The sequence below is a fragment of the Pseudonaja textilis genome, chromosome 3 (genome assembly GCF_049901715.1).
Source record: "Pseudonaja textilis isolate UNSWEBS1 chromosome 3, rPseTex1.2, whole genome shotgun sequence".
Classification (NCBI taxonomy): Eukaryota; Metazoa; Chordata; class Lepidosauria; order Squamata; family Elapidae; genus Pseudonaja; species Pseudonaja textilis.
In genome coordinates this window covers 39,330,583-39,402,671 of record NC_141992.1, presented here as the reverse complement: position 1 = coordinate 39,402,671, position 72,089 = coordinate 39,330,583, and the positions used below count along the sequence as shown (strand labels likewise).

The 72,089-nt window shown below is 38.3% G+C and overlaps 1 protein-coding gene across 5 annotated transcripts; it reads left to right on the top strand.

The window, feature by feature from the left end:
- The first annotated feature begins 13,577 nt into the window (after positions 1–13,577).
- Positions 13,578–45,724, top strand: CTTNBP2NL (CTTNBP2 N-terminal like). Of its 5 annotated transcripts, XM_026712978.2 has the most exons (6): positions 13,578–13,725; positions 22,306–22,413; positions 39,502–39,732; positions 41,192–41,299; positions 41,645–42,842; positions 43,233–45,724. In XM_026712978.2, exons 1-6 carry the CDS (start codon positions 13,594–13,596, stop codon positions 43,235–43,237), a joined length of 1,782 nt encoding a protein of 593 aa, XP_026568763.2. In that variant the 5' UTR covers positions 13,578–13,593; the 3' UTR covers positions 43,238–45,724. The 5 variants fall into 5 exon arrangements, with proteins under 5 accessions (XP_026568763.2, XP_026568762.2, XP_087785454.1 ...); XM_026712977.2 differs by having other exon boundaries at positions 41,645–45,724; XM_087929328.1 differs by lacking the exon at positions 13,578–13,725 and adding an exon at positions 13,944–14,129 and having other exon boundaries at positions 41,645–45,724.
- The last annotated feature ends 26,365 nt before the right edge of the window (positions 45,725–72,089 follow it).

Below are 72,089 nucleotides of genomic sequence, written 5' to 3'. Positions count from 1 at the left end.
TCTTTCCATTCACCCGTTTGCTGCTGAAGTAGACATCCAAGCAAGCCATACAATATTTGCAAATAGAATCCATATAGGGTTATTGCTACTGCTATTTAACTTGTATGTAATAACTTGACTGTGCTTGATATACAAAAGAAGGTTATTATTTCCATAGCTACAGATGACATAGCTCTGTGATGTAGTACAAGGTTTTGGACACATGGTGGAGATACATATTCACATAAACAATTCTACAATCTCCTTTTTTTTTTTTAAAGAAGGTCTGTAGCTTGTAACAATCCTAAAACATGATTGGAACAAGCATAACAATCAAATAGTTCACATAAATATTTATATTGACATTTCTTTGGCAGTTACTAATTGTTATGTTTAAACGTGAGGGTACAGGTGGGAAATCTCAACTTATTCTTGTGGCATATCTAATTATTTGTTAGAAAAGCATCAGTACAAAGCTTTGAAACACTCAATATTCATGAGAGTTACTATTTCTTTCATCATTTGGTCCAAGAAATGATGCTTTCTGGGGATAAAGCACATTAAGGAAAGGCGCCATTCATAACCCATCCCATAAAGGCTTGGTTTCATATTCCAGTAAAACTTCCTGGTTAGGATCTTTTCTAGATGTCAAAAAGAATATATATTAAACGCAAGACTATTACTGAATCATAGAAACATTAAATTTCACATTTTTTGTTCTCATGATTGCCAACTAATGCTTCTGAAGGAGGCCCACTAAAATGTTTTCTCTCATTCTTTCTCTCTCATACATGCTCAGACAAATCCCATCATTGGTGTGATAGATTTTAGAATATAGAAGATCTTCAGTATCCAAGCTGAAGCATTAAATTAGCAGTTTAGAGGTACCTGCTTCCACTCCTCAATCAAGTTTAGAATTTATCAGATGAACTTGGATAGGTCAGTACCTCTGTACCCCCCCACATTGTGGTATAGTAAGTGATCCATACATGTTGGCTTGGCATTCATGGAACAAAGGCAAAATTGTAACATTATTCTTTCATGTTTATTAGATATTTTATCAATTATATACAACATCTTAAAAACTAATTCATATCAGCTGGCATTCATTTTTTACAAAATTAGCTGAAGTAGGAACAAGATACCAATGTCTAGAATAAGCCAGTACAGCTAAAAGACTTCGTAATGAAGAAGTAAAAAATCTTAAGTGTAAGTGTTTCTCCTGTGTAATTCTTACTTGACAATGAGGAGGTGTGATCATGGAAACACCCAAAAAATACATGAGTCACAGATTATTATCAATGGTCAGCTTAAGCAACATTAGATAAATGTGTCTAGCAACAGACAAACATTCAATAAATATAGAGTAAAGGAAGTTCAAAAACTTCCCAACGACTCTTCAGTTTTTGTTAGATACTGACAGTCTTTACCTCATGAGCTTCTCTTACTGAAATCCCTTTGGTACAACCAGTGATAGGTTAGATTTTAAACACTAAGCATTGGGATCTATTTTTAGATGGTATATTTCACAGCCTTCCTGCCTACTTTGCTCATTAGTGCCCTAAATTTCTGTTATCTTATCTAGTAACCTTTTTTGGAAGGAGTGGGAAATAACCCTATTTGTAATAAATAGGAAAAACAACTTGTCAGTGAATCAAGGGAGGAAATGGTGATGGGAGTAAAGAATTAAACTCCTCCCTACATGCCTCTACTTCAATTTATGACTTCCTTATTTAAGAAAAAAAGCCTCAACATGTTTAAAATATGCAGTGCTGCCAGAAGAGTTCTCATGGCACAGAGCTTGAATGCTTTACATTGTTGAAGACAGTTGCTGAAAATGTATCAAATCCGTGTCATGCTTTATTTTATTTTTTTATTTAATATTTTTATTGTACTTTTTTTTTACAAATCACATGTCATGTTTTAACTGGCCATGATTATTTAGGAATCCACTTGTACTCAAAACAATGCATCATTTAAAAGAGATGGGTGCAAAAACTTCTTATATTATAAAATTAAAGCATAGAAATCATAAGTTTAATTTAAATAGGAATCCCCATTACTTCTGATGGGAAAGATTTGTTTGTTTGCCTTTTGATCTGTCTATTAACAGGTCCAAAAGTTGATGGGCAGCTTCAAGTCCCCTGTTTTTGTTTATTATATTTATTAAACAATAAATTGGACTTGGTCTGGTCAATCCTTCATACAAAGGACTGTCTTTCATAACAAAAGATCAAAGCCACCTACCTCCTATTTCTTCTTCATTCTTCATTTTTTCATTCACTTCAAAGATTATTGTTCTGTTTTGGGCTAAACGTGCCTGCAGAATTGAGTTACTAGTAGTTTACTTCAAGCTGCAAACAGTTAAGGATAGCCAACCAAATTAGTAACATGTGCAAACACACACACCAGCAATACTTACAACAGGAAAGCAAAGTTTTATCTGAATAATCTTAATCCAAAATCAAATCAGCCAACAAAAAAATTGTCCAGAAACAACCTAAGGCTTATATCAGGAAAGAATAAGCACCAATCATGCCTACCGTCTCTGTCCTATTGTTTCTTTTTATTTTTCGTATAAGTATCTATCTCATGTATTCAAAACTACGTTTATTCTTATACCTGTATCTTGTAAGCGATTGACAAATCAAATAAATACTAAATACTAAATGTGTGATCAAAAAGACCAGGTTCATGAAGGGCACAGGAATAATGTCCCTGAGAATAATGGAGGTGAGATTGGAGTGGTTGAGGAACCAGCCATGGGTAGTTGCTCTCACATAGTCTGGGTATGGCTCTATTAAGGTCATCACCATTTTTGTTTCTCAAAGAGCCTAACAAGTTTTCAATGCAATCTTGGGCTTAGTTATCATCCTATACCTGCTCTGGATTATTGCTAGTGAGGTCAATTTCCGGTTGCTGTTTGCTCCTCAGATCTTGAGGCTGACATTCTGCCAATACAATTTCCTACTCTTCTGAGTGCTCTGATTTAGGGTGGGTAAGTAGGTAGATAGATAGATATCACATACATACACACATACACACTAAGTACATAACTAATTTCAGCTTAAAGTTGGAAAAGCAAGATCAATCAAAAGAAAAAATAAAGTTATTGATTAGCATGACAGGAAGACAACTCAACCCTCTGACACAATTACTTACTTTATGAGATGAAGGAAAAAAGGTATAAAATGTTATATAAGGAATTCCAGATCAATGATTGATAGCTGACTCAAACTAATGTAAAGAGGAAAAGTTGAGAAGCAATCTGGAGGAGGAAGGAGGAAGGGAGAGAGGCAAAATCACTCATACAAGGGAGCATAGAGAAAAGCAGTGAACATTTACCCATGAAAGCAATAATAAACAGCCAGCAACACGAGACATAGACATATCAAATTGAAGCGAGTGCTTTATGGATGGCAAACAAGGGAGAAAGGTTTGGTTCATTCAATAGTGCAATGCTTTTTTAAATTCCTATGATAATAGATTGTACATTGTTTCTAACAATGTAAATACATCTTTGTGTGTATGTGTGTGGCTATTTGAGAACAAATGTTGAAAGTATATAGAAAGTTCATTCTATGTGCAAGCACACAATTAAATTCCAGCTCATGTTTGTAAAAGGTGTGTACGTATATATACATATATACATCCACATGTATTGTTATTGTTCCATATTTTTAAGTGCCAACCAAACTAGGAAGATTTTAATAATAATGGTATATTCTTCTAAAATATCTGCATGATTTTTTTTAAAAAAATCACATTTAAAGCAAATGCTAAATGTTCTGTTTAGGTAAATATGTTGTGTAGCAAATACTTCCTTGAACTGAATGCAATAAAATTTTAGAAAGAGACCCTGTTCAAAGGTAATCTGGTAATCTCCCAACTAAATGAGGCCAGTACCTGCTTAGCTCCAGAAAAAGGTTACCATATTTATCATAACCTTTTGTAATCCAATGTATATGTATCAGTGCTATTGTTCTCTTTATTCTGTCAGCACTTCAACTTTTTTCTAATCCCTCTGGAAAAAACAAAAATTGCTATTTTTCCCTTTCTGCTGCTTGCCTGTTGTTATCTTTTAATTAACTTAGTATATATGAGATAGTGTGCCTTCTGTTAGCCTATTGCAAGTAATAGACTATTTAGATCAGGGTGTCATCATCGTGGCATCACATGACATATTGAAACTTTTCCCCTTCACTAAACCAGGAGTGGGTGTGGCTAGCACGTGACACATCCAGCCCACAGACAGCAAGTTTGACAGCCCTGATTTAGATGGTTGCAATAATAATATCACTCAAAGCACAAATGACCAAGCTCAAATTATCATATTTCAGACATACTATGTAAAGACCAAATTCTCTGGAGAAGGCTCTGATGTTTTGAAAGGTGGAAGAAAAGAGAAGACAACCAGAAGCAATGTGGATTGGCTCAGTTGCAATGGCAATGGATGTACTCTTGGAAGAACTGAGGGTTCAGACTAAGGAGAGGTTATCCATGTGAAAAATCTGTCTATGTAGTTGCTAAGAGTCAGCTTGATGGAACATAATAATACGTTATTCATATTCAGTGGCATCACATTAAAATACAAATACAAGACAAAGCACTACACAGGGCAAAATATAATAAAAGTCAAAGCTAGATGAAAGTACAATTCAGATTGCTGTATCACCCCTACAATTTACCCAACCAGATCCATATATGCAACTTTTACTTATACTTTTTATTCAGATAGAAGGTGATATTGTTTATAATTGGATTCTGACCAACCAACAAATATGCTGTTCTAATTCAGGGATCCCAATAGGCTGTTCATGATCTCCCTTTACTATACAATTGGCTTTCATATAGTGTGTTATGTCCTTAATCTCTGGATTGCCTGAAATACATATACATTAATGATAGGGAACTTGATTAAACTTTCCATATTTAATTGTTATATTTACAACAACTGCTAAAATCTCATTCAGATGACTACCCTCCTAAGATATTTGGACCTTCTTGTATTTTGATGTTTTTCAGTTTGAAAGTGAATTTATAATGGCTCATCCATTTCCACATCTCTGTCTTACTGAGAATAGCTATATTTCTTTGAGCTTCTAAGATTCTTTGTGCAGAAGTCTTTTCACTTGTTGTCCAAAGATAGTTGAGCAAGAGACAAGGAGGCCACAACTCCTAAAAATAATATGTAACGTATACAATCCAAGAGACCTCTAACTGAAATTTAGTCTGTTCTATCAGATACAATTGTGGGTATCTATTATTTTCCATAGAATCAATTGTCCAATAATAATACTATTCCATAATTTGCTAAGTGTATATATATTGCAATGCATGTTGAGTGCCTTAGGCATACTGTATGTATTCAAGATCCTTCATCAGTTCTGGTAGGGCATTGAACTGTAGATGAAATAGCAAAAATGCAAATATGCACCTGTCATAAACATTACTTGTCATGGCTCCGCTGACCCCAGAATGCACTCTGAAGCAGGTATTTGTGTAAAGGGCTTTGATCAGTGCAAGTATTAAGAATACACAAATGAAGGCAAATAGAATTAAACGTACAAATAGTCAATTTCTAACATACTATTCTCTGGTTAACTACTTCAAAATACCGCACTATGATTTATAAAGGCAAAAAACAATTGGTTCCCTTTGCCAACATTTTTAGTAATTAGTTGATTCAAAAGAAAACAATTATCAATAATAGATTATGACTATCTAAATCCAGATTGCTTCTGTTAAATTTCACATTTCACTTGCCCAGATCTCAACTTTGTTGAAGAGAAATTTGACCTGTATTTTAGCCATGATACGTAAAAGGCTAACAAGTCTATAATTATTAGGATTCCTACTTTCCCTTTTTATATACAAGAACTACAGTTGCCATCTTCCCCTTAACTGGGTTATAACAGGGATTGTTTATATGTGTAAATAACGCCACCAAGAGAGGGAGAACATCAGTCAGAGTATCTTTTAAATAGCTTAAACAGTAGAAAATCATCCATCACAAGAGGCTTTATTGTTCTTTGGACTCTTTATAACAAATTAAACCTTACTGTGTTTCTCACAAAATAAGGCTGGGCCTTATTTTTTTTTTGACTCCTGAAAAAATGGCTAGGCCGTCTTTTCCAGGGTGACTTAATTCCCCCCCTTGCATGCTCGGGCGGGTGGGCGGGCGGCAAAGGCTTGGATGTTGACCTTGGCATTGGTGGGGCACTTTGTATCGGGAGATCTTCCACCACTGTTGCTTTCCTTTCTCCCCGTGCCACAGTGGCATTTGGAGCATTGCCGCGGTGTTTGGCGCTGCCACGCGGCATTTGGCACAGCCACGCGGGGCCGGCCAGGGCTCCTCCCTGCAACTGGAGCCCAGTGGAGACACTTGGCTGCGGACAGGGAGGCGAGGCCCAGCACAGCTGACAGGTGGTCCCTCCTGCCTGGCGGCAGAGCTCTGGCCAAGGCAGCGATAGCACCCACCCGTCCGCAGACAGGGAGGTGAGGCAATGGCAGCGCTGCTTCCCTGGCCAGCAGGTCTGGTGGAGAGACCCCGAAGCCGCCCGTTCTTTCCACCCCTCACCCAGCCCCTCCCCATCCCCATGCATCTCCAAACATGCCGGCAGCTCCAAATGCTGCAGTGGCACGGGCATTGGGCAGAGGCGCTCACTCAGTGGGGCTCAGCTCAGAGGAGAATGTGGCATGGGCCGTTGCCTCGCCTCCCTGTCCATGGATGGGTGGGTGCTATCACTGCTTCAGCTGGCCTCTCCCGGTGGCCCCTTCGGGGTCGGCTGGAGCAACTTGGGAAGCCAAGCTCAGCCCAGCTCTTTCGCTTGGCAGGCAGGCGCTCACCCGCGGCTCGCTTTTCCAGCTCTGCCAAGCCTGCCCGGCTTCAGAGTGGCCCTAGTGGGATGAGCGGAGGGCCCTCCGGGGAGGCACTCGCTGCCCTGGCCAGCCCCGCTTGACTGCACCAAATGCCACAGCATTGCTCCAAATGCCGCGGCAGCATGGGGAGAAGGGAAAGCAACGGTGGCAGGTCTCCTGATATGAAGTGCCCCAACAACACCGAAGTCAACGCAGGCAGCACCATATCTGGGTGTGCAGCAAAGTACTTGGTGACAGTAGGGAGGTTGGTGGTGAGGCGTGGCACTCCTAACAGCAAGCCCCCCGCCATTCCCCCCATTTTGCATGTTGAATATAGGCCTTAATTTGGGGGAGGGGCTTAAATTTCATTTTATGCCTATAAAACATGCTGGGACTTCCTATTGGGGGAAGCCGTATTGTTGGAGAAACACAGTAGTTTCTAAAATGTGTTGCTGGTGATATATACTTCCTAATGAATCACTATTTAGTAACTGTTCCTCAACAGATTTGGAGTAAACAAATTGTGATAATAATTTTCCCAATCCAAAGGTGATCTTCCAAATAGTTATGTGAGAATTGTTACATTGCCCAACTGAATGTGTTTATTTATTGGGGATTGTATCATTGGATATTCTCTATGTAATAATACACACCTCTCAGACTATTCTTTTTTCACTGTCAAATAGTACATAATAAATATTTATTCCCAAAATAGGCTAACTGTACCAATAAGATACTTCGTACTTAGTTAGGATGTTTCTTCTCCCTTATGAGATGTGGATGAAGATGCAATAAACAGAGGAATTGCCTGTCATTTAGGAATCATAGTGAGAGGTTGCTGAATTAGAGTATCTCAGGACACACCTTGGAAGATTTCATATGAGTTTAGTTGCCTTCAGAGAATTTGTTGGACTGTTAGAGTGTACTTACACTGTGTACAATTTATGCATCCATGATTGATTGCAAATAAGATTTCATTGAGCTTCTTTCAAATGAAATAAAAACTGGAGTAATTGCAGTGTATGCACTTCTCACTATTTAAGGAACTCTGCTGCTTTAACAATTACTATTATGCATCCCTTTTAATTGCATTGAAAAACCAATTTTTGGTAGAGATGCTACATTTTCTATCACAGAGCAGAAATTATTAATACACTGTCCTGTTTTGCCCCCTTGCTAGATTATTACAAGAATATACATTAACATCCTCCTAACCATACAAACTGAATCTGCTGAGAATTCTGGCTAATTTTTCTTTCTTTCCTTTGTTCTTTACATGAGCACTATATAGATTGGTGACCTTGTCAGATTCTTTTTATTTTTACTATTATTAATGTTCTGGGGTCATAATTTAAAAGCTGTCTGCTTGGCAAATAACTACAAGATTGTATTTTTCTGTCATTTGAGAAGAAAGGTAGATTGTTCAAACCACAATCAGTTTGTCAGCCTGACGGCATTATCATCACAAGTGCTTTTGAAACTGATAGGCTTGAGAATTTCATTTACTAAAAAGAAACAGTGCATGTGTCCCACTTCAGGAAGGAAGGAATCAGCAACAATAATTGCAATGTAATGTACTCCTATACAGATACTTACACCATGAAAGGAGGGCCAATCCAGAAATTAGTTTCTCTCCAGTAAACATACCCAAAATTATGCTACATATATAACCATCTATGATTTAAGTGTTTACTTCAGATTTTCTGGATCTGACGATGAACCCTTCACATTTTAAAACATGCACCTTAAAGTGCATTGTAGCATAATGACAATCATTGTGTTTTTAAATTATAAAACTCATGTCAAATGCAAATGCATGTCTTTTAAAGTATGCTTTCAGGTAAGACAAATTTACTGATTAAATAATTGAACTGAATGATTCCAAGAAATTGAACCCCTACAGGTTTCTAATTTCATCTACACAACCACTTTTCAAGTCTATCATCAAAAGGTGTAATTGCAAAGGATGAAACTTTGAAAAGAGCAAGTTTGAAATATGCCCTATTAAATTATTGGTAAGATCATTTAAATGGTAAATAATATGCTCACTCTGTAGCAAGTTGCACATGTTAATTTAGTGGCTCATCCAATGAGTTAGTCATGTGCTTTGAAAGTGCTATTTATATCGGGTATAAAACTAGTAACACTTTAAACTTGATTTTTATGTTATGTGACTATGTTGAAGCTTTGCGCAGTTTAGTTGTTCATTACAATTCCACTTCAAAAATTAAGAAAAGGTTGAGGGAGAATGGCATAAAATTTGAAGTAGCCCATCAACCATTAGCATGTGGATACCAAACAGAATAGAGAGGTCATCTGCTGACAGTCCTCATGTAGTGAAATTTATTTCAGTATAAATTGCATTAAATATGTATATTTATTCATTTATTCATTCATTCAATTTCTATACCGCCCCATCTCAGTCAACAACTCAGTTAAAAACTACATTATAATCAACAATAGTAAAACCATTTTAAAACAAAAACATCCAAAATAAATATACACAGCAGCCAAGATATTTGCCCATTTAGCAATACAATCAGGAAATGGGACACTTATCATATTCAGCAACCAAGCTCAGGAATATAGCCAGGTTTTTAGATCCTTACAAAAGGTTAATAGAGATGGGACAGTCTAATATCTAAGGGAAGGATAGAGCAGGGGCCACTGAGGAAAAAGCCATGCTTCTGTTTCCTAGCAGCCAGTACTCTTTGGCTGATTTACATAATTCAGAGACTATTTGCACATATTTTAAATATTTATACATATTTACACGAATTGTATGCAAGGCAATGTTAACTTTGTTCCCTTTATGGATATTGTATTTTCTATTTTGTGATGGTATTCTTGTTGTTCTTTGCATTATTTTCCCCATATTGTAGGATCCACGGTTTAGCATCTCATCCGCCACTTTGTCCGGTCTGCAGCATCTCACATGTTTGCATTTCGAGTGTTGTTATGTTTGATGCATAATGATGTGTGAGATTGAAATCTCGGATGACTTGTCACAGAGTCTCATCCAGACTTTAGACTGGCAATAGTGGAATTATTTTGTGATGGTATTAAGAATATTTTATTTCTACATATGTTTATATAGGATTTAAGTTCCTGTTTGGATATAACCCGAATATATAAATACAAAACAAACTTCTTCATTTGGAAAAATGAAAGTTCAGTAGAAATGCACATTTATGCAGACATTGACATTTCCAGGTCAGATTGGGGGGAAAATGATGCTATGAAATTTGAACCATCACTAGCACCCCAAGAACAAAGTGTCCAACACAGAATAAAACAGCTTCTTACACATGATGACTATAAATCTTGGGTATAAAAAATGATGCACTATTCAGAGAATGTTATTTCCTCTAGACACATTTTTAATCCATGATTAAGGTGCCTTCAAATTGTTTTTAGCTTGAATCAAACCACTATCTTTATAGAAATTAAGGATCTCTCAATTTGATTAATAATGTAATTAAAGCTTAAATTCATTGTCATGCCCCCATAGGAGTCTGAATCCGAGGAAGAAGATGAACAGCTGACAGGGAGCAGAAGAAAGGCTCCGTTGGCTGTGGAGGAAACTGGGGAAGGGCAAAGTAAGGCTGGGCAGAGCAGGGACGAGGTAGAACAAGGAAGAGGGGGTTCAGAGAAAGACCAAGGCCCACCCCCTCTTCATCCTAGGGCACACAGGGAAGAAAAGAGAGCAATGTGGATTGTGTGGCTTATGAGGGAGGAAAGGACCCTGATTCCCTTCACAAGGCACATCTCAGAATGAAGTTTAAAGGAAAGGCAGTTTGGGAGGGGCGTTTGTCAGAAACAAGCATGTTGGTTCCTGTTATGGGTTCCTGGCATCCTCCCAACTGGTTTAATTTACTGCCGTGTTACTTCACTTCTGGAATTTCTTATCTTGCCCTGCCAGATTTATTATGTTATCTTATCTTGCTGAATTCATAGTTTAAAGTTTCCTGTTTATAATGTTTTGGACTAGAATATCTGTAGTCAAAGACTGTTGCAGGTTCCTGGGAAAGTTTTTCTCCAGACCAGAAGGTAACCGGAACATTGGGGGCAAAGTTGGAGCTAATAAAGAAACCCCTACTTATTATTCTGGCTATGTTGCCTTTGTGCCATGCCCCGGGTCATCACATTCACTGCAATGACATATTTGCTTCTGAACTTGTTTTCATCGCTTGAAAGAAATTAAGTCAATGGGACATTTAAGGAATACATTGCTAACAATCATGAAATCACATATTCATATGAAACAAGTTTAAGAAAATTATTGTTTTATTTTTATAATTTGGATAACAGCAATGAGCTCAGAATATGAAGTCATGCTTCTATACATTCTAGAAAATTTCTAATTTCAACATTCATTTGCTGTGTGTGGGTGAAGGAGTTTACATGTTATGTAAATCTCCAACCTTTCTATCTAAATCTCCAACCTTTCTATCTCAGCTACAGAAGCAATAATATTCTTAATAGCAGTCTGCAAACATGTTTGTTTTTTCAGAAGCCATATCAAAAATTAAGTCAGGTTGCACACTTTTTCTACAGCCCATAGCCAGACATTAATATTTTGAATATTTCTAGCTAATCAATTAAATGGCAACAACAAACTATTTCTGAAAAACCTTTCCAAGAAAATTGGAGGGACTTCTCCAGGAAGTCTCCAGGAATTGGACAGGGATGAACAGAAGAAAACAAACAAACAAAAACATTGGTCTTGAAGAATTTTATCTCCACCCATAATTCAATATTTCAGAGGGCAGGAGAAAAACATACAAATGTCTGAAATATGAACAATATATGTTGTCTAACAAGATATACCAGTCATAGTGTTATGCAAGGGCTTGAGTATCACAAACTAGAAAGCTCCTGACAGCTACAGGTATGCCTGAAAAAGACCTCACTTCAACTATCCTTCTGTAGTCTTAACAAACCATAATGTTATAGATAAATCAGGGATCACATGGGAGTCAAACTCACGTCTCATTGCCATTACATGACATTTTACGTTTTTCCTTCACGGACCTGGTGAGTATGGCCTGAGCATAACGAATGTGGCCGCGGCCCACCAGTTTGACACCCCTGAGGTATCAGGACACAAATACTTAAGGGTGGAGTTTGTGACATGATATCACTATGACATCACTGGTTTCATTCTGATTTAATTACCAGATCTTTCAACAGGTATGAAACCCTTAAAAAATGATATCGGCTACAATTCCATCTACACAGGATTAAGATGATTTAGCATTCAAGCCAACTTGAAAAGGAATTGCATCTGTGCAACAGAGGGGCATAGATTCTATATAGGTCAAAGGGACGCCCATAGGTGCAGATTCCCGTTTATCATTTTGAATTAACGAGGAATACACTGAAATTGCTGCCCATGCACCATGGATAACTAGTACTTTGGAGGTAACTGGAAAGACACCCGTTTTGGGGGGAGTTTTCATGCTTTATTTATTTATTTTTGTCAAGCAATTATAAGATAACAGGTATAAGTATAAACATAGCTATGAATACATGAGATCGATACATATAAGAAAAATAAAAAAGAAACAATAGGACAGGGACAGTAGGCACGTTGGTGCCCTTATGCACACCCCCTACAGACCTCTTAGGAAAGGGGTGAGGTCAATAGTAGACAGTCTAAGGTTAAAGTTTTTGGGGTTGGGGGAAGAAACCACAGAGTCAGGTAGAGTATTCCAGACATTGACTACTTTGTTGCTGAAGTCGTATTTTCTGCAGTCGAGTTTGGTTAGGTTAACCTTGAGTTTGTATCTATTGTATGCTCTTGTATTGTTATGGTTGAAGCGGAAGTATTCATTTACAGGTAGGATATTGCAATGTATAATTTTATATACTATACTTAGATCGGACCGAAGGCGGCGTAGTTCTAGATTTTCTAGGTCTACAATTTCAAGTCTGGTGGCATAAGGTATTCTGCAGCGAGTAGAGGAGTGGAGAATCTTGTGAAATATTTCTGGACTTTCTCATATCAGATACATAATGCCGGTTCCAGACTGATGAGCTACGTAGGATTAAATTAACAACTTTTAATGCCTTTTTGGCTATGTACTTACAGTGGGCTGTAGTACTTAGATCATTAGAGATGAGTACTCGAAGGTCCTTGGCAGAGGACAGCTTTATGACAACGAACCATCAAAACAAGCGCACTGAAGGGGGGAGTAAGCCCTGCTGTATAGGACATGAACTACATGTACTGATACATACACACATATCCAACATTATATTTTTTAAATCCACGTTTAAAAAACTTGCTCAAAAATAAACCCGAGCTTTTATTAGAAGACCCGGTTTACAAGCAGGCACCCACCAAGAAACCCAGAAGTCTCAACAAAAGGAGTAAAAGGTGCAATAGTCTATAAACAGCGCGATATCATCCCGCTTCACCGGCATACATCTCGACGGCAAAATTTCAAGAAACTAAAGAAAACGTCTGACCGAACGTCTGCAAACAACCTAAAAACGCTGAGCGAAAACCTTTCTCCGGAAGTGACGTCTCAATCAGAACTCCGCTCTATCTACTTCAACCACAGCGAACAAAAGGGGTTTTTTTTCAAGCCCGTTCGGAGACCGACATACACACCCTCCTCAACAAACCACCGGTCTCGGCTTCTGATTGGCTAGAAAAAACGTTGAAGGGACTAACTATTTTATCGTCCCCGCCCCTACATTTGCCGATTGGCCAAGTGCCTGGGCTTCGCTGGACACCGGTTGGTGATGGGAGACGTCAATCTTGGAGCGCTCCAGAAGGCTGGATGGAGAGTGGGGCCGAGTGGGGACGTTGGCTTTGGCTGCGACGAAGGCGGTGGCGGCGAGGACGGCGGCTGCGGGCGTTTGGCCGAGCTCCTGGTAGGTCGGCGCCAGATCGGACTTGCTTCTGGCGGCTTCGGGCCTTTGGCTGGGAAATGGCGCGCCGGAGCATCCCCGCGCGCGCCTGTGCCTTTGGGAACCGGCAAGGGGGAGGGAGGAGAGGCGGGAGCCACCTGGAGGCCCGTTGGCGTGAGGGCCCCTCTGCCCGAGAGAGCCGCGGGATACGAGGGAGGGAAAGCCGACGCGCTTCAGACCCGAGAGGACCGCGGGCTATTGTCGCGGTAGCCACCGTCGCAGCTCTGAGAGCTGGAGTTTTGTCAGGGGGGCTGATGGGGTTAATGGGGTGAAGGCGGTGGGGCTCGAGGCCCTGGGCGGGTAGAGAGAAAGTCAGGGACTTGACTGAGGGGGATTCAAAGGAAGCGTGTTCTGGTTCGCGAACGGCGGTAAGTGAAATCTGTTAGTTGTGTCCCACCCACACACCCAGGAAAAAAGGGGGCTTGCCTGCGTCCCGTTGTTGTTTAGAAACGGGGCTGCGAAATCTGAAGCTTAGAATAAACCAACCACTCGAGCGTTTTAAATAATCGGGCGGCTAGATCGATATCTAGCCGTATAAGATGTGAAGTGGCCGTGAGAATCTAATAGTTGGGAGATAAGGGCGGGGTAGATTAATTTCTTAGGCTTTGGCTTGGCTGCTTTCACAATTCCTTCTGGAAATTAAATTAGGCAAATGCTGCTAAACCTGTTTACTCCCGATACTCGTATTATAAGACCTAGGGATGCTGCCGTGCAAAATACTACTCTCTGGATCAGGAGGCATTGTTGTGGCCAGGCAAGTTTTTAAGATGCCTCCGGAAATGGAGAAGTAAATGTAGTTATTAAGTTGTTAAGGGCAAAAATTAAACAGTGAAGTGTTGATAGATGCAACTGAATAACGTCAGAAGATGGATTGGAGGTACATATTCGTAAGAAGGAGAAAGGTAGTATTTATACAACTATTGGTCAGTCCTGTTTTGGAAAACAACCTGGACCTAGGAAATAATGTTCTTGTATTTATTTCATTTGTAACTAGCTTATGAGATGACTGTTTTGGATTTCTTTTTGATCTGTATGACCAATGTCTGTTCAAGATTGGAAAAATGCCAATGGTTGTTTTTTCATAGGCTCGTCCTGTTAAGCTGTTTTTATAGGCTAATGAAATCACATTTAATCATTTAGTGTGTAGATAGCCTTGTACCATCATAAGGGTATGTAAATAGAAGTATGTGTTTTCTTTAAAAGAAAGGGAAGAATAGTTTGCTTAAAACTCTTATATCAAAGCTGAAAACTACCTTCCTGTGATTACAAAAAAACAAAAAACAAATATTCAGTCTTATTGAAAATAAAATATTTGCACTCATTAAACAATTCTGATTACTTTTGTTAGTTTGTCATCAGGAAGTCCAGTATCTTTGCACATAATGATACATATTATCTTAGTCGTTGTTGGAAGTATGCTGAGTAGCTAGACAAGCACAGAAGATAAAAATTAGAAACTTTTCTGAATGCCTGTAAATCAAGATGCTACTGCAATAAAATATAGTATATCAAAAGTTTTTAATTTGAAATAATAAAATTAACTGCTGGTAGGGAAGTATCTAGCTACGTATTTTAAATATGTATTCCATATTCTGATGAAATGTTTGATACTAATGTTGTTATAGTCTTGTACAGTATGTCTGAAGTCAATTCTCCCCGATACTTTATTTAATCATGCATTTTGTAACTCACAAGAGTGGATGCTCTCTGGTGTCTGATTTTTTAGCACTGGCAAATAATTGCTGAAATGATTATTTGCCTATAACTATGGATGTGTACAGGGACTTCAAACAGACACAGTGGTTTGTTTTAGACATAATCTTTTAAGAATTTATTTACTGATACCTTAATAGAATAGTGTTATTTTTAGTATTAAGATCATCACTAAATAATCCTGAATGTATCATTTCTTCATGTTTCATTCAGCTTTCAGTGTTGTTATTTCCATGTGTCCTGCCTCACACTGGCAGGGGATTTCCAAAAGGAGCAATTTAGTTTATGTCAAATGGAGATTAATTTCAGATTTCACATGTAATGTTAAAGGGTGTATCCATATTAAATAACTGTAAATTCTATTTCTATACGTTTTTCTCAGTCTGTTAGAAATAGATTATATTTCCGTAATAGATAACTTTTTCTATTACCAAAGATGTATTTCTAAGTGGAGAATAAGAATGTTCTTCTGTCAGTATAGACAAAAAAACAGATTGATATACAGTCCTAGAAAATATGGAAAGCTTGATTCTCAAAATGAAAGATTTCAAATCTAAAATCCTTGATATAATGTAAACCTAATGTCATCAAGATTTAATATGATTTGGGGGCATGGCATGCAAGAGGTGAAATTAATGTCTAGATTGAAAGGGATGATTACACTAGCCTTAATTATTATACCAACAATACATTATACAGGTTTATATACAGTTGGTATCCATTCATATTAGGTAATAAATTAGGCTGATAAGATTTTCCATAAAGATACTGTGTTAGCCATCAGATGGGAAGAAACTTAGCAAAGCTTGCTTCTGTTTATTAATGTTTGAAAAAAATGTATCTTGTTGCTGCCATGAAACACATGACATTGTATCTTATTGCTGCCATAAAACACATGGGAGAAAGATAAATCAGCAATAAATAGCACAGATTTATAAGGAATATGAATAACTAGTATTTGGAGAGAATAAAACAGGAGCGCAGTAGGTCATTCTACCAAATCACTGCAGTTTCATTCTCTCAATTTGTGTTACTTTTTTGGCATATAGAAAACACTCAGAATAGAATAATAGAATAACAGATTTGGAAGATACCTTGGAAGTATTCTAGTCCAACCCTCTGCTTAGGCAGGAAAGCCTATACCATTTCAGACAAATGGCTGCCCAATCTCTTCTTAACTTCCAGTGTTGGAGCATTTACAACTTCTGGAGGCAAGTTGTTCCACTGATTAATTGTTCTGTCAGGAAATTTCTTCTTCTTTCTAGGTTGCTTCTCTCCTTGATTAGTTTCTACCCATTGCTTCTTGTCCTGCCCTCAGGTGCTTTGGAGAATAGCTTGACTTCCTCTTCTTTGTGGCACTCCCTGAGATTTTTTTAAATCTCAGACCCGTGTTTAATAATAGGGCCTAACTATACTAACATATTGCTTCATGCTGTGTTATTGTTTAAATCAACAATTTAGAATCCTTAAGTGCTTCAAATTCTTTTCTGTCCAAATCTGATACTATGAACCAGGATGGATATGTCAGAAAATTCAAGCAGTTCTTCATTTCAGCATCAACTTGTTATTTGTGGAAAATTTAGGTATTAGTGTTTGGTTTCTTTGAGAACAGTCACTAATTCAAAGACTGCATAGATCTGCAGCCTCTGTCTCCAGTAGCTTAGATTTATTGTTTGGCATCACTGCTGGCTATTTCCTAAAACAGCTGAAAAATCACAGGGGAAAAAAGGGACAAATGGCAGAGAATGAATGATAGAAAAAAAGAAAAAAGTTTTCCTGTTTGTGACTAGAATGTTTATTAAACATCTAACTACCGTATATACTCGAGTATAAGTCGACCCGAATATAAGCTGAGGCACCTAATTTTGCCACAAAAAACTGGGAAAACTTATTGACTCGAGTATAAGCCGAGTTTTCAGCACATTTTTTGTGCTGAAAAAAAACCCCTCGGCTTATACTCAAGTGAGATTCCCTCTGAAAAAAAAAAAAATGGTGTGAGCTCCAGAGCTGGGCAGCCGCTTCCCTGCTTCCGTGTTTCCTTTGCAACTTGTAAGCATGGGGGTAATCGGAAGCAGAAAAGTTCTTGCATGAGGATATATTGTTTTTTCTTTATTTAACTGTTTTAGGGGGAGGAAAAGACCCACTGTCATGTGAGAATGCTCAGACACGAAATCTGTCTGCCTGAAAATAAGTGTGTGGGGGGGGGATTTTAATAGAGGGAAGACATAGGGAGAAGGCAAAAGCGACGGAAGATCCTTCAGGGGAAACTGAGGGGAGACTCACCCTTGGTCCAGATGAGCCCCCTTCCCCGCCCCTAAGGAAGCAGAGGCAGACAGCAAGGGCAGGCAAGCCCCGCTTTGCGGACTCCGTCCGTCCTCGCTCCCACCCACCCACCCAAAGCCACGAAGTCCCCCAATCGCACAGCCCAGAATCGCCCTCCCCTCAGGGGGCAGCAACGACGACGCCCGGTGTTTCCTGAAACAAGAAGCTCCGACGTGCAATGAAAGCGCCCTCGCTCTAGGCTCAGAAAACAACGCGAGCCGAGGTGACTTTGTTTCCTCAGCCCTAGCTGCTTTCAATCCGCTCGGGAGGAGGAGGAGGAGGAGGTGGTGGCAGCAGCTCGCATTGTTTTCTGGCTCTAGGCTTGCGATCTCAGAAAACAATGCGAGCCGAGATGACTTCGTTTCCTCAGCCCTAGCTGCTTTCAGTCCCCTCGGGAGGAGGAGGGGGAGGAGGAGGGGGCGGCAGTGGCTTGCATTGTTTTCTGAGCCTAGAGCCAGGGCGCTTTCATTGCACGTCGGAGCTTCTTGTTTCAGGAAACACCGGGCGTCATCGTTGCTGCCCCCTGAGGGGAGGGCGATTCTGGGCTGTGCGATTGGGGGACTTCGTGGCTTTGGGTGGGTGGGTGGGAGCGAGGACGGACGGAGTCCGCGAAGCGGGGCTTGCCTGCCCTTGCTGCCTGCCTCTGCTTCCTTAGGGGCGGGGAAGGGGGCTCATCTGGACCAAGGGTGAGTCTCCCCCTCAGTTTCCCCTGAAGGATCTTCCGTCGCTTTTGCCTTCTCCCTATGTCTTCCCTCTATTAAAATCCCCCCCACACACACTTATTTTCAGGTGGACAGATTTCGTGTCTGAGCATTCTCACATGACAGTGGGTCTTTTCCTCCCCCTAAAACAGTTAAATAAAGAAAAAACAATATATCCTCATGCAAGAACTTTTCTGCTTCCGATTACCCCCATGCTTACAAGTTGCAAAGGAAACACGGAAGCAGGGAAGCGGCTGCCCAGCTCCGGAGCTCCACACCATTTTTTTTTTCAGAGGGAATCTCACTTGAGTATAAGCTGAGGGGTTTTTTTTCCGCACAAAAAATGTGCTTAAAAACTCGGCTTATACTCGAGTATATACGGTAATTTTACAGTATGTGTAAAAGAATAAAAAAATGGGTCTATAAAATTATATGTGCACACACACACACACACAAATATGTGTATCTATTGGGGACCCTGGCCTTGGCTGAACTGTTGACAACTTTAGCCCAATTTGATTGTTTTTGAGACCACTAAGAAACCTCAAACTCAATTCCCAGAGGAAAGTAGTATCAACCCACTTCCATAGAGTATCAAAGAAGTCAATATTGCAGGGGTGTCAAACTTGATTTCATTGAGGGCCACATCAGGATTTTGTTTGACCTCTGGAGACCAGAATGGACATGGCTAGCTCGACATCACTCATGTTGGGGGCGCCTATGGTGGTCTGAGCACTCTAACCCGTGAAAACAGGTGCCCGAGCTCCATTTTTGGCTGCAATGGTCTCCTGAAACAGTCTGTCAGTGAAAATGGAGCTCATGAGGGCCGCCTGCAGTTCTTGTGAACTCCGTTTTTGGCTGCGACAACCTCCTGCAACCCTCAGCCAGCTAATACAGAGATTGTGAGGGCTGTCCATGGCTCTCCTAAGCTCCATTTTCATTGGCAGCGGCACCTCAGGCCATATCTAAGCACCAGCAGGTCAGATTTGGCCCCCGGGCCTTGAGTTTGACACCCCTGCAATATCATCATATCCATGAAGCCACCAGAAATTGAGCTCCATTCAATGAAGACTTTATCTGCAGCTTTATATGAACTTCATACTTGTTAAATGCTACTGCTTCCTGTATGTTTAAAAATTATCTACACAAGTCTAGAAAAATATAAATGTCTATGCAAATGTATATTTTTAATTCTTTATGTGAAAAATATGGATTCTGTTGTCAGAGATTTCCAGAAACGTGAAAAAAATTAAGCCACAGAAGAGTTGTAATTTGTTTAGCATAAGAATATTGTATGTGCTTGTGGATAAGCTGAGAATTGTGGCCAAAATACACCTCCAAAATCAGATCATTCATAAATATATATGATAATTCATTTTTAAAATAACCATATTTCCCATATATAATCATTGATAAGCCGACACACTGAATAAGCAGGGTTCTACATTTTTAATCAAAAAAACTATGAAAAATTGCACCTTAATTTATCCACAGATGACACATTTATTTCATGGCATTTTGGTTAAACATTTGAGGGTTGGCTTATCCAAAGATTGATTTATCCACAAGTATATATGGTATATATTTTGGTTTATATTTTTGTACTTTGTGGGATTTATGAGGCAATTATCATATTTCTTATTAAAATAAGAGAAAAAATAAAATTTCAGATGTTGGAAATAAATTGAAATACAAATTTATCAGGAATCTTAGGTAAATTGATATTGGATTGCATCCTAAATTAACAGTTTAAAATGAAGTTTGGTTCCAATAATCCATGTAACTTAATAGGACTGTCTTTGAGATGATTGTGTTAATTACAATGTTACTGCAAATAAACATTAATTCTAAATGAGTAATCTACCGGCATCAACATAAATAAAACTAGTATTTTAAGTCTTCTGATTGCAAAACTTATTTCTAAATATTTCATTAGACTGGGGGATTTTTCATCAGGATGAAGGAAGCTACATTTGTAAACTTACGAAGACGTTATTATGACCTACATATTCCATATCATATGAATGTCATACCACATGAACAAGTTTTATCACATGATACCAAACAGAAAATTTCACTGTTACGGTACTTAGATATAATGAACTTTAATAAAATTAATGTACAGAGCAGCCTTGTTACAATAACAGGACAGATTAAGTTAAATTCCAATTGGATATTTTATTCCTAGAAAAGATATCCAATTGTACATAGAACAGTTGTAGTTACTATATTTTTATATTAGCTATTTGTTATTTCTATGGCTTGCTAACACTTCATCTCCTAGTTTATGAATATTGTAATTTTAAATTTTTGTCCTCTAATGTGTATAATGCTTAATAAACATTAATATTTATATTAATTTTCTGAAGCATCATTTAATCAGGGGTTTTCAAATATGTCCTGGGGTTGGTATTTTCATTTTTCTAATATCAATTAAGAACTGGGAGGGGGTGGGTTCTGCTTTTGTTACACAATTTGTATTTTTGTAATTCTTGTATAGAAAAGATAGTTTGTTTTGCTGTGTGTGTGGAATAAAATGCACAATATTGATAATATCTCTGTATACCACAAGATGCAAATGCTATCATTCTGAAAAGAAATCACCCTGTATTTTGCAATACTTAGATATTTACTGTTTCTAAGAGTGAAACTATCTAAAAATACATTAATTTGTTGATTTAAATTACTTGGCAATTTACTGCTTAGTGAAAAATAAGGTGATTTCTTATTTTTAATTGTCTTCTGTAGTTTCAAAAACTTTCTGTAACAGTACTTTTTTTAAAAAGTTCATATCACTTTTTAACTTTTTTTTTAAATACAGTTTGTATTGTTATTTATTTTATATAGAAATTATTTCATTGTAGAATATGTTTGAACTATTGTAACAACTTTAAAATGTGTGTATAAAAGTGTTTCATAGAAAAGTTGAGTTTTCCAGCTATGACTAGACAATTCGTTTATTAATATTTGGTATGATGACAGTTTAAAATGTACTGTTACAGTGGATTTTACATTGGCACAATAGTAAAAAGATAATAATTGTGCTTCATTTGAAGAAGAATCTCTGCTGAGACCATAAGTAAATATTCTTTTACTCTCCTTGCCTTTCAGAATTTGAAATTTGAGTTAATATTTTACTGTAATGTGTATGGTAATCCATTTAATTCATTGGAAAATCAATAAAATCATATTTTTAATATTCTTATGTACTTAGCGCTTACGTTTAAAAGCATTGCAACTAGAAAAGTATTACACCTCAAGCAAGCACAACTGCACCTTCATTTTTTTCAGAATCTCTGTGGAACAATACAAATATTAGCAAAAAGGTGATGGTGACTGTGGAGCAGTTTGAATGCAATAAACTCTCTCTTGAGATAAAATGTGCCCCAGCAAAGACTGTTTTTCTAAAAACAAAGTAGGTTTTAGAAATCCTGAGGTGGTAAAAGAATCGGTTTGTCTTGTCTACTGATTATTTTATATCCCTTTATTTTAAATATTTTAAATTATTAATGTAAATGTAGATTGAGTCCACTTTGGTAGAGATCTTAAATATTTATCTTGACTTCCGTATGAATGCATGTGTTCTATCCAAACCAAGTAAGATATACATATATCATTTTGTGACCACATGAGAAAAGATGAATAATTAGGGTTTTTTTCCTCAAGTAATTATAGTGATGATGAAAAATTAGAAGTACTTAGAAAACATTAAAATATCATTGTTGCAATTATGGGTATTGTATTGCATTCTTAAAATAGGCTTCACTATACAAACAGTATTTGGCTAAATTTCCAATTTTTTTTCCAGATATTCAAGATGAATCTCGAAAAACTCAACAAAGCTGAATTACTGACACTTTTTAGTATCCTTGAAGGTGAATTAGAAGCCAGAGATCTTGTTATAGAAGCTTTAAAGGTAACCCATATATATTAGGAGAGATGAAATACAGCAGTTCTGATATATAAATATTACATAACAAATCCTGTAATAATAGTCTGTACTTTGGCATTTGATTGACAGCAAAAATGAATGATGTAATGGATGAGCATCTTAATGATTATGAAAAATAAGGATATATTTTAATTAAAGATATTCTCCCTTCGTCATACTAAAAATATTGAGACTTGGAATTTTTGTTCTCAATGCCACCAATGTGTTTCTGTTAAAAAGAAGATTTGGTAAAACAAACTGTTATCTCAACAGGCAGGAATAGTAATATAGATTCATGTTCTACTTCCTTTTAAAAATGCTTTATCTTCTAACAGTGTTTTTGTAATTCAGTTGATGAGTTTAGAGCCAAATATTGAATGTATGGGTAGTCTTTATAATGGTATAGTTTGGCTTTTGCTGGACTCTTGTTGAAATTTTAATTACAATATTAGATTAATATCCAAATTGTATGGATATTCACTAAACGTGGGTATCCATACAATTTGTGTATATCCCCCCCCTCTCTTTTTTTTTCTCTCTCTCTCCCTCCCTCCCTCCTTCCCTCCCTCTCATATGTTACTGTGGTAAAGACTTTACAAATTGCTGGTGACTGCATTTTGTCAGTGCTATCTATTTCAAGATTACTAGATCTGGACTGAGCAAACAACTGTCACTTGGTGGCAACTGAGACATACAAAACATCTACCCCTTAGCTGCCATTTAGTAATCAAAAATGTGGGGGCTCAGATCTGGAGCTCTGTTCTATTACTTCATATCAGTTTCCTCATTTTTTACAAGTTCCTTTTTTACAAAATAGATATCTAGGCACTGAATTTCCTTTGTCTTGGATGATCAGAAAGAATGACAGTGAAATCAGTAAAAGAGCTTTTTTGTTTTTAGTTCTATGATCTTTTTTGTTGGCATAATTGTTCATGGTGTATACTGGCTCCCTTTTTTCACTACTCTTATTTATCCAGTCAAAAATGTTAATTTGAAGTCTTTTATAATTTTTATGCTTCTTTTTTGGATGTTTTCCTAATAATATTTTCATGTTAAGATCAGCTCAGGGTTTTATGGTTTTTAACACACTTCTTCTAGTACTTTTACTGTGTTTGAGGACTGGCATGTCTGTCAAAAACTGCTTCTTTTTAAGATTTCAATTTGGATCTTTTTTAAAAAAAAATCTGTGCACATTTTGACTTACAGAGGAACAACATCATAGCCATTTCCTCCTAAAGTTTCTATCATAGGTGTTGAGATTATATGTTGTCACTTCTAATGCTTCTTGCCTGGCATTTTCAGCTATAATCCTGTCTTTTCAACTGGCTATTTTCCTGGTTGTTGTTTTTTTAATTGTTCCTATCCTGTTCCTTTTTGGGGTGATTAACATTTTCCGTCTCATTCCCTTTGAATGATTCATCCTAAAGTTAATATTCCCCAATGCATGCTGGCTTTTTCCTACGGTCATTTTAACATGAATTGGATGTATTAAGATATGTTATTCCTGGAGCTGGGGATAACCATTAGAAGTCTAAACAAAGCAAGAATTCTGAATCTTGTCTCTAGCTACAGATAACTTTAAACAGCAACTGATGACAGAAGAATATAGCCTTATCCACCAATGTGCTACTTGATTTTAATTTGGTAGTCTTTTAAAGCAACATAAAAATATAGCAAACTAAAATAATGCTAATGCTTTGACTGTGGCACTATAGGTTTGGTCTTATCATATCCAGAAATATTATCTGGTTTACCAGAACTTTCTTTTAATTGTGAATCTTAGTGTATGCATAGACAGAATATGGAAATGTGATCTTCTTAACTTCAAAGAAAAAACAGAGAAAAATTACATACTGCATGAAAAGATACTGGTTTTTTTCTTTCTTTTTTTCTTTCTTTTTTGCTATGCTTCTGTTTAGTACTATGAAGATCAGATAGGTATGAGATTAATTGTTGAAGGCGATTAGTTGCTGTGTTTTTAGTACCATGTTTCTCCAACAATACGGCCTCCACCAATAGGAAGCCCCAGCATGATTTATTGGCATAAAATCAAATTAAGCCCCCCCCCCAATTAAGGCTCATATTAAGCATGCAAAATGGGGGGAAATGGTGGGGGGAGCGCGAAGAGCTCTGCCTGGGACACCCAGCGCTGTTGAAACGTGGGCCCTCCTGCCCGGCGGCAGAGCTCTCACCAAGGCAGCGAGCGCCTCCCCGCCGGGCTCTCTGCTCATCCCGCCAGGGCCGCACCAGAGCCATGCGGGCTGGGCAGAGCCAGGAAACACCCGCGGCTCGCTTTCCCGGCTCTGCCCAGCCCGCACGGCTCTGGCGCGGCCCTGGTGGGATGAACAGAGGGTCCGGCGGGGAGGCGCTCTGCCTTGGTGAGAGCTCTGCCGCCGGGAAGGAGGGCCCGCCTGTCAGTTGCGCTGGGCGCCCCAGGCGAAGCTGACAGGTGGGCCCTCCTGCCCGACGGCAGAGCTCTCACCAAGGCAGCAAGTGCCTCCCCGCCGGACCCTCCACTCATCCCGCTAGGGCCGCACCGGAGCCGTGCGGTCTGGGCAGAGCCAGAAAACACCCGCAGCTCGCTTTCCCAGCTCTGCCCAGCCCGCATGGCTCCGGCGTGGCCCTGGTGAGATGAGCGGAGGTTTTTAAATTAATTTGTTTTACCTTCGAAGGCAAAGGGAAGGTGGCGACAGGAGCGCCTGAAGCCAAGTGTCTCCTCAGGGCTCCGGTTGCAGGGAGGAGCTCTGACTGGCCACACGTGGCTGCGCCAAACGCTGCGGCGTTGCTCTAACGCCGCGGCAGCAAGGGAGAAGGGAAAGCAACGGTGGCGGAAGGTCTCCCGAACATCCAAGCTGTCGCCACGCTCCCACCCGAGGATGCAAGGGGGGCGAATTAAGTCACCCCCGAAAAGATGGCCTAGCTGTTTTTTGGGGGGTCAAAAAAAATAAGGCCCGGCCTTATTATGTGAGAAACACGGTATACAAATACAAAGCAGTCTGGAGACTATTTTTTTCCCTGTATTATCTACTAAATCTCTCTGAAGATTCTGTTTCAAGGGAAAGAAGCTTTTATTGTTAATATTCTATAAAGTAAAATAAAGCTACAGACTAGGTTTAATCATTGCTTTTAATATAAGTTCAGATATTGTTTCAGTTATTAATAAGACTGAACTTCATAAGCAAATTTACTTAAATATCCGGTGCTCTTACATTACAGTCTTCTTCAACTAGGGAAAATTAAAATTAAAATTGAAGTAACCCCCTTTATAAAAACTGCTTCAGTATTTAAGATGTAATAATAAAATAAGTGTAAATAAGTTTATTTTTGTAACCACAGGTCATAAAATAGAACCATAAAGTGCTACAGAAAAGTTTGCGAAAAGGAAGAAAGACTCTCAGGATTTATGTAAAAATAGGTTTCAAATTAATATTTTGAACAATATCAGAAGTAATAACACCTGTAATTATATAGAGTTGCATTTTTATGACAGGACTTCGGAAATGAAGAAATACATTATTACTACTTTAAAGGGCTTCTGATTTTATCTCCAAAAGATGCTTCAGAACCTGAGGAGCACAAATATAATACCTCCAACTTCTCAAAGCAATTTTGTCTTTTTCCTACACTCCCATGAGTGACGGAATTTTTGGAGATCAAATCCAAAGCATTTCATTGTTTTCCTGCTTTTCTAAGAATGTAACTAGATGTTCAGATTCAGCTTTCTTTTTTTTAATAAAACAAGAGAGCATTTCCAGTATTGTATTTGATAAGCTTGACTAGAGTAGGAAAGTAGGCAGTGGTGAAATAGAGTTAAAAATGATGGCATGGAAGGAAGTAGCCAAGATTCTATGGTGTTCAAATATAATGGTGTTCATGGAAGTTTGAAACGATTTCTAACTATTAACATTTCTGTATATTATGAAGTTTTATTATGCTGAGATATAAGATGCTGTGGCAGTTCTCACCTCTAATTTTGCTAGATCGGGTTTTATTCAGTTAAGATTGATACATGGTTGGCCAGATGCATTTTTAGATGTCTTTATTTTCTTTTAAAATATTAGTAATCCCCCCCCTTTACAATAAAGATCATTTCTTTAGATCTGGATTATCTATGGTTCAGTTATAAGTGGTTCAGCCTCTTGTTGTTTTTTTTAATTTAATCTAGCCAGTCAGTAAACAAAATTTTGTTTTCTCACTCCCCTCATGTTCTGACCACAGATTGTATTTATTTTCAAACATCTGTCTCTAGAGAAAACTATGACTGAGGAAATTTGAGATTATACAGCAAGCTATTTAAAGGAGATACTGTTTTAGAAAATGAACTTTTCTATTTGAGGACTGTAGAATATAATACAATTTTAAAGCCCACAGCTTGTTTTATATAAAGTCATGTTGAAAAAATACACATAACAGCTGTAGAATTCTGCTTCATTCTCAAGTTTTTATTTTTCAACTAGTTTAGATGCATTACATACTGAAAACATTCAATAAAGTCTTTTTTTAACCCATGTGGTAGGCAAGGGAAAGGAGAAACTCTGTTGTTTCCTTAAGACGTAGAATAGTTTGTTTCATAAGCTAAATATCTCTTAATTTTGTATTTGTAGTAGCTGCAGTCTTTAGCTTCTATATTCTGTTTTGATGTTGATTATCACTATTCAAGCTAATCACAAGTTTTATCCAACCAATTTGATTAAAGCTATCTAGGAAATCACCTTATGATTCACCTTTAACTCTAGATTTTTTTAAAAAACAAATACAAACGCACAAATCTTTATACAATTTGGAGCCCACTTTGAGCTGTATTGGTCAAAAGATTTCATAGGACACCATATTTACAGACACTTTGTCCTTGAGGATCCAGCAAGGTAGAAATTCTTGCTCATGTCTTCATACAACTTTTTTATGATGCCTCAAATCATGTTCTGATCTCCTCAATCATTTCCAAATACAAGGGACACACTGATAAATTTTATGTTTATTACTTTTTAAGGAATTCTAATCCTACACTCACATATCAGAGGGCCAAATATCTTCACCAAATTATACAACAGCGCAAATTTAATTATATATGTTGTTTTATTATCCTATTGAGTTTTTCTCCCTTTCTCAGTAATGAATTATTGCATTAAACTGTTTCTCTTTTTTATGTAAAGATTGGCCAAAAATTATAATAAAGGTATTGTGATATTAATTGGATTATGGAAACTCTGAGGTTTCTAGTTTCTTTTTCTTGGACCACAAAGGTTCTTTTTACTATTATTTCCCCTTTTTAGAAATTTTGTCTTTCACATTTAAAATAACAACATTGGGGGTTTGGGGAGGGGGCACAATTGTGCAGTTATATATTGAATCTCATCTACAACAACTCTATTCACATAATTGATGTAATGTTAACTGCATTTATTTATTTATTTAAACTTATGTAGCTGCCCATATCACTTTTTGTGGCTCTCAAAACAATAAAAAGAAACTCATAAATAAAATTAAAAACAATTAACCAGTTAAAACAATTATCCAGAAGCATAAAAATCATGGGAGAACACCAACCTATAGTTCTCTAACAGTATGGTCATATTACAATCTTTCCACCTCCAAGGGTTTTCCAGGCCTGGTGACATATTAGAGACTTCCTAAAGACCAGTAAGTTTGGAACCAATGTAACCTCAGGAGGAATGATGTTCCAAAGGTGCCACAGCAGAAAAAGCTAACTTCCTGGGTCCTGACAGATGGAATTGCTTTGTAGATGGGACCCACAATATGTTCCTTTTGCTAGACAAGAGGGTATGATAAAAACAGATCTGCTCCAGAGCTGGTAATAGATTAATTTTGATACACGAAGTGTTAATGGTTTTGACCTAACTTAAACACTGATAATTGATTCATATTACTCCTCTTTTCAGATGAAGACATTAGAAATAAGGAGAAAAGTCATTTTTAGAAAAAGAAAGAAACCAGAATGTTTATAAATTTAAATTTTACTGAGTAGTTATGATAGCATTTTTACTGTTCTGACTCATGAAATGAAACAATTCAAAAATAGAAACAGTAAAGGGAAGTTGCATATCCCTATTAAATAAATAGTAAGAACAGAATTAAATCAATATCTTGGTCAAGGAATGCAATTATAGAAAATAAAAAAAGAAATAGGTGTTCCTTCATATGGATTAAAACCAGGCTCTTAAACAGAATAAAACTAACCTAAAACTCTAGAAATTATCCAAAATATAATTTTACCAGAATTAGTTGCTCTTAGCTTTTGACTTCTACATTTCACTTTCAACTTCTAGTACAATGTGAAATACAGAGAATTTCAGTTCTGTTTTGGATTAATCACAATACCCATTGTCACACTTTAAAAAAAAAGTTGGCTAATTTATCTTTGGGTATTAAAATATATGCTTTATACTATAAAAGTAGATATTTCCTTTTTTTTAAATAAAGTTTTTATCAATTTTCTATTCTGAGTTGAAAATATATCTCACACATTACATGTACTTCTGAACTTGTGAGATACTGGCATGTCAGTGTGCAGGGTTTGCTAGATTAGAGAGCTTACTTAGCACAGAGTAAGATGAGAAAAACCTGGTCTGGGTCATGCTTTCGGCATCTTGATTAGAATATGCCCAAACTTTTCATATGATTTTGGAATTAATTATAAAGAACAGTTTTTGTGGGAAATAGTTCCTTTTACAAGACATAATATAAAGAATTCCATAATTTCAAAAATTGGACACTAGAAGGGACTAAAGATTACAGATAGAAGAAATATATTGTCAGGATTCTGGCAGTAGCCCTAATTAAATCATGAGCTGTGAACCAAGCTTCAAAACTTACAAGATATTTATTAGGAGCTAACATGACGGTATGACCTGTGTGTAGCCGATTCTGAGAAACGTAATTCACTGTCACCCTTGACCCTGTTTTCCCCCACCCCTCTGGGTATATCATAATTCATATTCTCCAATGAAATACATCCATAGCCAAGAGTCATCAATCAAGTTCTCCAATTAGAGATTTTGTGCGGCAGAAACTCCAGTCGGTTAGTATAATCTCTGCAAGGTATGAATGGAATGCACTTTCAATTCCGACCTGCTGCACTGCTCTTTCAAACTCCTTCCCCACCCACCCCTGTCTGTTGGCAACTATAAAACAAGCATAGAAAATGTTTTATAAGTTGACAAGATATACTGTACAGGACAGCAAGAAGGTGCAAAACATTCTAGAAATACACATACTAAAGGATACCTTTGAAGAATGAAATCAGAAAATAGTCATAATATGAACAATGTGACTAATTATGTCTGCTTCTGTGGATAGACTGTCCAAAAGATGCTATTGAAGAAAGGTCAGATGTTGAATAAATTTTATCTAACATGATAGAGATGATATCAGCTATGGATTTAGAACTCATAGGCTATAAAATGATACAGAAAAGAATATTACTGTAAACAAAAGAAATTGGCTGAGCTTTTAAAATTTAAAAGGGAAATACAAATAACAAATGAAAAGAATGACCTGGATAATTTTTTTCCCCGCTGGATTTACAAATGACACTTCTTAAAGGTTTGAAGTAATCTGTGCGATAGAACAAAGAAGAAATTTAAAAAAACAAGTCCTTTGACAATATTTGAATGAACTAAAGGTTAGGAGTATTAGAAATAAAAGAAAGGAATACAAACTTGGTTTATTTGATCAAATTAAGTAAGTCATATTGTTACTTTTAGCTACCTTTTTGGATTTTCTGCTGACATTAGGACTGAAAAGTTTAGCAATCAGCATCTTGAATTTCACCCAGAAGCAAAACAGTGCAGTTTGCAAAAGAGAAGTGTTACACGGGCATATTAAGTCAAACCAGTGGTGGTATACTACCGGTTCAGACCCGAAACAGTAGTAAAAAAGCCTATGATCAGCTGAGAGGAGGGGGGAAATCCTCCAACAATCAGCTGAGAGGAAAAAGAAGAGAAAAGCGCAGCATCGGCCCTGTGCACCGGTGTTAGGCAAAGCACCCCACCAAGCCACGCCCACCGAACCAATGGTAAAACAATTTGAATCCCACCACTAAGTCAAACCTATTGTTGCCTGTGCCATTGCATTCCAGACCTGAACCTTCCAGGGAGTCTTCAACAGCAGCCCCATTGCAGTAGTCAAGCCGGGAGATCACCAGGGCATGAATGGCTGTCTGAAGGATCCCACAATATAGGAAAGGGTTTAACTGGCAAGCCAGATAAAGTTAGGCAAAAGCATTCCTAACCACAGCTGCCACCTACTCATTGATTGTACACATTGATATTGGCTTATGTTGACTGGCAAATTAATGTGTAATGTGAATTGACGTCTACACCATCAGAAAAGTACTAGATTACAAGTGCAGTTATCTATTTTTTGCTTTCTATTCTCATCAGATTTTAAATAATCATAGTAGTAAGTACTAATTCTCTTCCAGATAAATCACTAGTATTATGCACCATTAAATGCATCAAATCTTTATTACTTACTGGTAAGAATTCTATTAGTGTAGAAACAGGATGACTCTTCACAAAATCTAGTTTTGTGGCTAAATCACAAATTGCTTTAAAGACATAAATGAAAGCCTCTACTTTAGAAAAAATATACTCTTTGTTTTATTATGAGAATATTGTTACCTTTGAACCATTTTCACAAACAGTGATTCTGTAGTACCTCCCAACTCCTGCTTTTTTTAGAAAGTGATATAACTCCTAGAACAATGCATTACAGATTGTACCGAGGATGTTATTTCCTTCTATAATACAAATTGTTAGCTTGCTTTTCCTGTAGTTTTGACAGCTGTATTTTGTTTAAAAGGATCAGTCAAACTAATGCTTTATAGAGCCACTGTTTAAAATTAAAGTTTTTATTGATGCTGAAGGGCCTACTGTATTTAATTTAGTATGATTTAAAGTTGTGTTTGTATTCATAAGTCTTCCCAGATGTGAACCACACATGCATGTAGCAAGTAGTTAATACAATTACTAGTCCTTGTAGGAGACACGGTTGCTCTATCAGAAGCACTCATTTTTCCCATTTTACATAGGTTCTCCAACCAATAAACCCCAAACATTGGAATGCATGAATAGGTTTTTGTTGTTTAAAGTAGCCACCCTTGCTATCAAATAGGATGAAAGAACTTATCTTTCGTCTCGTATCTCCTTCTCTAGCAATAATATGACAAAATTACTGTAGAAACTGTTTTGGTTTTTGTAAACATCTGCCTTGAAAAGATAAAAGACAAATATACATTTTTAGGAAAGGCAATTATTACTCATGGAATGCTGATCACATGAGTGTTATAGAAAACCCTACCACCATTGCTTTGTAATGACAGCTTCCCAATATACATATTTGCACAGTGTGAACATGTGCAGGAAAGAAGCTGTAATAATGCAAGCTAATATGCCATGGCTTTCTTCTGGCAGACATTTTGAATATGCAAATGTTGCATGGAAGACAGTATCATTTAAGTAATGTCTATGTATAGAACTAAGTAGAATTTGATAAAGTGTGAATACTTCACTTTAAATAACACTTGAATAATGTTCATAATTATCAGAATTTTAGATATTTTCTCTAAAATGTAGACATCCTTTATAGAAACAAAGTAATGATAAAATCTCTTTATAATCACGGGTGTTAGAATTGGATTTATATTAGCCCTGAATAATTGCTTATTGCAGTATTAAAGCACCTGACCATCCTTTGAGAACCAGTTATGTGTTTTTCTTCCATTTTGAATGGAAAATATACAAAAATGGGCTAAAATAAACAGGCTCAACCCTCCGAATTTCCAAATCCTTCTGTTCAACCTGAGAGGGAGAGAGGAAAGTTCCTCACCTTTATCATGAATGTCAATATTGACAATTCCAATATCTTTCCATCTTCATCTTGTCTAATACAATCCTTGTCCTCTCAGAAAGTATTATTTGGGACTCTAAAGTAAATGAAAAAAATTGCCAGTACTGATGTAAATGAAACTGAAGTAGATGGAGATGCATCACATATGGGCAAAGCGGGATTTCAAGAGAGGGGGTTGTAGTTTCTTGTGTTTTTTCATGTGATTTGTCTGTTTTAAGCCTTATACTGTAGTACATTTTTCATGTGTCGTCCATTTCAGCAGAAAGTAGACTTAGGCTCCACAAAGCATTAGAATGGCAGGTTGCCTTCATCTGACTTAATTGGCAACTTCATTGGGAAATGGGATGGAGACCTCAGTAAGGTATCTATTTCATTTTAAGTATTTCTGTTAAGTGAGGAAGAGAGAATGAGTCGGAATTTTTCTTGATAACATCTTCATATTCATGATTTCAGTGTTATCTCTTTGAAGTTATAGGAGTATAGGCAACACATATTTGGACAGAAACATTAGTATTCCCCCCACTTTTCACAGTAAAAGATCACCACCACCGCCACACAATACTGAAACTCAATTACAATTTATACTTTGAAAGGAGAACTATAATTAAGGATACCCAGTTCAGAGAAGCTTTCATATGTCTAGTTTTATTAAACTCTGGGTGGCCTTAGAAGTTTAAATTATAAACAGAATAATTTAGAACTCTCTAGAATTCTGATTTATCATCTTGAGCATTTGTAGTTTTCTACATTTATGCAGAAATTAAGGGTAGAAATGGGTTTTCTATCAATAGACACATTGTCTAGGTGTTGTTTGGCGGCTAAATTTTCCATCGTTTATGAATTTTGGTCACAATAATATTGATAGAATTGTAGATCATAACTTTCATAATTACATTACATAGATAAGACCCAGTAGGGTTGTCACATATATACCCAGTGGTGGGATTCAAAAAATTTTACTACCAGTTCTGTGGGCATGGCTTATTTTGTGGGCATGCTTGGTGGTCATGTGACTGCGTGGGCATGGCCAACTCAATGTCATGTCAAGGGGTGCCTCGCCTGGCCCCTCCCTTCCCAGCCATTCCTTGTCACACTCAGCGTCAACATATCTATAGTTCTGTAAAAATGTTGTTCACCTTTTTTTGACTTTATTATTGACATACTGTAGATGTACTTTCATGGACCACTGAAAGGAGGAAATGGCTCACATGCTTTGCCCAAGAGTGTGATAGGCAACAGGCTTTTAAGGGGCTGCCAGAAAGAGGTGGGGGCAATGTATTTCCAAAGCACCAGAAGGCAAACAAAAAACAATGGATGAAAACTGAACAAAAGAAACAACCTAAAACTAAGGAGAAACCCCGCCACTCAATATCTGCCTTCTCCCTGGGAACAGCGGAATGAAGAAAGCATGCAGCAGGATTGTGATCACATCGCTTTTTGCAAGCATGAAGAGCCTTCAGCAGCCACTTCTCCCATGAGCTGTTCAGAGCATCCAGTAGTGGGAGGTGCTTCCGTTTCTGCATATCTAGGCTGGGCTTAATTTGTGGAACGCTCCTTCTCCTCCACAGGACTCCTCCCCAGCATTCCCCAGTTTTGGCTCAGCCTCGTGAGGGATAGGCAGTGCTTTTTCATTACTCCTTGGCCAAAACAGGAGAATTTCTCTTTTCAGGTTTGGACACAGTCAATTTGTCTTTCAGGTTCTCTCGACAACTTGCTTAACAATCTACCCACGCTGCCTTTTCCCTCTGGCCATCGGTGATCGCTGTATCGGGAAGCGCTTTTCGCTCCCCAAAGCGGAGGGAGGCTTCGGCTTTGTTCTGCGCCTCCCAACTGCTAGCTCTGCCCTTGCCATTAGCAATAGCCGCACCGTTTAAACAAACGGCGTGGTTTTGTTTCGCTCGCAACCGAGTCATATCGCTGTTTCCCCCCCCCCCCTAGAATGCCACCTTGGGGTGAAGGACTTAAACACCTGGTTATTCTCACCCCTCCCAGCTGTTTAGTACTAAGGGAAGGCTGTCTGGAGCTAATCCCTTCTCACGGCGGGAGATTGCTGCTGGTGCGTGCACCAAAAATAACGGTCGGTCACCATTTTGTTGTAGGTGGACTGCGTGGCCGCGCTGAGTGTGAATCTTCTGTAGACTGTATGAGGTAGTTTCTTATTCCTGATCAGAGGGTCTTTATTCAAACACCCCAAGGAATTATTGCAACCTCATTTTAAACTATATTCAAGGCCATCTGTTATTCTTGTTGTTGGCTTAACCCTCACAGTTCTCCCTAACCAGTGGCACAACAGCGAGCACCTAAGCCAGTGTCCGCCTGTGCAAGGAAGCTGTTGAAGGCCTGTGATTAATACTTTGGCCTCTTGGGCGTTCTCAATTTGGCTGATTGGGGTATCCAATAAATTCGCTGTTATATTGATATATATTTACCTACATATATACAACAACAACAACAACAACAATAACAACAATAATAATAATAATAATAATAATAATAATAATAATAATAATAATAATAATCTAGTAATATAATAATAAATGTGGTCAAGGTGGGCGGAGCCTCCAGAACGTGGGGGAATAGTGCGTCCCTGGGGGCCCGGCCCTTGACCCAAGGCAAAGGTTGAGCGGGCGGCATGCATTGCTTCCCTTTGGTGAGCTGAGGTAACCGGGCAAGGCAATTGGTGAGACAATTAGCTAGGCCACGTGGCGAAGGCAACATATATAGGGCGGGGTGGGGTGGAGCATCGAGCAGCCGGAAAAGGGGAGCGAGCATCGAACAGCCAGAAGGGGCGAGCGAGCCAGGGCTGGGCAACCAGGTGACCAGGTTTGGGGCGTGCCCAGGCCAAATTGTTGCTATAGGTTCTCCCGAGCCAGTGTGAACTGGCTGAATACCACCACTGTGTATATGTCAAAATTATAAATTGCAGTTGTTTTTTTTAATATCTTCTTTGTGACTAGAACTGTGAATTTTTTTAGTTAGCAGTTTCATAAATTCACAATGAGTGTACTTACATGACTGTTCTTTATGAATTTCTTTATGAATTTGTAGCTTTTACTCTATGTCATTTAGAATAAAGAGCATCTCAAATCAAGCTTCATTCCCGATGAGAAAATGGACATGCCTATGTTTTCTTGAAACAACTTGATAGCAGTACCTAAGTGGTACTATTCTTTCTAACTGGATTTTTTTTCAAACTTTCAGTCTAGCTTTCAGCCCTGAAATTTGCCAGTGATCTCCCAGCCAAGTCCTAATCTGCTTTGATTTGATAAAACTTTTGGGATGCTGCCAGATATTGTAACAAAATAATATAGGTAAGCCTGATCAAATCAGGTGCATTGAAACATTATAACCTCAACTGAGTGGAAACTACTACTATTGGATCAACATTGTTCTTCAGCTACTAAGGAACAGGTTTTGACAAAATAAACATTAACATTATTCTGCTTTTATTAAAATAATCAGAGAAATTCTTTGTAGGATTAATATTCCTGCAAGATTCACAAAAATGAAGACATAGTACATCAAGAATATCAGTATCCAGATTGGGATTAAATTACTGAAGTATAATTCATATCTGCTTTTTCATTTTAATATTTGTGTGGATTGAAATCGAACAAGCACATTTCACTTTTTCAATTTCCTGGGGTATTTTTCCTCTACAAATACAGAGAGTTTTTTTTTCAGTAGCCATTCATAAATTGGCTTATTCAGTACTGAGTAATTCTGAATGAGAGTCAGTGTTCTCATCCTAGAATGGGAAAGAGTTGTCTGTAATTCAAAACATGTGATTCCACTGATAAATTGACTCTTGTTTAGCTTATATGTAGAGCCTTTGTAGGACTATGGTGAAAATTTCCAAAATAGATTCACAAAGCAAAAAATGTCTAGGCGCTTGCAGTTTCAGTAGCACTTCACAGTTACTGCTCAGCAAAAACACTGTAGAGTGAATATCATTCTAATGCCAAAAGGAAAACTATTTGAAATGTACTATGTTCAATATACAGTACAATTTTTGAAGAATGCCTGATCTTCGACAATGTCAGTGGCTTAGACAAAAGAAATAAATTAATAATATCTGATACCTATGTTGAATTTGGAATGAAGGGGAAGGAGGGGGATTTTAAGCTGTCAGATATGTCTTGATGTCCTTTGTTTTAAAGGTAATTTCTGTAATTTCACTGAGCTGTTAATGGATATTACTAGCCAGATTGAGTTTATCATACTTTGATATTATTATGTTCTCACCACCATTTAAGGTAGTGTTATTGCATTGTATTAATATGTTGTTGTATTGTATTAAAATGTTACAAAGAGGTGTCAGAGCAATCTTCTCAGCAGTATGGATAACAAATACTCAAGGTACCAAAATCATCACCAATGTTGTAGCATTTCCTGGGCTGGGGTATATTATTTAGTACAGTTTTCTAACCAAATAACCAGAGGGTTTTTTAGTTTTTTTGATACCAATTCTTTGTGGGTTAACACATACATATACATGCACACTTTAAATATCCAAAAGTATTTCATAACTTATGGGAAGGAATTTAATTCACAGTGGTAAATTTTGTAACCGCAGGATTATCTTCTCTAGCAGTCCCTGTATTCCTTTAAAATTTGCTCCAGTTTAGGGAACTGAAAGGATATTACTAAGCTATTGCTATCCTTTTTTTTTTTTAAGAAAAAACAAGGGTTTTTTAAAAAGGTAAAATTCTTTATCTCATTCTTCCAAAGCTCATTCATTTTCATCCTCATATATTGTTCAAGAGTTAGCTAGTTCTGTTGTTCATATGCTATTTCAGTCAACTAGAAATTTATGTCCATTCCTGTACAAAAGTTCTCCCTTCTTCCTGTTTTTCCTTACTTACATTATATCACCTATCCAGGTAACTGCTTCCTGACATTCCTAAGAATGAATAAGCCCCAAGTAATAAGCCATTAATTATTCATGAGTATTTGTAAATAACAGGGTGCAGAAGAGACCCTGCAGAGAAAATTTTGTGACTATTCATCAAATTGTCAGATGCTTTGCTTGTCAGATACATGCAGTTTTTTCCTCTTAAAATTACCATAGAATAGAAGTAACAAACTTAACCCTGTACTTTCAGGTTCAAAAAGCTAGTAAATTACTGTGTTAAAAAATAATTTACTTTAATTTTATATTCAGAATAACTGATCCATTTCCTGAGTGAACTGATTCACTTCCTAGAAGTGTTCTTCAGTATTACAGTCAAGAAAATACTTGTCTAATTTGTATAATCTGTAAACCGCCTTGAGTTGCCATGGGTGAATAGGCAGCAATGTAAATTCAATCAATAAATATTAGATTAAAGCAAATTCTAGGGTTATTTTATGTAATCCATTTGTTTTATTATATTGTATTTTTATTTGGACATGTATGTGTGTGTATATGTTCTCATGATGCACAGGTATGTACCCTTGTATTTGTGTATTAAGTATCTGTAAACCAATCTGGGGGACAATGGAAAATAGAAGCAGATTGAAAGATATATTTTCTAATGATGTATTCCTCAATCCCCATAAATAGGCCTCTGGATTAGGAAGGCTCCATGAGTTTTTCTGTGGAGTTTCTTCTATGTTGATCTTGGAATTGCTTGTTTAATGGCCCTTAAAATATCTCAGAGCTGTGCATTTTGAACTTGAACTTTCCTTTCCTGAATATGGTTTCCTGTTGGGAAAAGTGAGGACACAAAGTGAAAGCTGCAGTGAAGATTCTCGAGATCATAGTGAAAGAAAAATACTTTTCAGACTATGGGTATGCTTTGCAATTGGAAGCAAGATATTAATTCTACCATATACTATTTGTTCAATTGCGATATGTCCCTAAATGTATCATAGTCTACTGGAAATATACCACCAGTCCCAGGAATTTCACTGCAGATGAAATATATTCTGGCTTCAGATCCCTTTCCCTATCTGGTTATATCTGATCGTTCCATTCAGAAAAGTAAAAAAGCATGCTTTATTTTGTATAATTGACAAATAGTGGAAATGCATACAAGTTCATGGTTATATATCTCAGTCAGTGTTGATTGGTGGGGAGAGATGTAGCCTTTGCCCACTGCTTTGTGGGATTCTGCAGAGCTTGGTCACTTCCCATCTTGACTATTGCAATGCGCTGTACATGGGCCTGCCCTTGAAGAGCATCTGGAAGCTCCCGTTGGTGCAAAATGCAGCAGCCTGCAGGATTTTGTGCAGACCCCGGTGAGCATATGTATCACCTCTCCTGCAGGAGCTGCATTGGCTGCCGATTTGCTTCCAGGTGCAATTCAAGGTGCTGGTTGTCCTCTTTAAACCCTTCATGGCTTGGGACCAGATTATCTGGGACCATCTCTTGCCCAGTCCATCAGAGTGGGGAGGCAGGGAATGCTGCATGTCCCATCCCCAAGGGAGATAGATACACCTGGTGGGACCCAGAAGAAGGGCCTTTTCCGTGGTGGCTCTGTCTCTCTGGAACATCATTCCCCCAGAGATTAGAATGTCCCCCACTCTATTACTGTTCCAGAAGGTGCTGAAGACCTGGTTCTGCCAGCAGGCCTGGGGAACCCAGAGCAGGATGGTGCCTATTAAATGGCTCGTGTGATCTGCTGTTGCCAGGGCAGGGGGTGGGAGGTGAGGGAGTGATTTTGTTATATTGTACTATATTAATTTATTTCATTCTTTTTGTTAGTTTTTATTGTTTTAAATGTGGTTTTATATTCTGTAGGCCCCCTTGAGTCGCCATGGGTGAATAGGTGACAATATGAATTCAAGAGAGAGAGAGAGAGAGAGACTGACTGACTGACTGACTGACTGACTAGATTTTGCTTCCTTTCCTATGCCTGCCCATATTCCTATTCTTTCCTTTCTTACTGCACCTTTCCAGTGCCTTCCATTACCATTACATGTTTAGGTTCTGCTTTTTCGTAGTGTTTCTCTGTTTAATGTTTTTTTTTATCTTGACTTTTTCCTTTTCCTCCCTTTTGCACCATTTAATCCCCGTCTACACATACTTTAATGTTTTTAAAGCATTTGTTAAGTTGAGGCTCTTCCCAATTTCTCAAATTAAAAATTAAAAGAATTAACTTTTCTGATACTCGCGGCAGAAGCTGCATTAGTATTTGCTTATCTGTTTAGTCTTTCATATGTTCTATTTCAGTGAAGTGACAAGATTTTAACTTGTCACTTAACTTTTCATAATTTCAGGCCCAACATAGAGATGCTTTTATTGAAGAACGTTATGGAAAATACAACATCAGTGATCCGTTGATGGCTCTTCAGAGAGATTTTGAAGCACTGAAGGATGAAAATTATGGTGAAAAGCAACCTGTTTGTGCCAATCCTTTATCCATCTTGAAGGTAGTAATGAAACATTGCAAGAATATGCAGGAAAAAATGTTGTCTCAACTGGCTGCTGCAGAGAGTAGACACAGAAAGGTGGGTTTCCATCTCCTTGGAAGCTTGATGAAAAGTAACAACTATTCTTATTTAGGAATTCACAGAACACTACAGTATTGTATAGTTACCTACTTTTAATTATTAAATATGCACTATTATATAATGTTATATAAGAATTGCTTTGACTAATTAATGAGTTAGATGGTTAAAAAATTAAATACATACATACATATATACATACATGCATACATACTCTGATCATTTTTGTAAATAACCTCAACACATTTTTAAACACAAAACAAAAATATTAAAATTGAAATGTATCAAACAGTAAATTAAAAATACTGTGATTTTAAATTTGTATAATTACAACTAGCTGTATATTTTGCATCTATTCAGTTGCCTGGTGTTTGAATCTTTGGTATATATTGTTCATAAGTTTATAGTTACTTATAGGTCATAGTGATACCTTTGTTTCACCATTGTTGAAACTTTGTTGTAGAAAAGTTACTTTGGTACAATTTATTGCATTGTATTTATATTTGTATTTTTCTAAAAGTGGTATTTCAGTTTCAATTTTGTTATCCTGTTATGTAAGTTTGAATGTAAGTGTAAAGCTACAAACAGTCCTCTTTATTATAGTCTAATTAAAAGAAATTAAAACTTCAAGAAATAGAATTTTATTTTTCTTTAATATACTATAGAATGTAAAAGCTGTTTAGATGGGTCATCATGCAAATAGCTGTTTAATTGTTCTTTTGCTTTCAAATTACATCCCAGGGCCAGTTTAATGTAGTGGCTAAAGGCATCAGGCTAGAAACTAGGAGACCCGTGAGTTCTATTCTCCCCTTGAGTACAAAGCCGGTTGGGTGACCTTGGAGCAGTCATTTTCTTTCAGCCCTAAGAAGTGCAATGACCAGGGAAACTGCAGGATTTGAAGTTACAACAGCCACATACACCTATACAAACATCACATGGTCACATTATGAGTGTTTGATAACCCTTACAGCCATTTGCAGCATTCTCCAATATTGCATGATTTTCAGTGTTGGTTTTTTTTTTGCCAGTTTCCAGCATTTACTTCTAATTTCCAGCAAAGAATGTCCATTGAGTGAAATGTATTCATTTAATGACTGTGGGGTTGACTAATGCAAACATGTCATAAAAATGAATCTACTCATAATGACCAGAATAGTTTACAAATATAGTTCTGGGTTCAATTACGGTTGCAAGTCAAAGATTATCAGTATAATTAAATAATAAAGATAAGTTTGAAGAATATTAAAAGGTATGCTGGGAGTGGTAGATGTCTGTTTTACCATTGCCCTGGATTCTTTCAAAAAGATCTGTTCATCAGCAAAAGTTAAGGAGTATCTGTACCTGATGAGTTTGCTTTAAATTTTGCTTTGGACGGATAGAAATCTTCTTTCTTTACACTTGGATGCAGTAGTAATTACTTTTCTAAATGGGATTGATAATGTTCATTTTGGTTTGAAAGGTAATTCTGGATCTTGAAGAAGAAAGGCAACGACACGCCCAAGATACTGCTGAAGGCGATGATGTCACTTATATGCTGGAAAAAGAACGAGAACGGCTCACACAACAGGTATGTCTTCTTCCCAAGTAGCAGTCAGAGGGGAATGATTAATTAATGTTTAACACAAGAGAACATGCCTTCTATGGGTGGGGGAACTTATATTGGTCTCTATAGTCTTGGGTTTTTCCTTTCTCCCTCAAGCAGAAAATTAGATACTCCATGTTGTATTTACTTCATAATTTATTATTGTTCTGTTTACTCTATAACTTTTTACTTATTTGAATTCAAATACAAATATTAAAAACTCCATTTTTTTCCTCTGAAAATTGTTTATGTCCATTATTTACTCTTATTTATTTTTCTTAGTTTGGATGTTAAGCTTTTAACATTTTTAAAAATATACTTTTGTTTTAGTTGGAATTTGAAAAATCTCAGGTGAAGAAGTTCGAGAGGGAACAAAAAAAGTTGGCTAGCCAACTGGAGGAGGAGCGTGCACACCACAAGCAACTTTCTTCTATGCTTGTGTTGGAATGTAAGAAGGCCACAACTAAAGCTACAGAAGAAGGGCAAAAGCTTGGAGAGTTAAATATGAAGTTGGAAAAGGAAAGAAGCAAAGTAAACCAGTTAGAGGAGGAGCTAGCAGCCAAGAAGAAAAGAGGCTTGCAAATGGAAGCACAAGTTGAAAAACAGCTATCTGAGTTTGACATTGAACGAGAGCAGTTGAAAGCCAAACTTAACCGGGAAGAAAACCGCACTAAAGTCCTAAAAGAAGAAATAGAGGATCTGAGAAAAACATTACAACAAGTAGAAACTTCTTTGAAAACTGGCAGCAACAAAGTTGAGAGCACTTCCCCATATGTCTCAATGGTGTCCACAGCAACTGTTACAGAAACCTCCTTAGGTAGGTCAGTGGCTTCTCAGACTAGTGATCACTTGACAGAAAACATGAACCAAGAGTCTTCAGTCAAATTGGCACACACGTTACCACTGGCCGCAGCTCTCCATCCCTATGCCAAGGCAAACGGACATTGTGACGCTGATACACTAACAGATGTTGAGGCTTCTCAACCTGCAGTAGAGAATCTACACAAGGGCAAGTCTGTTGGGCCAGCTGCTGAGAATACTGCAGAAAGTAGCATCTCCCCAGTAAGAACAGAGTCTCTTTCTACTTCAGTGCCACCACTCCCTTCCAATGGAATTTCCTTGTCTCCCAGCAATACTGCTGCTTCTTCTCTGACATCTTCACCATGCTCCTCCCCAGTCATGACTAAGCGTCTACTGGGAACATCAACCAGCAACCCAAGCTACCAATCTTCCTACCAAGTGGGAATCAATCAGCGCTTCCATGCTGCTCGTCACAAATTCCAATCTCAGGCAGATCAAGATCATCAATCAAGTGGTCTCCAAAGTCCACCATCCAGAGATTTGTCACCTACTTTTGCTGATAATTCTGCAGCAAAACAGCTTGCCCGCAATACAGTCACTCAGGTTCTCTCCAGATTCACCAATCAACAGGGGCCTATCAAACCAGTCTCCCCTAACAGTTCACCTTTTGGCACAGACTACCGAAATCTCGCCAATGCTATGAGCCCCAAAAGTGAAACTAGCCCAGGTAAGGTCTGTGGTCCTTTAAGTCCCCTTTCACCTGGAATTAAATCACCCACTATACCCAGAGCAGAAAGAGGAAATCCTCCACCAATTCCTCCAAAGAAACCTGGTCTGGCTCCTTCTCCAGTAACGGCCACGCCACCAGTGAAAACTTCAAATCAGGCATCTCTGGGTTCTCCTATGGACATGGCAACTAGTTGTTCAAGCAACGCTGTTGTAGCCAATGGGAAAGATATTGAGATTTTACTGCCAACCAATAGCTAGTCTTAAAAAGAGTAACATTCCAGGTGTTTGCAATTCCTAGAGTTCAAACTCAGTCTTATTCACTCCATGTTATTTATTTATGTACTAACAATCTTCTTGTATTACACATTTGTTTCTTTGTTTTATACAGTGTAGAAAATAATACAACTTGTACAATTTTTTGAACGTTCAGAGCCTCAAGGCATCTCATGGCAGCAGGGAAATCAAACAAAAAGAGAAGCAGTTGTTCTGTTCTGGGAGCTGACCTATGGACTATGACAACAGAATACTCATTTTTAAATTATGCAGAAAAACACTCCATGCAAACTTCTATTCCTTTTCTAAGAAGTGCCTGAGCTAAAGCCTGCAGATATGAATGTGATTCTCTGTGATACCAGTAGGCATTATCCAACTGTGGAAAATAACAATTTCTGAATCATGAATGTTTGAAATCAATATGGTTCTTAACCCTTTCCAATATATTTATTGGTAATGTGTTATGAAATGTCCCAAAGGTGAACATTAAACTGGTTTTCTCTGTTATGAACAAAATAATAATAATGTAGCTGTTGTCAGATGCACTTTGGCCTTGTTGCTAAATTGTATGCAACTCATGTTTTTCCTATGATACAAACTTTGAAAAGAGTTGTTGGCTTTAAGCAACCAAGTTACCAGTCTTTACAAAATATTGTCCATTCCTTACAAGTTTCTCTCCATAGAGCAAAATAAGTAAAACTTTAATAAGCATTCTACTGTTGTGTGTAGAACTTCTGAGAGTAGGGCCTTTGCTGTTCCTTGAGAAAAAAATTAAATACTACTTGAAATCAGAAATGACTAATCAGGATTTTCAGATGTTTATATATAAAAAAGGTGGGATCAGTACTAAAAGATCCAAAGCAATAAGTAAAGAATTGCTTAATATCATTGTAATTCCAGCAGGCATAGGTCTCGCTAGATAAGTTTTATTGTCTTAGAGAATTGCTCATTTCGCAGCAATATGAAAACCAAATTCTTAAGCTTTCAAAGATGCAGTTTGTATAGAGAGCTGTATACATAACTAGACACAACATTTTTAATCTTAACAGTGATCACATTGACATTATTTATACCTCAGATCACTTGTACAATTACTTTTAGGGCTTTATGTATTTGAGAAAACCCATTTTCCTAAGAAAAATAATAAACTGGGACCAATATAAGACTCAACAAGCAGTTTTCTTTGTAATAAATCTTCAGTAATGCAAACTTTAGGGCAAACGTTTATGCCTTGATCATGTCAGTGGGGCCAATATACTTATATAGCTGTTCATGTTTGAAATCGTTTCAGGAGTATTTCATTACTGGGATAATTCAGATCAAGGTTAATGATAAACTAGGTGTCTTTAATTTGACCTTAGGAAAAATATGTGAATGCCTCAACAAACTCAGTGTGCGCTAATAATAAGAATCACAACATAATCTTTTGAAACTATTGCAACTTGCTGCTTTGACATTCAGTGATCTGGTTTGGGAAACTGTTGAGTTGTGGGTGGTATTGTGAAATTTAGGAGCAAATATCTGGGTTTAGATGGTGCTGGTTTTTTCAGTGCTTTTAAAACAAATAAGGGCTGAAATTGGTGCATACTTCTTTTCCAGTCATTGTCTCATATATTTTGCCTTTTAAAAACAAAAATAAGCCAAAAAACTTAGCCTCATTCCATCAATTATAAGTGCCACACATCCATTTGCCACCACAAAATTGCCCATTCCTGCATCAGACCAAAGTTCTTCATTGCAATTTTTTTTTTAAAGCATTACTTCAGGATGCCGCTATATAGGATATAGACATTGTTCCCCCACCACCACCTTTTTTTAAAATGGGATTTCTAGATTATTGTATTTTAACAGTGTCAAATATTTCTGAGGTTGCATTATATTCCACAATATATTGATACAGGAAATCATACAAACCTAATGCTATCCTTCATATATTATGGTCTATATAATTTTTTCTCTACGTGTTTGGATATTGATGCATAGGAAACAACCCTGATAAGCACATAAACAATTCAGTTTTATAATGCAACCATTATGGGGAAGGCTATAAAACTGAACTCAAGTAAGTGTTTTGATGGAATTGTGTCTTACCTTAAAAGAGGTTATTGTAGCAGCTCTTAAAATATTTCTATATGTTTACTAACTTGTATCCTTTCTTTATAACATGACACTATAGAGATTTATACACAGCAATGAATTTCATTAGGAAATGCACTGAGTACTATAGTCCACAGAAATATTGGGGACAGTGTAGAAGGAAATGTATTTTGTTGCTAATAGCTAATATCCTGAGATTAAGCACAACTATGAAAATTATTCCAGCTAATCCTCTAAGATTTTGAGGGTTAATATTTCAGTTTTCTGTATAGTTAAAATATGGAATTGAAATGTTTAATATTCTCTTGATTGTGTATTGAGAAGTGTCATGGACTAATTAGATTTTAATGAAGTTAAAACTGTATAACCTAGTATTAATTGTTCATTAACATCTGTATATTTGTAAAGTCAAATGTATGAAACAGAAGTCTTTTTATCATTTTTATAGATGGCAGCATTAAACATGTTAAATGTTCGTACTATCAATAAAGGGTTTTATTTTTCTGCGGAGTGTTATATGCTATAGTATAGTTTAAAAGTCAAGTGGTTTGTGTTAACTAATAGTATGTAAACATTTCACTGACAGCTGTGCCTAAAATCAGTAATTCAGGAAAATACATAAATACATCCATTAATTGGCATTATAAAGACAATGGTTTTTAAAAGAAATTAGGACTACAGATTTAGTGCTGATGATATTTAATGATACTGAGAAAGGTCACCATTTAAAACATTGTTTTTAAGGGCTTTATCAATGGTCAACTATTCTAGGGCTTATCAGTCTTTATTACAGAACAATATTTTAAATGTTAATATGATACCTATCTTAACACTACTGGGTTAAGATCACAACCATTCATTTTTGCTCCATTTTGTGATTAATCTAAGCTTTCCCCCTACAATATAAATACACTGCTCAAAAATAAAGGGAACACTTAAACAACACAATGTAACTCCAAGTCAGTCACACTTCTGTGAAATCAAACTGTCCACTTAGGTAGAAACACTGATTGACAATCAATTTCACATGCTGTTGTGCAAATGGAATAGACAACAGATGGAAAGCATAGGCAGTTAGCAAGACATCTCCAATAAAGGAGTGGTTCTGCAGGTGGTGACCACAGACCACTTCTCAGTTCCTATGCTTTCTGGCTGATGGTTTGGTCACTTTTGAATGCTGGCAGTGCTTTCACTCTAGTAGTAGCATGAGACGGAGTCTACAACCCACACAAGTGGCTCAGGTAGTGCAGCTCATCCAGGATGGCACATCAATGTGAGCTGTGGCAAGAAGGTTTGCTGTGTCTGTCAGCGTTGTGTCCAGAGCATAGAGGCGCTACCAGGAGACAGGCCAGTACATCAGGAGACGTGGAGGAGGCCGTAGGAGGGCAACAACCCAGCATCAGGACCGCTACCTCCGCCTTTGTGCAAGGAGGGACAGGAGGAGCACTGCCAGAGCCCTGCAAAATGACCTCCAGCAGGCCACAAATGTGCATGAGGCTGCTCAGTCAGAAACAGACTCCATGAGGGTGGTATGAGGGCCCGACGTCCACAGGTGGGGGTTGTGCTTTCAGCCCAACACCGTACAGGACATTTGGCATTTGCCAGAGAACACCAAGATTGGCAAATTCGCCACTGGTGCCCTGTGCTCTTCACAGATGAAAGGTTCACACTGAGCACATGTGACAGATGCGACAGGGTCTGTAGACGCCATGGAGAAAGTTCTGCCTGCAGCATCCTCCAGCATGACCGGTTTTGCAGTGGGACAGTAATGGTGTGGGGTGGAGGCCGCACAGCCTTCCATGTGCTCGCCAGAGGTAGCCTGACTGCCATTAGGTACCAAGATGAGATCCTCAGACCCCTTGTGAGACCATATGCTGGTGCAGTTGCCCCTGGGTTCCTCCTAATGCAAGACAATGCTAGACCTCATGTGGCTGGAGTGTGTCAGCAGTTCCTGCAAGACGAAGACATTGATGCTATGGACTGGCCCGCCCATTCTCCAGACCAGAATCCAATTGAGCACATCTGGGACATCATGTCTCGCTCCATTCACCAATGCCACATTGTACCACAGACTGTCCAGGAGTTGGGGGATGCTTTAGTCCAGGTGTGGGAGGAGATCCCACAGGAGACCCTCTGCCACCTCATCAGGAGCATGCCCAGGCGTTGTAGGGAGGTCATACAGGGACATGGAGGCCACACATTACTGAGCCTCACTTTGACTTGTTTTAAGGACATTACATCAAAGTTGGATCAGCCTCTAGTGTTATTTTCCACTTTAATTTTGAGTGTAACTCCAAATCCAGACCTCCATGGGTTGCTAAATCTGATTTCCACTGATAATTTTTGTGGGATTTTGTTGTCAGCACATTCAACTATGTCATGAACAAAGTTTTTAATAAGAATATTTCATTCATTCAGATCTAGGATGCCTTATTTTTGTGTTCCCTTTTTTTTTGAGCAGTGTAGTTTCCTTCTATGCTGGTTATTTTTCTTGGATAGGAAATACATATTAATTAGTAGGGATGTGTTTCTTAGATATGTCTTTAGTCAGTAGAATTTATTTTCAACATGGATGTATCTAGGAGAGCAACAAATGAAACCAAGGGGGCATAAAATTTCTTTACATATATCAGATAATAGGTATATTAAATACAAATGAGGAACATTTGGCCTTTTTTTTGTTGCATCATGGTTCTGTAATTCACCTAGTTTATTTGTTTTTTCCCCTTTGTTGGCATGGCAATAGAGTTCTTTTATGCAAAGCCCCCACCCTGGTCTGGAATGCTGCAAAATGTACTTAACATCAAATGCCTATTAAAATTCCACCCACTACTTTCTACATCTTGTGCTCAAGTCAGAGAAGATAATCTCAATGGCGCCAATCTGCTCAGTCTTCTCCTTTTTTAGGAGTATGATTCACAATATACAATTCCTGCAGTTAATGATTTTGCTCAGCAAGACATAATCAAGGTGGAAATCAGTTGCATAGGCAATTAAGTCAATATACATATCAAGAGTAATACGGGATTTTCAGAAACAATGTATACACACACATAGACTTCTTCAATTCTCAATAGTTGGAGGTAGGCAACAGTATATCAAACATACTTTAAAATAAAAGCTACTTCTTGGTATTTTGAGAATAACACAGAATTTGGATTGATTTAAAAGTCCTATCATGGGGCAAACTATAAATTTAGTTATTTAACTATAACTCCCCCTTTTTTTGTAGTATTTTCCCTTTCCATCCTTGACAACTATGATTATAAACCCTGCCTTTTTAAGGAAGAAAAAGGCATGCATAATCTTTTAAGCATCAAGGACAATGCCGGCTGGGAACTTGCACAGGGGGTCATACACACAAAACCTTGCTTTTTTTGCTTTTAAAAATAAGACTGAGGCCCATCCCTGCTTCCAGGGAAATTCTAATCAAATTTTGTACCCATTCTATCTGCATATTAAACTATAAACCAGAATCAGTCACAACCAATGGCAGAATCTTGTGACCATAGTCTCAAAAAAGGCTACAGTGGATTAAATCAGATTCATACTTGGCCTGGAGAGTATCAGGAAATTTTCAGAGCTGTAAGCTTTGCTGGGAAGTCAAACATCCAGAATTAGTCAGTGGCAAACCATTTCCATCTTTGTGAAGAAAACAACAGATTTCTTGGAAGCCCTTGCCATTCTCATCTTCCTGGATATTTCTTGGGCCATTATGGTCTAGATTTCCTTGTCAATATATTAACAGATATGTAAAGATTGGAATGGAAATATTACTAATTGGGTGTCCAATACTATTTTTTTCTGGCAACATTTACACAATAGCTCCACTAGGGAGCAACCTATCCATAAATTTTATTTACTTCTATGATCTAGCAATACTTCTAGGCTAAATTAGTTTTTAAAATAACTTTCCCAACTGGTGTCTTCCAGATGTGCCAGTTTTCATAATCCATATCCAGGATGCTCAAAGCTTATATACAGTAGATCAGGATATGAATTCCAGCCTTTTAAATTTCAAGGATTACATTACATTTAAGCCTGGAAAAATACTTAATGCAGGACTCCACATTTTCTGTAAAGTGAGTGGACTTAACAAATTTTCAAGGGATAGTATGGTCAATCTCACAAAATAGCTGCTAGAACTGATTTTTTTTTCTTTCGTTCAATTATGTCTGATTTTTGGAGATTGCCTGGATATTGCCTGCAGTTTCTTGGCAAGGTTTCTCAGGAGTGATTTCCTACTTTCTCCTTCCTAGGACTCTGAGAAAGTGACTAATTCTAGATCACCCATCTGGCTTTGTGCCTAATCTGGCTTCTAGTTTGATGTCTTCAGAACTATACCAAACTGGCTTTCACACAGAGCTGATATAGCCAGACCCAAAATTGCCTTTACTAGAAGACAAATGGTCCAGTAGCTCTCCACCAGAATTTTTGTTCTCTAGGATGAACTTTATTTAAACCTATCATGATATAATTTCCAGGTTATTGCAATAATATTTTCTCTTGAACTTGGGAATCTGCAGACAGAAGGAGGCAAAATCCTACAATGGCAAGTCCAGCTGTGCCACCACATTGGACAATTGCCACACCTCTTCAGGTTCTTCTTTTTTACAGATGCAAGCAACCTTAATAAAACAGTTTCTTACTAAAACCTTAATAACAGCTTCTATCACACTAAAGTTTTAGTACTGTTTATTTATTTTCCAAGGTTTTAAATGTTTAATTCCTCTAACCTGCCCCTTTATGGTGGATTCACTATACCTTATCCCACATTATTTTACTTTCTAAGTATGCCAAGATGATATATATAAGTTCAGAAATATTCAAGTAAATATCAAGAATATTTTAGAAAATACAAAGCTAGCATTCTAATATTCTGTTTTTCTTTATTTTTGATTAGTTAAACCATTTCCTTTAAGAATAATTATCCGGGTCATGGTATTTTCAGAAATAATTTGGGATCACACAACTACTTCCAAGAATAATGCAAAAAAAAAAGTGTTTCATTTTGATCAGTGACCAAGGAGCTGAAAATGATGTGATGACACATAATCAATGCCTATCTGGATTTTCCCCTGATTTTCCCCTGTGATAGTGACAAGAGTAAGTCTGCCTTCAGCCAAATCCCAAATGTTCCCTCAACCTAAAAAGGTTATCTGGTCCATCTTCTCAGCTATGTTCTCACAGCACGTAAACCCAAAGCTGAATATAGCATAACCTGATACTGTTTTAATTGATTAGGGGTCGTGAAAATTTTTGACTCCTAGCAACCACATATACAGGGTTTCTTCATGATGATCTGTCCTTAACCTGAACTTTCAGATGTTCCAACAGTGCCCTCATTTCCACTGTAACTGAGCCCACCTACTTTGCTGCCTGTCATGCTCTTCTCATTCTTTCCACCCTTCCCAGCACTAAAGCCTCCAGAGAACTTGGTCTTTGCATAATATATCCTTTAAAAAAAAATCTTACAAAGGCATAAGAAAATGGTTGAATTCATAACAGGTTCAGCCACAAATTGCCTAGTCCTGTGTTAGCTTTCGTCTACTAGCCTATTATCAGCCCAGCTCTTTTGTTTCAGATGAAGTTCTAGATGCTCCCATTCTTTCCTGATATAAAGAAAAGGCATGGCTGTCTAAACATGAGACCAGTAGGTGGCAGTTTTGCCTGTTGGATACTGTTCATTTTTTTCATTCAGGCAAGAGGAAATATTCCGGCCCAAATCTAAGTGATGGTTATGATCGCCCTCTTTACCTGTAAATCACTCATTGATGAAGGCATAAGCTTATAGTTTCCCGAGGTTAATGCTGAAAACCTTTCACCAAAACTATTTGTACAGAGTGTGTGTGTGTGTATGTGTGTGTGTGTGTGTGTGTGTGTGTGTGTAGATAGATGGAGGGAGAGAGGGAGGAAGGGGAGAGGGAGAGGGTTTTAAGTACAGGCTGCCCAACTTTAAAATTACTCTGAATGGCTTACAGCTAAGAACTGACAAATGTATAAAAGCATATAAAATTGACCAGAAAAAAATGGAATATGCAAAGCAAGATTAAAACAAATCATAGCAAAATAAAACAAAACAGGGAGAAGGAAAAAGAGGGTCTCCACAGCCAACCTATCTCCAAGGCCAGGAGGAACAATCAGGTGTTCAATTGCTTTCTGAACAGTGTAAGAATGAGACCACGCAAATTTCTGGGAGGAGATCCTGTCAGAGGGCAGAAATTGCAACAGTGTAAGTGAACCACATGGGTCCCACATTCTGTAATTAATACCGTAAGGCCTGCCACTTTGCTGGACTATAGCAGAGGAGCAGAGACAACCGACTTTAAGATGGTAACTACTCATAATGCTCATTGCATTATATTCTTCCAGTAAGGTCCAAGAACTAATACCCTTCCTGTCCTGGGCAGAGGAATGAGTGTAAGCAATAGGGAGGGAGGGAATGATTATAGAAGAATGGGCATAGATGGTTTCAAATCCACTTTTTTAAAATGGGAGTTCCACTGTATTATCTGCAGAAGCCAATGCTACCTAAATGAATATCAGCTCCTTGTATACTTAATTTAAATTTATTTAGTATTTTTCTCTTTTTTGTACACCTTTTTTCTTTTTTTGTTGTTGTTAGAGCTGAATGTATGCTTTTGGTTCGGTTTGTTTGTTTTTCTGTTTGTATTTTACCTTTTATGATAATGAATAATAAATAAATCCCCTTATACTTGTCAAATTACTCCCCGGCCAACTTTAAAAGGTTATTTTAATTAAAAACTAAGTTTTATCTATAGCATGATGAACCTAAAACCAATTCCCATGATTTGCACAATGATATCATAACACATTATCATGTCATTGTCATCAAATGTTAAAACTCATGGCAAGCATCTTTTCCCAGTGTGATCATCATTCCAAAAACACAATCTTAAAATAATCATTGGTATAGGAAAAAGAGAAGGGGCGTTTTTATTTAACTACGCAGGAACTGCATCCATTGTAAAGTACAGTAACAATATGTTTTATTGGTTCAGGCCAAGGATAAAAAGGTCCAGCTGGTTTTTATACCTCTCATCTTCAATGTTATCATGAACAATGAGTGTTAAAGATGATAGAAAAGCAACATGGGGGTGGGATATTATTTTTCACCAAGTGGAACTTCCCAATAGTCTTTGATGTGTTGGCAAGACAGATTCTTCCAGCTGAAGTTTAGAAGAAGAGCAGGAGGTCTGGAATATTGCCAAGAGGGAATTGAAATTCTCATCTAAAAATTCTCTCTAGTCTGTATCCTGAATAAATCAGGATACATTTCTGAAACTGATTTGTCATATTCTAAAATATAAACACAAATTGGAGTATCTGGAGGAGAGAGGGATTGTAAGAAAAATCTGTGGAAAAGATGCATAAACCATATAGAGTACCATTGTGGCAGAAAGTAACTGATGATGAGAATTAGACTGAACCAAATTTCCCATAAAGATGGGTACATTTTGTGCATCTCAGCCTGTTTTATTAAACATGCTTGTTTGCAGAGCTGGTCCTCTTGTTTGATAGATAGTGAGTGGTAGCCATTGCATGTGGATGAAACACTAAGGAGCAAAGTTTTGGAAGATGATGCTTGTCTACTGCATTAAAATGCTCTCCCTACCCTCAAGATGTTGTCTTACTCCCAGGTTGGAAGTAGCAGTCAGTCCAATCAGTAGCATTACTTAGAACTGAGGGAACTGAAACTTGCCCTTTGCTTGGAAAGCTCAATTGGGATTGGGGGAGGGAGAAGGGGGGGGTTTCTCCTTAGAAGTAAGCTTCACCAAATCTAGTGGGCAAAGACTGGACTGCACCTAGGATGAAAAGTTGAAATGAACTAGAAACATCTATGCAGTTTTTATTTATTTATGTATTTATGTATTTATTTATTTTATTTCATTTGTCAATTACTTACAAGATAATAGGTATAAGTAAAAACATAGTTATGAATACATGGATACATATAAGAAGAATAAAAGAAACAATAGGACAGGGATGGTAGGCACATTGGTGCACTTATGCACGCCCCCGACAGACCACTTAGGAAAGGGGTGAGGTCAAGAGTAGACAGTCTAAGGCTAAAGTTTTGGGGGTTTGGGGAAGAAACCACAGAGTCAGGTAGAGTATTCCAGACATTGACCACTCTGTTGCTGAAGTCGTATTTCCTGCAATCAAGTTTGGTGCAATTAACCTTGAGTTTGTATCTATTGTGTGCTCTTGTATTGTTATGGTTGAAGCTGAAGTATTCATTGACAGGTAGGATATTGCAATGTACAGTATAATTTTATATACTATACTTAGATCGGACCGAAGGCGGTGTAGTTCTAGGTTTTCTAGGTCTACAATTTCAAGTCTGGTGTCACAAGGTATTCTGCAACAAGTAGAATAGTGGAGAACGCTTCTTGTGAAATATTTCTGGATTTTCTCAACTGTGTTAATATCAGATACGTAATGTGAGTTCCAGACTGATGAGCTGTATTCGAATATTGGTCTAGCAAATATTTTGTATGTTCTAGTTATTAGTGTAATATTTCCAGAGAAAAAGCTACATAAGATTAATTTAACAACTCTTAATGCCTTTTTGGCTATGTAGTTACAATGGGCTCTAGCACTTAGATCATTAGAGATGAGTACTCCAAGATCCTTGACAAAGTTTGGATCATCAACAAGGTCTTGACTATTCAGCCTGTATTTTATTTTTTTGCCAGTATGTAAGACAGAGCATTTATTTGTTGAGATTTGAAGTTGCCATTTGTTTGTCCATTCTGATACATAGTCGAGATCTTTTTGAAGGATAGCAGTATTGTCTGTGGTGTTGAATAGCTTTACATCATCAGTGAAGAGAACATAGTTGCTCTTAATATGATCATTTATGTAGGTCATTTATGTAGAGTATGAAAAGAGTTGGTCCTAGAACACTGCCTTGGGGGGCACCACTGTTGACGGGTACAGAATTTGATAGGAAGCTCCCAATTTTGACCATTTGTTGTCTGTTTGACAGGAATGCTTCTATCCAGTTATGCAGGTGTTCAGAGATACCATAAGATTTTAGTTTTAGGAGTAGTTTGTCATGTGCCACTGAATCAAAGGCTTTACAGAAGTATATGTAGATTGTGTCTATTGTTTTCCCCTGATCGAGTTGTGTAGTCCATATGTTTTTGCAATGTAAGAGTTGCAGATTACAGGATAGTTTTTTTCTGAAACCAAATTGTTTATTAGAGAGTAGGTTGTTTGTCTCTAAGTGGAGGATAATGGATTGGTTAATAATTGAATCCATGACTTTACAGGTGATGCAGCATAAAGAGATTGGTCTGTAATTTTCAACTAGGCTGGGGTTTCCCTTTTTGAAGATGGGGATGACCGTGGCTTGTGACCATAGGTTAGGCAAGGAGCTGGTCCTGAAAGATTTTTCAAAGATTATGCTTAGAGGTTCGGCTATGGCAGTAGATAGCTTTTTTAAGAAGTAGGCACATATTCCATCCGGACCAATAGATAGAGATGGTTTTAGATTGTGTAGTGCTTTTTCAACATTGTCTTCTGTAAAATCGATATGTATTAGATCATTGTAGTTGTCTGTGGTTCGACTAGGAAATACTGGGCATGATCCATTGCTGTTTACAAATACTGAGTCAAAGAATGTGTTAAAGAGGTTGGCTTTAATGGTGTCATCATTGCAATCTTTACCATTAGGTCCTTTCAGGGGTGGGATGGACCTTGAGTCTTTTAGTTTGCTGTTTACAAAATTGTAGAAAGCGCAGGTGGAATTGGTGCATAGAAGGTTTTCCTCTTGTTTAATGTGATAATTGGTGCATTCACTTTTGTATTGGTTTTTGAAATTGGCAACGTGACCAGATTTGTTTTTCTGCCAAAGTGATCTCTTTTTGGATTGAAGCTTCCTTATTGTTATGGGTAATTTGTTTTTTCTGGTTTTTGGAGTTATTATTGGTATATATAGTTTGATGACTCTTTTGACTTCAAATAAAAATATGTTGTAATGGTCTTCTACAGTATTGCATCCAGTGAATAGAAATTGCCAATCAAGGGATGAGAGGTCGTTACCTATAAGATCATAGTTGCCTTTTTTGAAGTTATAATTGGGGATTCCGTCGTTGTGTTGATTTTTGTGTGGAGGCATGTTAAGACAAAAGTCAATCATGCTGTGGTCACTGTTGGAAAAGGGTTCTTTAATTTGTATTCCGTAAATTGAATTCAAACTATTGCAGAAGATGAGATTGAGGCAGTTGTTAAGCCTAGTATTGTTGGTTACTAGTTGGGTGTCACTGATTTAAAAAAGCAAAGTGAGCATGTTTTTGGAGTTGTTTAGAGTCAGGTGTCAGAACCTGAGGTTATAAATACCCAGCAATTCTATCATAATTAAATTCTACCCTTTCCCTCCACCCCACTGTATGATCAAGGCCCAATGCTGATAGCAATTCCCCACTTCAGCTCCCACATTCAGTGGCACCAGTATGCTTCCAATTCAGTTCCTCTGAAATAACACCTTAGGAGATCATATTGGTAATGTTAGCTGCCAAGTGCTAACCCAGTTGCATGGCTATTCATAGAAGATGTTCCAGCACTCGCAGATAAGACCACGGGGAGTATGCTGTGGCCCAATAATATTCCATGGATGACTGACCACTGGTTGCTCAGCTCCTGGGACATCCCTTGTATGCTGCATCTTTTGGTTTCCTATATGCTATTTGGTTTAAATGAAATTTGCTTTGAGAGCCCTTAAAGGACCAGAAACATGTTCAATTTTATGGTTAGACTTAAGTGTAGCACACAAAATTATCTGCTACAATGTCCTACCAATCAATGACTACTTCAGCTTCAACCACAGCAACACAAGAGCACATAACAGATACAAACTCAATGTAAACTGCTTCAAACTTGATTGCAGAAAGTACGACTTCAGCAACAGAGTGGTCAATGCCTGGAATGCACTACCTGACTCTGTTGTTACATCCTCTAAACCCCATTCCTTTAACCTCAAACTAACCACTATTGACCTCACCCCATTCCTAAGAGGTCTGTAAGGGGTGTGCATAAGTGCACCATCGTGCCTACCATCCCTGTCCTATTGTCCCCATTTATTTGTACCTATTTCCTGTATTCTTACTCATGTTTATACTTATATCTATTACCTTGGAAGCAATTGACAAATCAAATAAATAAAAATAAATAAGTAAAATCTCCCAGGTGCATTTTTTGTATTCTCCAAGATTCTTTTGACCATAATTGCTGAAAATTGGTGAAGAAATTATCTGCTATTTGAAAACAGGAAGCAAGAAAAGAGTATTGAGTTTAAAAGATTATTGAGTTTAAAAGCAAAGAAAGAAAACTCAAATGTTTCCTCTAAACTCAGGAAAAATACAAGCAAACTTCTGTATTTTCCCATATTACCTCACCCATTGCAAATCATGAGTTTTTCTTGATCTATATAATGGAGGAGCACGCAACTTTGTTGTGGCTCAGGCAGCATAGTTGGCTATATTTTTTGGCCTTACATCTGGAGACACAAGTGGACAGAACATAGCCAAAACAAAAGTTATTTTAGTTAAATTAATTGAAGTTACCATGATGCATGTAATTACCATTTTCTGTTGCATAACAAATCAGTTTGGCAGAAAGTTTTGGAGACATTTGGGGAGAGCAGCACCAGAGACTTAGGGGGAATATAATGACACTGTAAGTGCCAGTTACTCTTCCCTGCTACAGTGATTTAATTACAACATACAAAAGTATGTCATGTGATTTCACTAAGTGCTACTCTAAAACACTGTTAACTAGTTAGGTTTCCAAACATGGAGTGGTATTTTTGAAAGTTTTCACTCAGCGAATTGATATCAATATTTTCCCCCAATATTCTTTTTCTTCTTCCCTTCCCCATTAAGTTATGTTGGGAGTCCCCCACAATCTGCTATTTTAACATCCCAGTTAAGGAGCAGATTTTTTTTATTCCAAGTTGCCTTATGGGTTGATAGGACTAGGATTAAAATCATCAGGGTTTTTTTCTTTCCTAGAAATAATTTCTAACTGAAAGTATTGAACACAATTTTTTTTAATGATTGTGAAAATTAAGGCCACAAATCTGACAGCATAATTTTCCATCGTTTAGTTTTGGGTCACCTAGGAGGAAAACCCAAATCCAGACATAATTTTGAATGCATCGGTATTGGAAAAACCATGAGCCAAATATTTTGAAGGGCTTAATGCACACATTGCCAACATATTTCCAATAAGGGCAAGAAAAACAGATGAATGAGTTTTTACTGCCTTAGCAAAGAACATTCAAGTAGGATTTGTGAATGGAAGGTCCCGTTTTACTGCATTCCAATTCTTCAAGTCAAGCTTCTTTCCAGGTCAAGCTTTTTTTGGTTCAGCCAACCACGTACTTCTACACACAGCTGCCTTTCGTCTGCCTCACAGGCCTTGTGTATGCGTGTGTGTGTGTCGTGCCAGATGATTAATCTCTTGCACTTGAATAATTGTCTAAGGCATCAATTAATAAACCCCCAACCTAGACAGTGCCGCCTGGTAAACATTTCCCTTTTTTACTAACTGTGACTGGGGATAGTCCGACTGTCAGATGCACAGAGCAGAACAAATGTTATGGTAAAGGCCGCCAGGCTCAGAGCCACTGAGGCAAGCAGAGTGTGAGGATCTGGGGTCAAATGTGTTTGACGGGGAAGGGTCACCATGGCGGGAGGTTTGTTTGTGGAGGGGCTGCCTACATAAGAGAAGGGGGGTGCGAAAGGGAATGCCTGCTGTCACTAGGAGGCTGAAGAGAAGGCAGCCAGCCTGGGGATAAAATGCTTGACAGGTTTGGACTGGAAGGCGAGTTGATGAGCTGAGAGATGAAAATTCACAGCTCAGCACATAGGCCTGTTACTGAAGAGGTGTTTATTTCAGGGGCAAACAGAGAGATATACCTACACATGCACACATGCACACATATGCACACATATATAACTGCAATTACAGACAATTGTAAACACAAAATATAAATATAACCATGCAATGTACAGAACTGTAAAAAACTTAATGTACAGCTCCAATGGAAAATAAATAGGCAGCATTCAAATGATAGCCCCTGAAGATAATTTGCGTTATTTGAAATTCAGGTGCCATTACTTCTTATAGAAGATATTTTTCAAACTTGGCAACTTTAAGTATGAACTTCAACTTCCAGCATTCCCAGCCAGTGTGCCTGAACAAATTAATAGTACTATTATTAGTGAGTAGTCTGATTTTCTCTCACTTTGCATTGAAATATTTGTTTTTCTTTCAGCCCAAGATATTCTTTACCGTTTTCTCCAATGCTATGTTTGAAAGGCATATTTCATTCGGGATTTCTATTGATTCAGGATTTCTGATGAGCTATATGTTACCTCTGCAAAACTGACCCTCACAATATCTTCGGTGTCACTGAAATAATAGTTTGTCTATCACTATTTGTTTTGCCAAATAACAGGCATTTCTTTATTTCTATAGAGCTTACACACACACACACTAATGGTGGAGCTGGAATTTCAAAAGGTTATTTCAGATACAGATTAACAGAGTTGGAAGGGACCTTGTAGGTCATATAGTCCAACCTCCCCACCCAGCAAACCCTACACCATTTCTGATGTGGTAGTCCAGTCTCTTCTTGAAAGCCTCCAGTGATGAAGCTCCCACAACTTCCAAAGGCAAGCTGTTTCATTGGTTGATCTCACTGTCAGAAAATTTCTCCTTATTTCTAGGTTGAATCTCTCCTTGCTCAGTTTCCATCCATTATTCCTTACCGGCCTTCAGGTGCCTTGGAAAAGGTTGACCCCATTTATTGTTGAATAAAACCTGTTGGCAAATCATACAGATTTGATCCAACAGATAAATGCAGGCAGATGGAGGGTGCATTAATACAATACATTATGTAATTGCCTTGCAAAGAAGCTAATAATTTAGCTCAGATAATGCTTTGACACCATCTAAGCAGCAAGACAATACACTAATGGCTTCGCTTACATCTGTTGGAATGAAGTTAATTTTGTCTCCTGGCTATGGTATTTAATGAAGTGGACCATAGGACCTAAAATGCTTTTGAGTTAGATTTATGGTTTTATATATGGTTTTAAAAGTCACACCATTATAGAATGGGAATTATACTTTCCCTGACCTAAAAGACCAGGTAACCTAGCCTCTTTCCATAAGGAAAAAATGAAGCTACATTATAAATTATGTTTGTGCAAAGCCCTGTATATATAAAAATATTTAGATCTCTGATGGCTTGACTATGGAAAAATTGATAATGAAGCCCAACTCCTAGAGACTTTTCCAACATGTATGATTAATGTGCATTTATTTATAAATGCAGGCTATAAATAAATCTAGATCACTACCCTAGAAGGTCATTTGCTTGCACAAAAAAAACACCCTTTCAAAATTAGTACTCCAGTATGTCAAAAACAGAACTTTTATGGGTCACGGCAATTGATTGAAACAACTATATTATGAGGTTAAAACCCACACCATTATCTAAGTGCTGGGGGAAGTACATTCCACTGCAAGAATGGACATTTCCTCAATCATGGGCATCACATTATGCCTCTCTCTCTGAAAATCCTGTTTCATGCAGGAATTGCTAAGTGGAATTTGGTGAATGTGCAGAAACAAACCATCAATATATATTAGTTTGATTGTCTCTTCTCATTATTATCTCAGTATCTCTATATAAATGCTCATACTTAGAATATTCTAACTTTGGCCATAAAAAGAAGAAGTATTAGGTCTCTCACATGGATAGCCCCAAGAGGGTAGCTGTACAGAAATTATTGGATATGGGATTGGAAAACCCTTTTAGCAATATTTTCATCATTGATGCTTAAAAGATAAGAATATAAAATGAAAAATATTTGACTCTGAATTTATATTGTAAAATTGAAAGAGCTATGTTTAAAAAAAATTAAAACACACCTGTATATTTTGCCACAAGATGTTAATTAATTACTAAGACAATTTATGGGTTTTTCAGTCAGTGGTGGGATTCTATTTTTTTTACTACCGGTTCTGCAGGCGTGGCTTGGTGGGCGTGGCAGGGGGAGAATACTAAAAATCTGCAGTCAGAAGTGGTATTTGCCGGTTCTCCCAACTACTCAAAATTTCCATTACCGGTTCTCCAGAACTGGTCAGAACCTGCTGAATACCATCTCTGGTTTCAATGTATGTAATGATCTATGCAGTGACAAAGTCACTTTAGAAGTTCATAGTATATTTAATGGACGTTGATTGTATTGTTAAATCTGGACCAAAGCCTTCTTTAAATTCACATGCACATATAAAGAGTGGATAAGAACTAATTCATTCATTTGAATGGAAGGAAAAGGTCAATGTGAATTCAAGAATTTACATATCAACTTGTTTAATTAAGGTTTCCTAGCATGCACACTATGAAATACAATAAATCTGGGGAAATCCATAATACTATGATTACCACCTACAAAAAAACTTTCCTCCCCCTTGGCATGGCTGTTAGGAAGGCATTGTACACTTCCACTTCTGTTTTAGATAAACTCAGTTTAGTGCAGACGTGATGAATCCATATCTTCCAGATTCCCTTAAAATAAATTCTGATAGTTGACATTGCTTAATATGTAATTCAGTGTCATCTGGATAGCCACAAATTCTCTGCACTTTCTTTAGTATGTCATGTAAAGCCTCAAATATGATTAATCTTAATTATAAATGAAAACAATCCAGTTTAATTAGCTGTAATTTGAATTTGGTTTTCTCTTTCCAACCACAATGTTGCAATATGGTACGGAAAATAATTTTCTTTCAGTTATCTTTTTTGGCTATTCTATCTTTGAATCTGAATAATTATAATAAACATAATACAGTTTGGTAAGCAATTGGTGGATTCACCCACCATAATTTCCTCCCCCACCAAGCATTACCTGCCTGCAAACAAACAAAAAACAGCACCTGTCATAGAATTAAGAGGCATTGGAACAAGTGTAGGCAGGGGCATAGAATGGCCTGTTTGGCTATTTGTCAAGTTGCCCAATATGGCACTGTGACAGAGAAATTTCACACTTGTCACTTATTAGTTGGATATTTCTGAACATAGGACTACTGATGAGGGTATAGGCTCATTCTTTAAGCTTGTGGGTTGGGTTTTGAATGTTTTGTTACCAGGCAAGGTAACATTTTCAATGGAATGTCAGTGTCAGTGTTCTTCTGTTGTCAGTGGGATGTCAGTGTTCTTCTATTTATAAGGACTTTGTATGGTCAGTAGGTCTTGTGATGGTGAGGTCATGTCAGGTTAGGGTCACATCAGGTCAAGGTCTTGTGGTGGGTCTTGTGGTGAAGCGTTGGTTGTGGGGGGCTTCCATGGGTTGGTTGAGGATCAGTGCTGTCTCTGGTTGGCTGTGCAGTTTGAATTTGAATTCTAAGGGGTTTGTAGGCTGGTTGTAGGTTGATGTTTCTGTTGATGGAATTGCTTGTGGAGTGCCAGGCGTCAATGAAGTCATGAGCCTGATTGTATGGCCAATGATTCTTATATTGCTCCAATCAAACTGGTGCTGTTTGTTATCAATGAAGGTACAGATAATGTGCAAACCCCGTCCCCAAACCACCTCCCAATGATTCTCACCTGACATAACCTTACCATCACAAGACCTATCACAAGACTCTCACTGATGACTCACATCTAACCTATCACAAGACCCACCATAGGACCGTAACTTTATACACCCACACCTGACCCACCACAAGACCCATCACAAAACCCTGACCTGATGTGACCCTCACCTGGCATGACCTCACCATCACAAGACCTACTGATGCCCCCCCCCCCCAAAGCCCTTATAAACAGAAGAACACTGATATCCCCTAAATTTCACTGAAGATGTTACCTAGCCTGGTAACGAAACATTCAGAAACCAACCTATAGCTCAGAGAACCACTTAAACCCAAACTACAGATATTCGCCACTATTGCAAACAGGATTACTGCTCTTCTGAAACAGTACTAGACTTATATCCAAAAGTTACCTGGCTGACAGGGTGCAGTGCAGAAGAGGGGGTTGGGTAAATTAGGAGGGAACAATCAAAAACAACCTAGCCCTCAATAAAATAACAGTGCAGCAGTTCAGCAGTTTGATCCTCAATGGCTGAAGATTGACTCAACCTTCAATCCTTCCGAGGTCAGTAAAAGGAGGACCCAGATTGTTGGGGCAATATGGTGACACAGTAAATCACTTAGAGGGGGCTGTAAAGCACTGTAAAGCAGTATATAAGTCTGAGTGCTATTGCTATAATTAGTTTCCTTCTGTTCCATGAGCACAACAACTGGAATTACTTCTCCACCCAGGAAATAAAAATATTAAAGTATTCAGTCCACACAAAACATCTCATTGACAAAAACAGTAGAAAACTTCTAATACACCCAATGGTGGCAGTACCTGCCATTTGCAACCAACCAAATCAATCTCTCTTTCCTAATTAACATGAGGCACAAGACTAGCGCTCTAGTTTTCTTAAGAATACTAAAACCATGTTTAACAAGTGAGCTTAACTTTTTCTAAAGTAAGCTAAACTCATCTTTATAAAGACCCTGTGTTAAACTTGACAAGAGCACTTTGGACAAAGCAGTTAGGTAGTATGTGGTTAGATGTCCTTGAGAAAGCCAGATAGTGGTGGTGAGAATGATGAGGATGAGTCACAATAACTTTACATGGTCAGTATTAGCTAGGTAGATCATACTCAAATCCACCCTCAACAAATATATGATCAGTGAGGTGGGCTAGATCAAGTCCATGGCAAAAAGTATGCTAGAGAAAAAGTGGAAAATGCTATTTCCAAATGTGCTGGATTTCAGCTCCCAAAATTTGCACCCAGCATTGACAGAAGATTGCTCTCATAACTGTTTCATTGTGTTAATTTAAGAAAAGAATGATTATTAGATTATTGTTTGATTGTTAGATTATTCAGCAGGCTTGATAAATGGATAAATTGCTACAACTTATTTCAACAAGACAATTAATTATTTAGTAGATTCATTTACACAAGTATTGGGAGCAGGACATTTTAGGTAGCTTACTGTGTGACCCCAGTCTATTTTGGTAAATTTATGATTCAGTGACCAGAAATATTACACATTCAATCTGTTGGAGACCCAGCCAATAGGTCTGTAGCTTATTCTATCCCATTAGGAATATCCATAGAGTATGACCCTCCAAGTGTTTATGTCACATGCAATACCCATTAAAAATAAGTGCAGTTTTGATTGCATCAATGTCAGCCACTGTCTTACTTTTGTTGCCCACAGAAGTTTAGTAGAACCAATAATGTGTCAGTATTATTACCAGCATGGGGCTAGCATGGTTAATTAGAATTATTAAAACAGCTATTATTGTTAATCTCAGAACATTGACAAGCTAGAAAACAGAATTTGCAAATTTCTGTTACATTTTTAAGTACCTTTACAGAAAAACCTCCCAGCAGCAAGCAGTTAGAAATGGTAATGCAACTCAATGGGATATCACATTATAGTATAACAAATGTGTACATTTACATTCCTGAAGATAGTTTGAAGAATATTGTAGAAAAGATTTCAAATTTTTGAATTCATAAATTTGGTTTCCTCTCTCCCTGACAGGCTCATTTAACATTTACTAGTCAAAAGGTCTTTTATTGTCAGTCCAATGCAGTTCCAAAAATACTTAGAGGTGTGATTTTCTTTTATATTTTTTAATAAGCTTATGTATCTATTCAAATTTTTCTTTACTTCCTATGGGACTTTTCAGTAGAATATGGAAAAGAACTCACATTTTTAAATACACTTTTTATGCTATAAATCACATTAGGCTTCCAGCTCACAAAAATATTTTTGTCATTTGCTCCTTTGGACAGATGTTGGAGAATTTATTTGATTGTTAGTCCTCTTTGTTGACAAGTCAGTGACATCTATGCTAAGAGGCTAACCAGAAAAACAGTTAAATGTGTGGATTTCAGTAGTGTTTCAAATAATTCATTAATATTTATGAATATCTGTAAGATATTCATGAATATTAATGATACAGACACATACACATCAGAGGTGGTATTCAGCAGGTTCTGACCAGTTCTGGAGAACCAGTAGCGAAAATTCTGAGTAGTTCGGAGAACCAGCAAATACCACCCCTGACTGAAGATTTTACAGGATCCTTCCCCTACCACACCCACCAAGCCACGCCTACAGAACTGGTAGTAAAAAAAATTGAATCCCACCACTGATACACACACATAAAGAGACACTTCTGGCAAACTCCATACTTGAGTACAAGACTGTGTAAAATGGTCATCTTCTCTACCAGTTTGGAGAAAGATCAGTTAAAGTCTGGTTTTAACAGGAACCATGTGAAAAATTATCCTGAAATTATGCATTGTCACGTATTACCAGGGCCAGAGGCATCCAGATCATATACTTCACTGACGAGGGTGGGATGAATTATTGGCCTATTTAAGAAATAAGCACTGTTTCTAAACGTGTAATTTTATCTAGAATGTTTCATATGAAAATTTCACATTCAGAGCTTTCACATGCATGTCAATTTTGTCCTTTTCACATTCACACACCAAAGGTCTATGTCAAGGGTCTATCTGATGAGAATTTTAACAAGATCCTCCTCCCCACACAGGAACTTTATTTCCACTTTGACATATGCCAGACTCTCCTAAAAAGACCTGCCTGCCAAGGAATAAAATAGTACATGAGGAAATACATCTTCAAGACAGAAAAGACTTTGGAATCTGAAATGATAAACACAGTTACAGGTCCTACTGATCAGGTTATGCTCTGGAAAATGTAAACAGTAGGGGTGTGTGCATGTATATGTGTGCATGTGTGCTTTTGTATAAGTACATCTGTATATGTTTGTCCTTGCTTGACCAGATGCAGACATTTTTGGAGTACTGCAGTATTGCAGTAATATTGCAGACTAATCAAAAATGGTAAGCAGTTGTTAAGTGGCTGTTTCTTGCTGTGTTCCAAAGCTCTTTAGCATATCATATCTGACAGCAAATTGAAATGAGCACAGATTAAAATTTCAGCTTCCAACCTATTCCCATCTTGTTACATGCCTCTATTATTCTGACAGATGGAATTCAGAACTTGTCTTTCTTATTGTACATACTTACCCACACCCATGAATTTATGTATCCCCTTCTAAACAATTAACACTAAAGGTAGTCTGTCTCAGCAGTTACAATAGCCATTGTATGTTCTGTTTTGTTTCTTTCAGCCCAGCAATTAAAATCAGCAAATAGAATTGAAATAATATGAGCTCCGAGCTTAAACAACCAGGAAGATAGGGTCTGAAAATGTAGCAAGATGCATTTAGACTATTAATCCAGATGTTGTTTAACTGTAGGTCCCACCATCTCCAGTCAGTGTGACCATGGGCACAATTGTGAAAGAGGTTATTTCATGTTCTGCTTATGAGTTTCTTAATCGAAGTGTGATATAGAATAGAGGATTAAAATTGTCACTTTGCTAATGTCAGTTACCTGATACCAGAACTATTTTCTTTATTGCTTACTTACAAGTGCTTTTTTCTTCTTCTTCGCTTGCAGTATAGTTTTCATTATACCTTGAAAAACATTTCCTTTGAATTTCATACAATTTCTTAAAATACAGAATAACTTTGACATTCTAATTATGTAGTCGCAACACTCTGAGAAGATGCTAAATTTGAGGAAACTGAAATATACTAGCTGAGACTAAGATTATAATATATCAATCCAAAGTTTGTGTGAGGGAGGGAGGGAGGAAGGAAGGATCATTTTCATGAACTGCTAAGTGTAACATGAATATGTCCCACTGGTTTTTAAATGTCCTTATGTTCCTTTATTTCCCTTCCAGCTCAACATTTGTAATTTCATTGTTAAACTGCTGTTTTTTTCCTCTTCTTCTGAAACCAGTCTTGCTATATCAATAATCCACAGCAACTTACTAATGATATGCTTCAAGATGCAGCCAGTCACAGAGATCTGTCCAGTCTCCATGTGCCATGTTAGGTTGCTAAAGACACATCCCTCTCTTCTCCAGCCAGTAGCCATTCTGCTTTTGGCATAGAAAAGCAGGAAAGGCAACTTGTTTTGAAAATAGCTGAGAGCAGGGCTGGCAATTGAGAGGGAAGGAGCTCTCCTGCTGTATCACACAGCTGCCCCTTCCCTACTACAGGCTCATTTAGATCCATTTTTAAACTCACATTAGAACCCTTCTGTAAAATCACTCAACCCATTTTTTTTAAAAAAAAAAAAGTCTGAAAAATATATAACCAACACAACAGGCACCATTTTTCTCACTTCATCTCACTATCACAATAGTAACCGTCAGCTGCTTCTCAGGCCTGGTGAGTATATTGCTTTTGTATCATCCTTCCCAGCCCTGGCAGCCTGTTGGGAGGACTGGGAAGGCAGCCTGTAGAATGAGGGAATCCTACAATCTGGCCATCTTCTAGGGTGTGGGTAAGGTATTGGCAGTGAGCTGCTCTTGCTTTACTAGAAAGGGCCCCACCCCACAGATCAGGTGCTGATCTTAGAGTAGATTCATGGGATGATACAGTTCTCCTTCCACTTCACCAGTCAGCTCTTGCTGTGTGGGTGGTCTGGAGCTACCACCAGAATAGGCTCTTCAGCTAATCCTGGAGGTGCAGGAACTGTTGGCTTTACTATCCTATGGATCAACTGCACATCATGAAGTTGAGGTGGGGGGGAGTTTGGGGAGGTTAAGATAAATGGGAAGACTTTTTTCCCACTTCACCTTGCCTTTTTCAAAGTGCCTAGACTTGTATCCAAAAGAAGTCTAACCTTCAGCTGATATCACTAAACCCATTGGTCTAGCCATCTGTCAAAACACACCTTTTCTTTAGCCTCTTCCCACATTAAGGGGAGTGATATGTGGATATTTTTTCTGCCAGATAGTGATGCTAGGCAGGAGGCAAACAAAGTCAGGAAATTCACCAATCACCTTGCTTCATTTGTCCCTCATTAAATTGTGGTAACAGCACCACTCATTGACCTTGTTCCTGAGGCTTCAGCCATAAGGATAAGTACGCTGACTCACGTTATTGCCACCACAAGAGAGGGGGGGATTGCTTTAACATGGCCGTAAAGAAGAGCCCTTAGTCAAAACGTTAAAAATATAAACTGAACTTCAAAAACAAAAATGCATTCCAAGATGTTTCTAGTAAGAAACATCAGGCATGTAACTGACGTGTACTAACTCTGTCTCTGCTGGTCCCTTTAAGACATGAGTTAAACAAAACTATGGTTGAAGTGTATTTAGGAAAGCTCATCTCTGTGGTTAAAGCCTGGGTGTTGATCCTTGCCTCCAAAATGTTGGCAAAATTCCCAACTTCCACAGAAGACTACGGTATCATAATTGCTTTTCCAGTGTTAGTAGTTACAGGGTATGATATGTCATTGTGGGATTTCACCTGTATCTATGGGTCAGAGACATTGTTTGTACAATTGTAATTGTTTTGACAGCAAACATGAAACTGCTTGTCCAATGCTGCTGGGCTTTATTCAGAGGTTAGGCAAATAACATTAACAGGTGGCTGTTAATCCAAAAGCAAAACAAGATTTTTACATTCCCGTGTTTTGTCTGAAAATTGCCCCCTTTTGTTTTCTTCTGTAGGTAGCCCTGCCAAGTTATACATGACAAACCTACAGTAAAATGTTGCAGCGTAGTAACGGTGTTAAGATTGCTTTTGTTTGTGCCCTGCTTACACCAGGAGCTTTAAGTGAAGAATGAGAGACTCTTAAAAGCATCAATTCAACCGGTTAAAACTCTATGTTTGTGCATTACAACATGTTTAGATTAGAACAAGTCACAACCTCAAGCAAATCTTCAGGGTATTTTGGGTAATCCTTACTGCTAGTGTTATGGAAAAGTTCCCCCATTCTCTCCCAGGTAGTTTTTAATGTTGAATTTGATTGGCAGGAAAATCTATATAATTGTATCTGTATAAACAGGAAGAATGAACACAATTCTTCATTTAAATTCAAAATTCATTCAAAAACTGGTTCTACGCATTGTAGAGTGCATGTGGTGATAATAGGTACATTTTATTGCTAAAATAGGTCCTTGTGGCAGGGACATATGGAGACCCTATATTTTATATGTGTTGCATATGCAACACATGTGAAAAAGGAAAAGATCTTTAGTCATCATTATTTGCATCTTTAAATGCATTTTATTAACACGCATGGTTTGTTTGCTTTCCATCCTGTATCTTAGATGTACACTTAAAATATAAAGAATTTAATAAACATTTTTTTCAAAGGTTATTGTAGAGTTATGTCCAAAATTCTTACTGTATAAAATGGCGTTTTGTTATCTGTAAGTTTAGCTACCTTCAAGAACATTATTTGAGATCCTATAAAATAGATAATTTGTTATGTCCCTGGAACTCTAAGGAGTTCCCACTCAGGTCCGTTCGCGTTGCGGGGGCGGCTGCCCCCTCGTTCATTGGTTGGTTCTCCCCAGCAGCCAGCTATAAAAGCAGGCTGCGGGGTCCAACCAGTTGCTGATCGCTGCGAGCCAATTCCAGGCTTGGCAAGCACGGTCAGTCCTTTATTGTTATAATAAAGTATTTGTTGCACTCATGCTCTGGTTCAGCCTCTCATTACCCAAACTTAACACTGGCGACGAGGATGGGATGGCTACCAGAAGCACAATGCAACCACTGAGTCACTAGCCGCCGATCCGCAGCCAGAGAGAACGATCGGCCGGCGATAAGAGCAACGCTGATCCGCAGCCAGAGAGAGCGGTCAGCAAGCAACAAGAGCGAACGCTGATCCGCCGCCAGAGAAAGCGGTCAGCAAGCAACGAGAGCGAACGCTGATCCGCAGCCAGAGAAAGCGGTCAGCCAGTAACGAAAGTGAGAAGCGTCTGTAGCCGCTTGTTAGCCTAGCTACAGGAAAAGTGAAGCGCTGCGAGCCACAGCCGCTCGTTTCTTTAGGCGCGAAATTCAAACGGCTGTCATTTGAATTTCTGCCCTAAAAAATACAGCGCGGTGCTGTAAGTCAAGTCACTGACGCCCACGCAGGCGCGAATTTCAAAACGCTGCCAACGGCCGGCAGCCTAACCTCGTGTTTAGCCCAGAGAGAGAGAGAGGATTGTGAAAAAGCCTCTCCAGAGCTGAAATCACTTGCCTGCCACAGGCACTAGAAACCTTCTGCTGCTGCCCCAGAGAGATTTTTTTCCACAGATTGTACAACCGATTTCCTCACTATGAATTCCAATCCAGTCTTCCCAGCGTTCAAGCCGGATGAGGAGAAGTGGGAGTCATACAAGAACCGCTTTAACCATTACATCGACGCAATTGGGCTGGCTGATGCAGGGGAGCACCGGAAAAAATCATATTTCCTGATCTACTGTGGAGCCATCGTCTTTGACACTGCCACAGCACTCGTGGCTCCACGTGAGTTAAAAAACGTTCCATGGTCTGAACTGTTAGAAATCCTTACTAACCACTATTCTCCCAGACCTTCACAGATTGCCAGGCGATTCACCTTCCGTATGAGGAAACAATCAGACAAAGAGACCATCAACCAGTACATGGCCGCCCTCAGGACCGCAGCACTCCATTGTGGGTTTGGAACCTACCTGGAGGACATGCTCCTCGATCAGCTAGTCTGCGGAGTCAAGGATCTACACCTCCAAAGGCGCCTACTCGCTAAGAAGGACCTCAACCTCGCACAAGTCGTCGAGGAGGCCCTGGCAGCAGAACTGGCAGCACACTCAGCCACTGAAATCCATGGTCCAACTTCCAAGCTAACGACAGTTCCAGTCCACTCCGAGGAGGTGGTCATAGAGGTAGGCCCCAGTGATGAAAACGACATCCACCGCCTCACCAACGCCAGGCATCCGCAGGTAGGAGCCAAGCAAGAAAGCATCAGTCCACCCAAGCACATCACCCTGTGCCTATCCTGTGGTGGATCTCATCCAAGGGCCACCTGCAAATTCAAAGGAGCCACCTGTAACATCTGCCACAAAAAGGGGCACATCGCGAGAGTCTGTCAAGCCTCTCACAACTCGGCACAAAGGCACTCTTCCTTCTCACATTCGGGACCTCAGAGGCAAGTATTGAACTGTCGCACTCACCACCATGCCAAGCACACTTGCCATACCATTAGTAAAAGCTCTCTCTCCGTTTTGTTAGAAGGTAAGCCCTGTCGCATGGAGGTTGACACAGGGTCAGCGCTCTCAATTATCTCATGGAGCACCCTCAAGAGGCTACAGCCCAGTCTATCAAGAAGCCGGCTCCAGAAGTGCCAGTTTAGCCTGAAGGACTACCAGGGGAAGGACATTCCTGTAATCGGCAGAGGCAAGTTCCTTGTCAATTTTAAAGCTTTCAAAGGTCACCTACCTCTAGTGGTAGTTAACGGCAACCTCCCCACACTCTTGGGGCTTGATTGGTTTCCCCATCTCGGCCTAGGGCTAACAGGAGTCCATGCTGTCTCAACCTCTGACACTGACTCCTTATTCGCTGATTACTCAGATGTATTCAGCGATGAGCTGGGGTGTTATAACGGTACCCCTATCTCATTCTCAGTCGACCCCCAGGCAGTTCCAATCAGGCTAAAACCGCGTAGAGTCCCATTCGCTATTCGGCCTAAATTAGATGCGGAATTGGATAAATTATTAAAACAAGGGGTCATTGAGCCAACAGATTTCGCCAAATGGGAGACGCCCATTGTCACACCCCTAAAAAAAGACGGTAGCCTGAGAATTTGCTCGGACTACAAGACCACAATTAATAAATTTTTACAAGTTAGCGCTTACCCAGTGCCCGTCATTCAGCATTTATTACACACTTTTGAACCTGGCAGCATTTTTGCCAAATTGGACATGTCTCAAGCGTATCAACAGTTCCCTGTTGACAACCAAACAGCGGAACTCCAGACCATTGTCACCCACAGGGGTGCTTTCCGGTGCAAGCGTCTCCAATTTGGCGTAAGTGTTGCCCCAGGCATTTTTCAATCCCTCATGGAGCGGATTTTGCAGGGCCTCCCTGGTGTAGTACCCTACTTCGACGACATCTTAGTCTCGGCCAGGGACAGACCCCAACTCTTCCAGAGAGTTCGAGCGGTGTTAGAGAGGTTCAGACAGCATGGCCTCAAATTAAAAAAAGAAAAATGTGCCATTGCCACTAGACAGGTGGACTTTCTGGGTTATAAAATTGACGCCTCAGGCATTCACCCCCTGGAGTCCAAGGTTAAGGCAATTCACGAGGCACCCACTCCAACTCCAAAACTGAACTGCAGGCCTTCTTGGGGTTATTGAACTTTTACGCGTCCTTCCTGCCCCATAAAGCATCAGTGGCAGAACCCCTACATAGACTATTGGATAAAAAATCGCTTTGGCACTGGGGTCACAAAGAAGACTCCGCTTTTCGCGCCGTCAAATCATTACTCACGTCAGAGGCGGTCCTTATCCAGTTTGACCCCAACCTCCCATTAGTGCTAGCAGCAGACGCATCCCCTTTTGGAATTGGGTCAGTGTTAAGCCACAGGCTCCCCAATGGCTCCGAGGCTCCCATCGCTTTTTTTTCCAGGACGCTCTCTGCCACAGAGCGCAATTATAGCCAGATCGATAAGGAAGCTCTAGCAGCTGTCGCAGCAGTGAAGAAATTTCACGAATTTCTCTTTGGCCACTTTTTCGAGCTGGTCACGGATCATAAGCCTCTCCTGGGTCTACTAGCTGGGGACAAACAGACCCCTCAAGTCCTGTCTCCTAGAATGACGAGATGGACCCTTTTTCTAGCGGCATACTCGTATAGACTCATACACCGCCCAGGTAAAACATTGTCCCACGCAGACGCCCT

Coding starts and splice junctions, on each gene's coding strand:
- CTTNBP2NL (XM_026712977.2), top strand. CDS start 13,594: ATGGGAGACGTCAATCTTGGAGCGCTCCAGAAGGCTGGATGGAGAGTG. Junction 22,414..39,501: donor TTGTTATAGAAGCTTTAAAG/GTAACCCATATA, acceptor TCATAATTTCAG/GCCCAACATAGAGATGCTTT. Junction 39,733..41,191: donor CAGAGAGTAGACACAGAAAG/GTGGGTTTCCAT, acceptor TTGGTTTGAAAG/GTAATTCTGGATCTTGAAGA.